Source organism: Symphalangus syndactylus, chromosome 22 (assembly GCF_028878055.3).
Source record: "Symphalangus syndactylus isolate Jambi chromosome 22, NHGRI_mSymSyn1-v2.1_pri, whole genome shotgun sequence".
NCBI classification, from domain to species: domain Eukaryota; kingdom Metazoa; phylum Chordata; class Mammalia; order Primates; family Hylobatidae; genus Symphalangus; species Symphalangus syndactylus.
In genome coordinates this window covers 25,814,045-25,866,087 of record NC_072444.2, presented here as the reverse complement: position 1 = coordinate 25,866,087, position 52,043 = coordinate 25,814,045, and the positions used below count along the sequence as shown (strand labels likewise).

At 48.1% G+C, this 52,043-nt stretch overlaps 2 protein-coding genes and 1 pseudogene across 6 annotated transcripts; 1 reads left to right on the top strand and 2 right to left on the bottom strand.

Annotated features, from left to right (window-relative positions):
* Nucleotides 1–5,791: 5,791 nt before the first annotated feature.
* Nucleotides 5,792–6,639, bottom strand: LOC129472595 (cofilin-1-like; annotated as a pseudogene).
* Nucleotides 6,640–12,993: 6,354 nt separating this feature from the next.
* On the top strand, nt 12,994–27,076 carry TARDBP (TAR DNA binding protein). Of its 4 annotated transcripts, XR_010118952.1 has the most exons (8): nt 13,059–13,418; nt 14,381–14,630; nt 17,515–17,678; nt 20,004–20,144; nt 21,720–21,890; nt 23,704–24,909; nt 25,644–25,915; nt 26,695–27,076. XR_010118952.1 is itself a non-coding variant. In XM_055262416.2 (6 exons), the coding sequence occupies exons 2-6, from the start codon at nt 14,393–14,395 to the stop codon at nt 24,232–24,234; spliced, it is 1,245 nt and encodes a 414-aa protein (XP_055118391.1). In that variant the 5' UTR covers nt 12,994–13,418; nt 14,381–14,392; the 3' UTR covers nt 24,235–25,623. The 4 variants fall into 4 exon arrangements, 1 of the variants encoding a protein (XP_055118391.1); XR_010118951.1 differs by having other exon boundaries at nt 25,644–27,076; XR_010118953.1 differs by lacking the exon at nt 25,644–25,915 and having other exon boundaries at nt 13,075–13,418.
* A 932-nt stretch (nt 27,077–28,008) lies between these two features.
* MASP2 (MBL associated serine protease 2) lies at nt 28,009–48,837 on the bottom strand. Of its 2 annotated transcripts, XM_055262414.2 has the most exons (11): nt 48,803–48,837; nt 48,491–48,719; nt 48,155–48,332; nt 47,007–47,138; nt 44,946–45,142; nt 44,481–44,628; nt 40,417–40,535; nt 37,627–37,705; nt 32,339–32,473; nt 31,767–31,841; nt 28,009–29,200 (listed from the first exon to the last, which is right to left on the bottom strand). In XM_055262414.2, the coding sequence occupies exons 1-11, from the start codon at nt 48,805–48,807 to the stop codon at nt 28,437–28,439; spliced, it is 2,061 nt and encodes a 686-aa protein (XP_055118389.1). In that variant the 5' UTR covers nt 48,808–48,837; the 3' UTR covers nt 28,009–28,436. The 2 variants fall into 2 exon arrangements, with proteins under 2 accessions (XP_055118389.1, XP_055118390.1); XM_055262415.1 differs by lacking the exons at nt 28,009–29,200; nt 31,767–31,841; nt 32,339–32,473; ... (2 more) ...; nt 44,481–44,628; nt 44,946–45,142 and adding an exon at nt 46,406–46,558.
* Nucleotides 48,838–52,043: the final 3,206 nt, after the last annotated feature.

The window sequence follows — 52,043 nt, the reverse complement described above, 5'->3', positions numbered from 1 at the left end:
CTTCTAGGCTCAAGTGATTCTCCTGCCTCAGGCTTCCAAAGTGCTGAGATTACAGGTGTGAGCCACTGCACCCGGCCTGTTTCTCTTTTTCTTTTCTTTTTTTGAGACGGAGTTTCACTCTGTCACCCAGGCCCGAGTGCAGTGGCACGATCTCCGCTCGCTGCAACCTCTACCTCCCAGGTTCAAGCAATTCTCTGCCTCATCCTCCCGAGTAGCTGGGATTACAGGCACCCGCCACCACGCCCGGCTAATTTTTTGTATTTTTAGTAGAGATGGGGTTTCACCATCTTGGCCAGGCTGATCTTAAGCTCCTGACCTCGTGATCCACCCGCCTCAACCTCCCAAAGTGCTGGGATTATAAGCGTGAGCCACCACACCCAGCCGTGTTTCTCTTTTTAACACATCTTTTTGTTGATCAACTTTTCCTTTAATCCCAAATTGCTTGGGATTTGTCATGAGCCGCCTGAGAAGACATGCAGTTGGAAGTGGAGACCCAGTGTCATGCATAGAAGCTGGTTGTCACCAGGGTCTGTTCACGCTCAGGTGAAAGGCCCTCATCACACCAAACAGAAGCAGGCAGGATCAGAACACACAGCTGGTGAAACCCTCACAGGCCCTGGAGGAGGCCCGGATGCCCTGACCCACTTCATAAAGCCTCAAACAGGAACGCCAAAGCCAGGGCAAACATCACTGGTACACAGCTCACTCAGAGAACCTGCAAGGACCACCCTGGAGCTGTTGTTTAAATCTTAAAAAGAGAAGAAGAAACAGGAATTGAAAAACAGGTTTTCTTTCCTATTCTGATACCCTAAACCCCATTCCTCCTACACACACACGAACACATCTATAAACATAGCCACAGACATCTCTACACACACACCCTGAAACCCACCTACACACACAACCCTATACAAAACTCTTAGCATATGCCCCACACACTCCTAGAAATGCACACACACACACGCAGTAGGGGCTCCCATCTTAGATATTTTTAGAGGAAGCAATTTCATTGGGGTCTTTCCAGTGGTGCTCAAATTTCTTTTCTCCATTTGGGAAAATCACATTTTCAAAATAGCTTTTATTTATTTATTTATTTTTGAGACAGAGTCTCGCTCTGTCGCCCAGGCTGGAGTGCAGTGGCACAATCTCGGCTCACTGCAACCTCTGCATCCCGGGTTTAAGTGATTCTCCTGCCTCAGCCTCCTGAGTAGTTGGGACCACAGGCGCGCATCATCAAGCCTGGCTCATTTTCTTGTGTGTTTTTTTAGTTGAGTCGGTATTTCACAGTGTTAGCCAGGATGGTCTCGATCTCCTGACCTCGTGATCCGCCTGCCTCGGCCTCCCAAAGTGCTGGGATTACAGGCATGAGCCACTGCGCCCGGTCAAGAATAGCTTTTACGCAATAGTTGGAAGCCATGAGAATTGGCCAAGTCAGCCCCAGCACGGTTTTCCCCATAGTTTTCTTATTAACACCTTCCTTCTGTTGCAAATACCCACTGAGCTGGTTTTTCAAAAGCAGAAACCACTGACCCACTCACTGGTCTCCTTTGATACTTAGAGGTTAACGATTAATAAAAATATACATATTGATTCCAACTGCCAAGCTTCCCAGCCCTTTTCAGTATGTCCATCTTGGTGAGATCTGGCACCATTACTTACCACTTTTATGAGGAGGAAACCAACATTTAACCAAACTATTACCAGGCTTGCTGAAGTTCCTCCTGATCAGTCAGTTACAAACACACAAAATAACTAGACACTTCGTTGCCTGAGAGGCAGAAGGTGAATGGGCAATGCAGCCTGATGGTGAAACATGGTCTTTTTTGCTCTATTAGAATCCTGAGACTGGGCGCAGTGGCTCACGCCTGTAATCCCATCACTTTGGGAGGCCAGGGCACTTGGATCACCTGAGGTCGGGAGTTCGAAAACAGCCTCTACTAAAAATACAGAAATTAGCCAGACATGGCGGCGGGCGCCTGTAATTCCAGCTACTTGGGAGGCTGAGGTGCAAGAATCACTTGAACCCGGGAGGCGGAGGTTGCATTGAGCAGAGATTGTGCCACTGCACTCCAGCCTGGGCGACAGAGCAAGAGACCCTGTCTAAAAAAAAAAAAAGAAAGAAAGAAGCAGCATGATTCAGGCCGGGCATGATGGCTCACACCTGTAATCCCGGCAGGATTTGTTGAGCCTAGTAGTTCAAGAGCAGCCTGGGTAGTAAAGTGAGAAAATAATAAAAAAAAAAAAAAGTCTCTACAAAAGAAAATAATAAAAAAAAGAAAAGAATAAAAAAAGAAAATAATAAAATAATCTACAAAAGAAAATAATAAAAAAAAAAAAACTAACCAAGCATGGTAGTGCTTGCCTATCGTCCCAGCTATTGGAGAGGCTGACATGGCTGAGGCAGGAGGATCACTTGATCCCAGGAGGTTGAGGCTGCAGTGAGCCATGATCATACCACTGCACTCCAGCCTGGGCAGCACAGCAAGATCCTGTCTCAAAAAAACAATAAACAATAAATAAATGGGCAGGGTGGCTGTAGTCCCAGCTACTTGGGAAGCTGAGGCAGGAGGATCACTTGAGCCTGTGAGGTTAAGGCTACAGTGAGCCATGATCAAACTACTGCAATCCAGCCTGGGCAACAGAGTGAGACCCTGTCAAAAAAAAGAAAAGAAAAGAGAGAAAGAGAGAGAGGGGGAGAGAGAGCAAGAAAGAGACAGAGAGGAAGGAAGCAAGGAAGGAAGGAAAGAAGGAAGGAAGCAAGGAAGGAAGGAAGGAAAGAAGGAAGGAAGGAAGGAAGGAAGGAAGGAAGGAAGGAAGGAAGGAAGGAAGGAAAGAGGGAGGGAGGGAGGCAGGGAGGGAGGGAGTGAGCGGGGGAAGGAAGGAAGGAAGGAAGGAAGGAAGGAAGGAAGGAAGGAAGGAAGGAAGGAAAGATTTAAACCATTCTAGCAGGGAAGTTCCCCTCTCCTGGAACAGAATGCAAATCTTTGCCCATCCTTGCCCTGGAAGGAGAGGAGCCAGCTTTTCTGCTGCTAAGAACTGCCATTAATGGGCTGGCCTCCTCTGAGTCAGCAGCATGTTGAGTGCCTGACTTGAGCATCTCATGCAGAAGTTCTTACCTGGGGTCCACCCTTAAAGGTACATGCACCGAATTCATGGGGTGCTTGAACTTGGATGAGGGGGTGGAAATTACATCTTTATTTTCAATAACTTCTACTTGAAATTTAGCATTTGTTTCCATTATGAACGTAATCAACAAGCCATCGCATTGTTATGACTTTATGACTCTGTCCCCAACAGAAATTCCAGATATTTTCCTATCACATGAGAGTTGTTACAGAGATCTCCAGATATCTCCAGATATTTCTCAGTACTTTTGAATTAAGGCACTGACCCAACCTGCTGCCATTTGATGTCAAAGAAAAAAGTGCTTACAGCCAGGCGTGGTGGCTCACACCTGTAATCCCAGCACTTTAGAAGGCCAAGGTGGGTGGATCACCTGAGGTCAGGAGTTCCAGATCAGCCTGGCCAACATGGTGAAACCCCGTCTCTACTAAAAATACAAAGACTAGCTGGGCGTGGTGGCCCACGCCTGTAATCCCAGCTACTTGGGAGGGCTGAGGCAGGAGAATCACTTGAACCCAGGAGGCAGAGGTTGCAGTGAGCATTGTGAAGGGAATGAAGATACCTCACATCCCAACACGGAAACCCAGGGGATGGGCCAGTATTTGCAGAGGAAGGTCCAGCCTCTCTCTACTCCCATTCCTTGGGCAGCTCCCACCATGTCTGGGTCTTCCCTCTGCCTCTGTTGAAGCCCCTAATGTGGACCCCAGGGCAACTGTGAGACCCAAGGGGACCCCTGAACACTAGAGGGTGGCAGCAGGACTCCTTTGTGCCCCCCAACAATGTAGGTGGGCCTGCACATCTGGACCAGTGGGGAGTGTGTACCTCATTATGCACTCCCGCCTCCATCTGTGAACATGCAACTAGCTCACTCTCACCAGACAGCTTCAAGAGAGCAGGGATTCCTAAACCCTGGATGGAGTCAGAGTGACAGTCACATACTTCACTCCCGAGAGAAACTTCTGGGCCTTGTAATTGCTGTAGTCTAGCAAAATGTCCCTCTGTACTGAGATCACTCATAGGTCATGGGAGATCCTCTGGAAAACACGGAAGCTCTCTGACATCACCATGTAATGATTCTTTTTCTCTTTCTCATGAGTGCTGATGGGTAAATAATAGTAGCTAATATTGACTGAGAACTTTTGACGTGCCAAGCACATCAAAAAAAAAAAGCTATTTATGGCCAGGTGCAGTGGCTCACACCTGTAATCCCAGCATTTTGGGAGGTCGAGGTGGGTGGATCATCTGAGGTCAGGAGTTCGAGACCAGCCTGGCCAACATGGTGAAACCCCATCTCTACTAAAAATCCAAAAAAAATTAGCCGGGCATGGTGGCGGATGCCTGTAGTCCCAGCTACTTGGGAGGCTGAGGCAGGAGAATCACTTGAACCCAGCAGGTGGAGGTTGCAGCAAGCCAAGATCATACCACTGTATTCCAGCCTGGGCAACAAGAGTGAAACTCTGTCTCAAAAATAAATAAATAAATAAATAAATAAATAAATAAATAAAATTTTTTATGTATTTTTATTATTATCTCTTTAATTTTTTATCAAAGGTCCCTGTATTAGTCCATTTTCATGCTGCTAATAAAGATATACCCAAGACTGTGCAATTTACAAAAGAAAGCGGTTTAATGGACTTACGGTTCCATGTGGCTGGGGAGGCCTCACAATCACGGTGGAAGGTGAAAGGCACGTCTCATATGGTGGCAGACAAGAGAAGAGAGCTTGTGCAGGGAAACTCTCCTTTTTAAAACCATCAGATCTCATGAGACTTACTATCACGAGAACAGCATGGGAAGACCTGCCCCCATGATTCAATTACCTCCCACCAGGTCCCTCCCACAACACATGGGAATTCAAGATGAGATTTTGGTGGGGACACAGCCAAACCATATCAATCCCTTACTGGTCCTACTTCCATGAGTGGCCATGACCAGGGGAAACGGGAGAGGGACCAGCCAGCAAGGGGAGGGACCATCTCACAACATTCCATTCATATACAGACTAGTATCAAGTCACTATTGTGGTTAGGAGTTGGGAGCACAGGTAGTAGCAGTGTTGTTAAAAAAAAATACAGCCCCTCCCCCAAACTGGGGTCCCTGGGGACAATTTAGTCTGCTTCAACCCAAGAGGAAACAGATCAAAATCAGTTTGGGGCTGGATGCAGTGGCTCATGTCTATAATTCCAGCACATTGGGAGGTTGAAGTGGGAGGATCACTTTAGCCCAGGAGTTCGAGACCAGCCTGGGCAACAGAGAAAAACCCTGTCTCTACAAAAAGTATAAAAATTAGCCAGGTGTGGTGACACACACCTGTAGTCTCAGCTACTTCAGAGGCAGAGGTGGGAAGATTGCTTGAGGCAGGAAGGTCAAGGCTGCAGTGAGCTGTGATTGCACCACTGCACTCCAGCCGGGGCAACAGAGTTAGACTCTGCCTCAAAATTAAAAAAAAAAAAAAAGTGGTTTGGGAAGGCCAGAAACATCAGGAATGGAGGGAGGAAGAAAATCCAGGTGCTGGGAAGGCCCTGGGGTGGCAGGCTGTTTGGAAGGGATTGCCTTCCCCATGCTGGGATCCCCCCAGCACTTCAGGTTTGGCAGGAAGGGGGCAGCCTGCAACCCCAAGGGCAGGTCTGGGGCTGCCAGATGTTCCAGGCATGGGACTGGAGGGGACTCACAAAGGAGTGCCCTCCAGGGAGATGACAGCGCCGCTCCCAGCTTCTCTGCCCGGGTACCATGGTCCTTGACCTCCTTGTAGCAGTTCGCATGTTCATGCTTGATCCCTGTCAGTTTCTTTTTTTTTTTTTTTTTTTTTTTTTTTTTTTGAGAGGGAGTCACAATCTGTTACCCAGGCTGGAGTGCAGTGGTGTGATCTCTGCTCACTGCAACCTCCGCCTCCTGGGTTCAAGCGATTCTCCTGCCTCAGCCTCCCGAGTAGCTAGGATTACAGGCACGTGTCATCACACTCAGCTAGTTTTTGTATTTTTAGTAGAGATGGGGTTTCATCATGTTGGCCAGACTGGTCTTGAACTCCTGACCTCAAGTGATCCACCCGCCTTGGCCTCCCAAAGTGCTGGGATTACAGGCGTGAGCCACCAGGTCCGGCCCCTGTCAGCTTCTTGATGGCATCCTTAGAGCTGGCATAGATCATTTTGCCCTTAAGGGGTGCAGACTCAGGGGCCCAGAAGATAAACACCAGGTCTTCCTTGCTCTCCTTGGACCCATAGGTTGCATCACCTCAGAGGACACAGCAGCAGTCTTTGTCTGGCAGCATCTTGGCAAAGGTGGTGTAGGGGTCGTCAACGGTCCAGCCCACGTCATCCACCAGGGTCTCCTCGCCCTTCTCCAGGGCGATGTTCTTCTCACCCTCACTCAGGCAGAAGACCAGCACCATTTTCTTGTGCTTCTTCACCTCCTCTGGTGTTGAAGATTTGTCTACAGTCACGTCAGTGAACACCTTGATGACACCATCAGAGATAGCCACACCAGAGGCCATGTTTTCAGAAACGAAAAGGAGATAGCAGCCAGGTGCCGTGGCTCACGTCTGTAATCCCAGGTTTGGGAGGCCAAGGCAGGAGGATTGCTTGAGCCCAGAAGTTTGAGACCAGCCCAGGCAATATGGCAAGACCTGGTCTCTACAAAAAATTTAAAAAAAAATTAGTCTGGTATGGTGGCATGTACCTGTAGGCCCAGCAACTTGGGAGGCTGAGAGGGGAGGATTGCTTGAGTCCAGGAGATCGAGGCTGCAGTGAGCCATGTTCACGCCACTGCACTCCAGTCTGAGCAACAGAGTGAGCCTCTGTCTCAAAAACAACAGCAAAAGAGAGAGAAAGAGAAAGAGAAAGAAAAAGAGATAGAGAAAGGAAGAAAGGAAGGAAGGCCGGGCATGGTGGCTCATGCCTGTAATCCCAGCACTTTAAGGAAGGCAGAGGTGAGTGGATCACTTAAGGTCAGGAGTTTGAGACCAGCCTGGCCAACATGGCGAAACCCCATCTCTACTAAAAATACAAAAATTAGCCTGGTGTGGTGGAACGTGTTTGTAATCTCAGCTACTCAGGAGTCTGAGGCATAAGAATCAGTTGAACCTGGGAGGCTGAGGTTGCAGTGAGCCAAGATTGCACCACTGGACTCCAGCCTGCACGACAGAGTGAGACTTCGTGGGGAGGGGAAGGAAAAGAAAAGGAGATGGCAAGGAGAGCCAGAGAAGAGGAGAGCTGCTGTGGCTGCTGCCAGGGTCTGACTGAACCAAGCACTTTAATTGTCCCCATAATCCTATGATATGAGGTCCGTACTCTTACTACCCCCCACTTTACAGAGGAGGGAATAGAGCCCTAGAGCTGTGAGTGATTTGGGAGAAGTCTCAAGTCTTGTGGGTGACTTGAACTTGGCCCCACGTGGTCTGGATGAGGCAAGTTACACCAAGACCTATGTGTCTCTTTTCTAGAACATATGCCTCAAGTTGCAGCAGAGGGAGGCATGTATGGAAATGTCTGCAAACTTCTTTGTTAAAATGTTTTTTCACCTTGTTTAGAAAACATACTAGTTTGATTTAAAGAAGCAAATCAGGCCAGGCGTGGTGGCTCACGCCTGTAATCCCAGCACTCTGGGAGGCCAAGGCAGGCAGATCACAAGGTCAGGAGATCGAGACCATCCTGGCTAACACAGTGAAACCCCGTCTCTACTAAAAAAAAAAAAAAAAAAAAAATACAAAAAATTAGCCGGGCGTGGTGGCGGGTGCCTGTAGTCCCAGCTACTCGGGAGGCTGAGGCAGGAGAATGGCATGAACCCGGGAAGCAGAGCTTGTAGTGAGCCGAGATGGCGCCACTGCACTCCAGCACTCCAGTCTGGGAGACAGAGCCAGACTCCGTCTCCGAAAAAAAAAAAAAAAAAAAAAAAAAAAAAAAAAAAAAGAAGCAAATCAACAGTTAAGAGCTCAGATTCCAGAAATATTCAAACTCGGGAGATATCGGAGAAATGCAAATGAAAATGACATTATGAGAGAGCATTTTACACACATCAGAAAGGCAAAAATTTTAGGAAGGCGGGAATGAGACGGCTGGAGGATTGGCCAATCTGTGCAGACAGGCAAAAGAGCAAGGAGCTAAGAGCCGAGGTGCCATAGCCAGTCTAGGGTGGAGCTCAAAGCCCATCCTGGAGTTTCTGAGCTGGTTTCCTTACCTGAAAAATGGAGACAATGTTATAAAATTGTTGCGAGGATTCAAACAACCATTGACATCAAGTGCTGGGAATGGTGTCTATGCTGAATAAGGGATCTGAACCCAGCACCGGCCACTGTAAGCTCCCAGAGGGAAGGGACTTTTCTTGGCTCCTTTGCTGTATCCTCAGTGCCTAGAATAACTCAGTGCCTAGAATACAGTGGCTCACACCTGTAATCCTAGCACTTTGGGAGGTCGAGGCGGGTGGATCACCTAAGGTCAGGGGTTCGAGATCAGCCTGGCCAACAAGGTGAAACCTCGTCTCTGCTAAAAAATACAAAAATTAGCCAGGTGTGGTGGCACACACCTGTAATCCCAGCTACTTGGGAGGCTGAGGAAGGAGAATCACTTGAACCCGGGAGGTGGAGGTTACAGTGAGCTGAGATCATGCCGCTGTACTCCAGCCTGCACGACAGGAGTGAGACTCCATCTCAAAAGAAAAAAAATACAAAAATTAGCCGGGTGTTGTAGGGGATGACTGTAGTCCCAACTACTCGGGAGGCTGAGGCATGAGACTCACTTGAACCTGGAAGGTGCAGGTTGCAGTGAGCCGAGATTGTGCTGCTGCATTCCAGCCTGGGTGACAGAGCGAGCACTTGTTTCAAAAGAAAAAAATAAGCCAGGTGTGGTGGCTCACGCCTGTAATCCCAGCACTTTGGGAGGCCAAGGCGGGTGGATCTCTTGAGCCCACGTGTTCCAGACCAGCCTGGGCAACAGGAAGACCAGCCTTGGAAAACTCCGTCGCTACAAAAATTACAAAAATTAGCCAGGTATGGTGGGGTACACCTGTAGTTTCAGCTACCCGGGAGGCTGAAGTGGGAGGATAACCTGAGCCCAGAAAGGTCAAGGCTACAGTGAGCTGTGATCACACCACTGCACTCCAGCCTGGGTGACAAAGGGAGACCCTGTCTCAGAAAAATAAATAAATAAAATAAAATGACCAATCTGCTTTAAAAAAAAAATAGTTTTTTATTTTTATTTATTTATTTTTTTTTTTGAGACAGGAGTCTCGCTCTGTCACCAGGCTGGAGTGCAATGCAACCTCCAAATCTTTGCAACCTCCGACTTCCTGGTTCAAGCTATTCTCGTGCCTCAGCCTCCTGAGTAGCTGGGATTATGGGTGTGCGTCGCCACGCCTGGCTAATTTTTGTATTTTTAGTAGAGATGGGGTTTCACCATGCTGGCCAGGATGGTCTCAATCTACTGACCTTGTGATGCGCCCGCCACAAATTTTTAAATTAGCCAGATGTGGTGGTGCACACCTACATAAATAAGTAAATAAATAGGGCCAGGCACGGTGGCTCATGCCTGTAATCCCAGCGCTTTGGGAGGCAGAGGCGGGCGGATCACAAGTTCAGGAGATCGAGACACGGTGAAACCCCGTCTCGACTAAAAATACAAAAAATTAGCGGGGCGTGGGTGGGCACCTGTAGTCCCAGCTACTTGGGAGGCTGAGGCAGAAGAATGGCATGAACCCGGGAGGCGGAGCTTGCAGTGAGCTGAGATTGCACCACTGCACTCCAGCCTGGGCGACAGAGCGAGACTCTGTCTCAAAAAATAAATAAATAAATAAATAAATACACAAATACATAAATCTATATATCATTATTGCCCTGGTATTTCTTTCAGTTTTGTCTTTTTTGTTTGTTTGTTTTAGAGACAGAGTTTCATTCTTGTTGCCCAGGCTGGGGTGCAATGGTGTGATCTTGGCTCACTGCAACCTCCGCTCACTGCAACCTCCGCCTCCTGGGTTCAAGCGATTCTCCTGCCTCAGCCTCCCGAGTAGCTGGGATTACAGGTGCCTGCCATAATGCCCTGCTAATTTTTTGTATTTTTAGTAGAGACGGGGTTTCACCATGTTGGCCTTGAACTCCTGACCTCAGGTGACCCACTCACCTCGGCCTCCCAAAGTGCTGAGGTTACAGGCGTGAGCCACCGCGCCCAGCCTTCTTTCAGTTTTCAGGAATGTTGTGGAGCTGTGTCCTGTTCGCCTTATGGAGCTGATGAGCTGGGAGAATTCAAGGGAAGTGATGGAAGGGGAGAAGGTAAGTCCCCAAGTGACCCAGTTGAAAACCAGGGCCTCGGCCAGGCACAGTGGCCCACACCTGTAATCCCAGCACTTTGGGAGGCTGAGGCGGGAGGATTGCTTGAGGTCAGGAGTTGGAGACCAGCCTGGCCAACATGGTGAAACCTTGTCTCTATGAAAAATACAAAAATTAGCCAGGTGTGGTGGTACATGCCTGTAGTCCCAGCTACTTGGGAGGCTGAGGCAGGAAAATAGCTTGAACCTGGGAGGCAGAGGTTGCACTGAGCCAAGATTGTCCCACTGCACTCCAGTTTGGGTGACAGAGCAAGACTCTGTCTTGAAAAATAAATGCTGTGTTTCAAACAACTTTTGACAATCAGTGCTGTAAAGCTGAATCCCAGAGACAACTGACATAGGAGCAGGAAGATCTGTGGTCCAGTCTCCCTCTGGCCTTATAATTATCTTCCCGATTGAGTTACTTACCTTCTTTGAGACAGTGTTTGCTTGTCCTCCCAACTTGCCTGAAAACTTCTTGGGAGAAGGGCCAGCCTTTGGGGTCGTGTTCCTGTGTGACCTGTCCCTAGGAACTTCTGCATACCCAGCTCTGTCCACTTGCAGCTAGTGTCCAGGACTCCACCACACTACCCGCACTAAATGCCTCGGTCTCAGTCTTGTTACGGAAAGTGGCCAGTGTGGTGGACATAGTGCAGAGGTTTAGGGTCTGACCAACCTGGGACAGCAATTTATGGGCTAGGGGACATCCTTGAGCAACTGTATGACCTCAGGCCTGTCATATGGTCTCTGAGCTTCAGGGTTTTTTTCTGTAAAATGGGAGTGATAAAACCGACTTCTCTGCTGGGTGTGGTGGCTCACTCCTGTAATCCCAGCACTTTGGGAGGCTAAGGCAGATGGATTGCTTGAGCTCAGGAGTTGGAGGCCAGCCTGGGCAACATGTCAAGACCCTGTCTCTACAAAAAACACAAAAAATTGGCTGAGTGTGGTGGTGTGCACCTGTGGTCCAAGCTACTCCAGAGGCTAAGGTGAGAGGATTGTTTGACCCCTGGAGTTGGAGGTTGCAGTGAGCCGAGATTACCGCACTGCACTCTAGCCTGGGTGACAGAGTGCGACCCCATCTTAAATAAATAAATAAAGTACTTTGTGTAAACGTTTGTAACTGTATTTCATTGAGTGTGATACATGTATATACAAAGAAACATAAATAGTTGCCAATTAAACTATGACACATCATCATCAACTGGAACTGGAACTGAAATCACATACTGACTTCAGAAATGTGAAACAAAGGCCGGGCGTGGTGGCACTTTGGGAGGCCGAGGTGGGCGGATCACCTGAGGTCAGGAGTTTGAGACCAGCCTGGCCAACAGGGGTTAAAAATACAAAAATTAGCCAGGCATGGTGGTGCATGCCTGTAGACCCAGCTACTCAGGAGGCTGAGGCAGGAGAATTGCTTGAACCGGGGAGGCGGAGGTTGCAGAGAGCTGAGATTGTGCCACTGCACTCCACCTTGGGCAACAGAGGGAGTCTGAAAAAAAAGACGAAAGAGAAAGAAAGAAAGACAGAGAGAGAGAGAGAGAGAGAAAGAGACAGGGGTAGGGAGGAAGGAAGGTGGGAAGGGAGGGAAGGGAGGAAAGGAAGGAAAGGAAAGGAAAGAAAGGAAAGAAAAGATAGAAAAGAAAGGTGGCTCGTGCCTGTAATCCCAGCACTTTGCGACGCCAAGGCAGGCGGATCACTTGAGGCCATAAGTTCGAGATCGGCCTGGCCAACATGGCCAAACCCTGCCTCTACTAAAAATACAAAAATTAGCTGGGCATGGTGTCTTTGCACGCCTATAATCCCAGCTATCCCTTGAACCTGGGAGGTGGAGGTGGCAGTGAGCTGCAGATTGCGCCACTGCACTCCAGCCTGGGGAACAAGAGCGAGATTCCGCCCCCAAAAAAAAAAAAAAAAAAAAGTGAAACAAAAAGTGTGCCTTAAAATAGATGAACTACTGTATTATTATTAAAGGGCTGCAGCCAGAACAAGTTAGCATTTTGTGCCTCGAGATTCAAATCCCAGGTCTACCATTTATTCCTTGGGTGACTTTTTTTTGCGGGGAGGGGGTGGAGGACAGGGTCTCGCTCTGTCGCCTAGACTGGAGTGAAATGGCACGATCTCGGCTCACCGCAACCTCCGCCTACCGGGTTCAAGCAATTCTCCTGCCTCAGCCTCCCGAGTAGATGGGATTACAGGCGCGCGCCACTACCGCCCGGCTAATCCTCGCGTGACTTTAAGCAAGATACTTGATCTCTCTGTGCCTCAGTTCCCTCACCCAAAGAATGAATATCAATAGTTTCTGCTACACAAAACTGTTTGGGCTATTAAATATGTGAATACTCAGAAAGTACCTGGCACAAAGTAGCCTTATCATTGCTATTATTTAGAACAAAGTTATTGTTTCCAGGTTCGGAGGTGGGCTGGCGGAAGGAGAAGAAGACGCACTACGCTGCCTTTCAGAAAAGGGGTCCAGGCCTTACCCTGCCTCCCAACTGGACTGGGCTCGGGATCCCGAGCCCCGCCCCCTCCAGGCCCCGCCCCGCCCCGCCCCGCCCCGCCCCGCCCCGCCCCGCCCTCGCTGGCCGAGACTCTGCGCTACTCTCGCGCGCTTTGAAAATGCGCGAGCTCCGACCGAGACCTGGGCCGGCGGTTGGTCGGCCGAAACCATCTGCTACGTTACGTGGGGGAAGGTCAGCTCCTATACAGCCACACTTTTTTCAATCTTCAGCTTTTCAGGCCTATGTCCTGGTTTTATTTTAGCTTTCAGAGCTTATCTGTAGGCTCGAATTTCCAGGAGGCAGCCCGAGTCCCTGGGGAGAGGGTCATCGTGGCTCTCCTCGGCGCCTCCCACCTCTGGACAGGCAACCGGTGGGAGAGGACGCCGGTGGGCGGGGGGAGGAGGCGGCCCTAGCGCCATTTTGTGGGAGCGAAGCGGTGGCTGGGCTGTGCTTGTGTTCGTCGTTGCCTCGGTGTTCCTGTCTGGCTTCCCAGCAGCGGCCTAGCGGGTGAGTCGCAGAGCCTTCTCACTGAGGACGCCGTAGGTGCCTTGGCTCCCGCATTGGGGCGGCCCGAGGCGGACCCAGCGGCTTCGGCCCCTGCCCCGGGAAGTGAGCCGTGATACCGGGCCTAGTCCTGCCCGAGCGGGCTCGCGCGGGAGCGTCGTTAGGTCCTGGCACAAGGAGGCCGGTGGCGCCGAAACGGGGAGCCGGGCCCGCGGTGCCGCGCAGCCTGAGGCGGAGGTTGGCCCCGGACCCGGACAGTGCCGGAGCCTTCGGTACTTTGTACTTCGAGGGTCACTGCCAGCTTGGGCCTGGTGCTCCTGCGCCCCACCCCGGGCCGCGCCGAGAAACTCCTCCCTCGGCTGGCACGCGCGGGCTTCTGGGAGGCTACGGACGGCACCGCCAGAACCTGTCGCTGCGGGCCTTGTGGCTCGGGCTCGCAGAGCCCCCGGAAGCCCCAAAATGAGGAACAGAGGGGAACTTTTCTCCTGTTCTTTACACCTAGTTCACTGCCCATATTCAGTCTTCAGGTTCAGCTGATGGATCGCTTGCTTAGGAAAATCGACTTGGACCCATCACGCCCATGCCTCAACCAGTTAGGCTCCTCCCCTACCTTCAGGATTACTTAACGACTAACCCGATTGTCATAAAATAGCTACTGTTTATTGTTCCCTTGCATACCCCAGCTTGTAACCAGCAAGCCACGTTGGACTCAGTTACAGTTTCAGCACCTGACGCATCATAAGCCTTCAGGGAAAGTTTTTTGAATGAATGAACTGGTGAGGCATCACGATAGGAAATCCACTACCCTTACCTTCACCTCGTCATTTTTCAGGGATAACCAATGCATATACGAATCCAGACAAGAATTTTTCTGGAAGTCAGGACACTAACATGGTTTGGGTATTATCATTATAAGGAAACAATTACTCTGACATGAATGTTGTTCATATCTCTCTTCCCTTTAGGAAAAGTAAAAGATGTCTGAATATATTCGGGTAACCGAAGATGAGAACGATGAGCCCATTGAAATACCATCGGAAGACGATGGGACGGTGCTGCTGTCCACGGTTACAGCCCAGTTTCCAGGGGCGTGTGGGCTTCGCTACAGGAATCCAGTGTCTCAGTGTATGAGAGGTGTCCGGCTGGTAGAAGGAATCCTGCATGCCCCAGATGCTGGCTGGGGAAATCTGGTGTATGTTGTCAACTATCCGAAAGGTTTGTTACCATTTGGTTTTTGTAATCGTGCTGAGGTGTGTTCAGGTGTGTGTCTCATCCGTGGATCTTAGCCTCTCTTGGTGGCAGAATGTCTCCTGAAACTTAAGTATTTCCTTGAACTTCACTGTTAAGACAAGTTTGGAAGACCATGAGTCTAAATTTATGGAAACTGGGGATTGTAGATCATTTTAAAAGAGAAAACAATGTATTTAAAAAATATCTGAATAAGCTTTGCCAAGTTGATGATAAATTTAAGGAATTACTAAGAATGTTTTGCACTTAAATCATTGTTGTAAATAGATTCTTCTGAAGTGCTCCAGTGTTTGGATTTGATCATTGTCCTTTTGGTCTTACGTCATTCATTCAGCAAATCTGAGTTCATTTTTTCCATTAAATGAACAAACAGTTGGAGTAGCCAAATCGTGAGTTAGTGCAGCTCCAATTACAATTTCGGGGTTCTGGTCTTATCCTTCTCTCTGCCTCTTATCAATGATGTTCTAAATCTAAGAAAAGGAAGCATGAAATTTAAGAAGTGTGCCAAGGAAATACCTAATTTCAGCATTTTGAAGTAGTGTGCTGTTAATAGTTGATCTGTGTGTGTGTTCCTTTTATTATAACTTGGTATTGCAACAAAGTCCATCAAATTTGGTCAGTATGCAAGACCCTCTTTTACACGTCTAGAAAAACTTCAGGGCTAGACACGGTGGCTCACGCCTGTAATCTCAGCACTTTGGGAGGCCAAGGCAGGTGGATCACCTGAGATCAGGAGTTTGAGACCAGCCTGGCCAACATGATGAAACCCCATCTCTATCAAAAACACAAAATAGCTGGATGTGGTGGTGGGTGCCTGTAATCCTAGCTACTCAGGAGGCTGAGGCAGGAGAATTGCTTCAGCCGGGAGGCGGAGGTTGCTGTGAGCAGAGATTGTGCTGTTGCACTCCAGCCTGGGCAACAAGAGCGAAACTCCGTCTCAAAACAAAAAAAAAAGAAAAAAAAAAAAAAGAAAACAAAATTTGGCGTGGTGGCGGGCGCCTGTAGTCGCAGCTACTCTGGAGGCTGAGGCAGGAGAATCGCTTCAACCTGGGAGGCAGAGATTACAGTGAGCTGAGGTCGCGCCACTGCACTCCAACCTGGGTGACAGAGCAAGACTTCGTCTCAAAAAAAAAAATTAATGTAAACTCGGGGTTTTTAGTATGCTGTTTCTTCAGCCAGTGTGTGTAGATTAATATTTACTCAAATTTAAAATGTCAGGCTGGGTGCAATGGCTTACACCTGTAATCCCGGCACTTTGGGAGGCTGAGACGAGCAGATCACCTGAGGTCCAAAGTTCAGGACCAGCTTGGCCAACATGGTGAAACCCCGTCTCTACTAAAAATACAAAAATTAGCCAGGCGTGGTGGTTCGCGCTTGTAGTCTCAGTTACTTGGGAGGCTGAGGCAGGAGAATTGCTTGAACCGGGAGGTGGAGATTGCAGTAAGCTGAGATCGTGCCACTGCTTTCCAGCCTGGACAGCAGAGCAAGACACCGTCTCAAAAAAAATTTAAAGTCATTGAATTTATCTCCCCAGGCCGGACACGGTGGCTCACACCTGTAATCCCAGCTACTCGGGAGGCTGAGGCAGGAGAATCACTTCAACCCGGGAGGCAGAGGTTGCAGTGAGGGGAGATCGCACCACTGCACTCCAGCCTGGGTGACAGAATGAGACTCCGTCTCAAAAAAAAAAAAATTATCTCCCTTTCTCTTCTAAATAACCTAAGGTTAAGGTTATTTAGGGGAGTTTTTTTGTTGTTGTTGTTCGTTTGTTTGTTTTTTTGAGACGGAGTCTCGCTCTGTCGCCCAGGCTGGAGTGCAGTGGCACGATCTTGGCTCACTGCAACCTCTGCCTCCCAGGTTCAAGCAATTCTCTGCCTCGGCCTCCTGAGTAGCTGGGATTACAGGTGCCTGTCACCACGCCCAGTTAATTTTTTATTTTGGTTGGTTGGTTGATTGATTGATTGATTGATTTGAGACGAAGTCTCGCCCTTGTCGCCCGGGCTGGAGTGCAGTGGCACGATCTTGGCTCACTGCAACCTCCGTCTCTTGGGTTCAAGCGATTCCCCTGCCTCAGCCTCCCAAGTAGCTGGGACTACAGTGCCACCACGCCCGGCTAATTTTTTTTGTATTTTTAGTATAGATGGCGTTTCACCGTCTTGGCCAGTTTGGTCTTGAACTCCTGACCTTGTGATCCACCTGCCTCAGACTCCCAAAGTGCTGGGATTACAGGTGTGAGCCACCGCGCCCAGCTGGTTATGTTTTTTTAAGTTAGCCAAACTTTTGGTTTCTTTTTCTGTTTTGAAATTAGAGATGGAGGCTCTTGCTCTGTTGCCCAGACGTATTGCAGTGGCTATTCATAGGCACACTACAGCCTCAGACTCCTGAACTCAAGTCATCCTTCCTCCTCAGCCTCCTGAGTTGCTGGAACTTACAGGCATACACACCACTGTGCCTGGTTTTCTGTTTTATTACAAAAGTTGTGTATTTGTTGTTGAATGTTTAGGAAAGATAAAAGTTAAATCTTCGTCAGGAGATACAAGTTGCTGACATTTAAAGTCAAAGTGAAGTAGAATTATTTTTGTTAAACCTTTTGAGAGGGAGAGATTGTAATCTGGAAATACTATAAAAAACAAAATTGGAAATCACTGAATTTGCACCAGAAAAGCACTTCAGACACTAAACTTAAGCCTTTATTCTGTCCTCTAGAGCAAACATCACTTCTTGCCAAGTTTTCAGTGTCTTACTCTTTCTTAGAGTCTTCTTTTTGCTCTCATTTCTAGATGTAGGAGGTAGTGTTTTCAAAGAAGTGCTAAGTGAAGATTTCTAAAAGGTTTCTGCTCGTTTTATTTAGATAACAAAAGAAAAATGGATGAGACAGATGCTTCATCAGCAGTGAAAGTGAAAAGAGCAGTCCAGAAAACATCCGATTTAATAGTGTTGGGTCTCCCATGGAAAACAACTGAACAGGACCTGAAAGAGTATTTTAGTACCTTTGGAGAAGTTCTTATGGTTCAGGTAAACTTCGATTGCATCAGTTTTTCTTTACCAGTGAGTGAGCATCTAGCATTTATTTATTGGTATAAATAGAGACGGGATATCACTGTGTTGCCTAGGTTCTGGTGTCGAACTCCTGGGCTCATACTGTCCTCCTGCCTCGACCCCAGTGTGCTGAGCCACCATGCCCAGCCACAATCTTGTTACTGTTTTTTTTTTTGGACACCAAGTCTCACTTTGCTGCCCAGGCTGGAGTGCAGTGGCGCGATCTTGGCTCACTGCAACCTCCACCTCCCGGGTTTAAGCAGTTTCTCCTGTCTCAGCCTCCTGTATCTGGGATTACAGGTGCACGCCATCATGCCTGGCTAATTTTGTATTTTTAGTAGAGACAGGGTTTCACCAGTTGGCCAAGCTGTTCTTGAACTCCTGACCTCAGGTGATCCACCCGCCTTAGCCTCCCAAAGTGCTGGGATTACAGGTGTGAGCCACCGCGCCCGGCCACATTCTTGTTATTTTAATGGCACTGTCCTTTCTGTTACACAGATGGTACTTCCAATATTTGTTATATTTATACACGTTTCTTTTACCCTATATTATTGCCTTAGATATTGTAAAATCCTACTGTTGCATGAAGGCTTAAGGGAAGTAGGTGACAATAGCTTTTCTTTATATATTACACTAATGGGAGATTTTTCCATTTCATTTAAAATTTGTAAACATTAAATTTAGTTTATCTTTGAATTCATTCTAAGACATTCTGTTAAAATCCTGTTGTGGTGGCTCATGCCTGTAATCCCAGCATTTTGGGAGGCTGAGGTGGGAGGGTTGCTTGAGGCCAGGAGTTCAAGGCCACCTTGGCAAACATATCCAGACTCAGTTTCTCTTTTTTCTTTTTTATTTTGAGATGAAGTCTTGCTCTGTCACCCAGGCTGGAGTGCAGTGGTGTGATCTTGGCTCACTGCAAGCTCCGCTTCCCGGGTTCACACCGTTCTCCTGCCTCAGCCTCCCAAGTAGCTGGGACTACAGGCGCCTGCCACCATGCCTGGCTAATTTTTTGTATTTTTAGTAGAGATGGGGTTTCACTGTGTTAGCCAGGATGGTCTCTATCTCCCGACCTCATGATCCGCCCGCCTCTGCCTCCCAAAGTGCTGGGATTACAGGCGTGTGCCACCATGCCTGGCCTCTCTTTTTTTCTTTTCTTTTTGGAGACAGAGTCTGGCTCTGTCAGTCAGGCTGTAGAGTGCAGTGGTGCAATCTAGGCTCGCTGCAACCTCCACCTCCTGGGTTCAAGCTATTCTTGTGCCTCAGCCTCCCAAGTAGCTGGGACTACAGGCGCATGCCACTACACCTGGATAATTTTTTTTTTTTTTTTTTAAGACTGCTTGCTCTGTTGCCCAGGCTGGAGTGCAGTGGCACAATCTGAGCTCACTGCAACCTCCACCTCCTGGGTTCATGCCATTCTCCCACCTCAGCCTCCCAAGTAGCTGGGACTACAGGCAGCCGCCACCATACCTGGCTAATTTTTTTTTTATATATATTTTTAGTAGAGACGGGGTTTCACCGTGTTAGCCAGGATGATCTCAATCTCCTGACCTCGTGATCCACCCGCCTCGGCCTCCCAAAGTGCTGGGATTACCGGCGTGAGCCACCGTGCCTGGCCAATTTTTGTATTTTTTTTTTTTTTTTTTTTTTTTTTGAGACGGAGTCTCGCTCTGTCGCCCAGGCTGGAGTGCAGTGGCACAATCTCGGCTCACTGCAAGCTCCGCCTCCCGGGTTCACGCCATTCTCCTGACTCAGCCTCTCCAAGTAGCTGGGACTACAGGCGCCCGCCACCATGCCCGGCTAATTTTTTGTATTTTTTAGTAGAGACGGGGTTTCACCGTGGTCTCGATCTCCTGACCTCGTGATCCGCCCGCCTCGGCCTCCCAAAGTGCTGGGATTACAAGCGTGAGCCACCGTGCCCGGCCAATTTTTGTATTTTTTGTAGTGACAGGGTTTTGCTCTGTTGCCCAGGCTGGTCCTGAACTCCTGTGCTCAAGTGATCCACCCTCCTCAGCATCCCAAAGCGGTGGGAATACAGGTGTGAGCCACCGCGCCTGGCCCCATCCCTCTTTTTTTAAAAACTCAAAAACATTTCTGTCGTATAAGTGAGTTTTGCTCTATTGTTAACACAGTATGGATTCAATATTAACCTCCTTGTTTTTACTCTTAAGACTAACCTGGTTTAAGTTTTAAGCCACTGCATCCAGTTGAAACCATTCAAATTGTTTTTTAAGGAACTATGATTTGGGAATGGAGTGTGTGAGTATGTGCACTTTTAGAGTAAACTTAAATCATCCTTTGTAGGTCAAGAAAGATCTTAAGACTGGTCATTCGAAGGGATTTGGCTTTGTTCGTTTTACGGAATATGAAACACAGGTGAAAGTAATGTCACAGCGACATATGATAGATGGACGATGGTGTGACTGTAAACTTCCTAATTCTAAGGTACTTGCGTCTGTGCTTTGGGAATTTTTGCCAACAAACTTCCTTAGAGGATTGTAAGATAAAATGTTAAACACACTTAGAAAAGATAGCGGCAGGGTGTGTTCGTGAAATCCTTTTGTCTTGTTGAAATCTTTGGCCCTTAATGCATGCTGAATATTTTATGCTTGTTTGAAATATTTAGTTTATTACTTCTCCAGACTAAACCTTTGTTCATTTTGTTCTTCTTTTTCTTTTTGCTATGGATGGAAAAGAGAAAAGGTTATTTGTCAAGTTAATAGTTTCTTACATAGTTATATGTTAAAACATAAAAACAATCAGAATACATACATTAATCTTGTTATAAAGACCTAACTTTTTCCAAGCAAACAAATAACATTTGCTTATTTGGAACATCATCATCTTTGCCAAGAGATTGCTTATTTATTGATTTTCTCAAATCCAAACACAGTCATGCATCACATGGCAAAGTTGATCAGTCAGCAGCAGACCATGTGTACAGCAGTGGTCCCATAGGATTATAACACTGTTTTTTACTGTACCCTTTCTATGTTTAGATACACAAATACTTACCATCATGTTACAGTCGCCTACAGTGTCGAGTACAGTAACTTGGAAGTTTGTGGCCTGGGAGCAATATGCTGTACCATCTAGCCTAGATGTGGGGTAGGCTATGCTATCTGGGTTTATATGATGTTTGCATAATGACTTTTTTTTTTTTTTTTTGGAGACAGAGTCTCACTCTGTCGTCTGGGCTGGAGTGCAGTGGTGCAGTCTCAGCTCACTGTAAGCTCTGCCTCCCGGGTTCACGTCATTCTCATGCCTCAGCCTACCAAGTAGCTGGGACTACAGGTGCCCGCCAACATGCCTGACTAATTTTTTGTATTTTTAGTAGAGATGGGGTTTCACCGTGTTAGCCAGGATTGTCTTGATCTCCTGACCTCATGATCCACCCATCTCGGCCTCCCAAAGTGCTGGGAGTGTGAGCCACCCCGCCTGGCTTTTTTTTTTTTTTTTTTTTGAGATGGTGTTTAACTCTTGTTGCTCAGGCTAGAGTGCAATGGTGCAGTCTTGGCTCACTGCAACTCCTCTTCCTGGGTTCAAGTGATTCTCCTACCTCAGCCTCCCAAGATGCTGGGATTACAGGCGCCTGCCACCACACCCAGCTAATTTTTGTATTAGTAGAGGTGGGGTTTCACCATGTTGACCAGGCTGGTTTGAACTCCTGACCTCAGGTCATCCACCCACCTCCGCCTCTCAAAGTGCTGGGTTACAGGTGTCAGCCACCACACCTGGCCACGATGATGAAATTGTGTAATGGCTCATGATGTATGTCTCAGAACATATGTCCATCATTATGTGATGCATGACTGTGTACTTTTGTAACTTAAAACGTTACTCTTCACTGAAGCCTTACAAGAAAAAGAAATGCTGATGGAAAAAATTAAGGGTATGTCTACTTTTTAATGATTCACTGCTATCCAAGGCAGAATGATTTTGTTATATCCCTTACCTTAATGCTTTTTGCATTGTTCATAACATATTTCTGAGTTTTTTTCTTCCTTTTGATTTGATCAGCAAAGCCAAGATGAGCCTTTGAGAAGCAGAAAAGTGTTTGTGGGGCGCTGTACAGAGGACATGACTGAGGATGAGCTGCGGGAGTTCTTCTCTCAGTACGGGGATGTGATGGATGTCTTCATCCCCAAGCCATTCAGGGCCTTTGCCTTTGTTACATTTGCAGATGATCAGGTATTTTTCTCCTTAACAATATGTCCCGGCCGGGCGTGATGGCTCATGCTTATAATCCCAGCACTTTGGGAGGCAGAGGCAGGCGGATCACGAGGTCAGGGGATCAAGACCATCCTGGCCAACATGGTGAAACCCTGTCTCTATTAAAATACAAAAAAAAATTAGCTCGGTGTGGTGATGCACACCTGTGGTCCCAGCTACCCTGGAGCCTGAGGCAGGGGAATCGCTTGATCCCAGGAGGCAGAGGTGGCAGTGAACTGAGATCACACCACTGCACTCCAGCCCAGTGATAGAGCGAGACTCTGTCTCAAAAAAAAAAATACGTCCCAGGTAATTAGGTAATTTCTCTTGAACATTGCCCATCCAGCTAATTGCTATTCTTAGCTAAGTTTTCTGACCTTGTAAGACGTAGGGCGTATGGGCCTAGATGTTTGTGATACCTGTATCTGATATCACAAATACAACATTTTTAAGAAATCTAAAAGTAAATACACCTTTAGATAATTTTCAGTATGTGGCATTTGGGATTTTTTTTTTTTTTTTTTTTTTTGAGACGGAGTCTCGCTCTGTCGCCCAGGCTGGAGTGCAGTGGCTCAATCTCGGCTCACTGCTAGCTCCACCTCCCGGGTTCATGCCATTCTCCTGCCTCAGCCTCTCCGAGTAGCTGGGACTACAGGCGCCCGCCACCACGCCCGGCTAATTTTTTGTATTTTTGGTAGAGATGGGGTTTCACTGTGGTCTCTATCTCCTGACCTCGTGATCCGCCCCCCTCGGCCTCCCAAAGTGCTGGCATTACAAGCGTGAGCCGCCGCGCCCAGCCTGGGAATGTTATATACCTTTTTTTTTTTTTTGAGACGGAGTTTCGCTCTTGTTGCCCAGGCTGGAGTGCAATGGCTCGATCTCGGCTTGCTGCAACCTCCACCTCACGGGTTCAAGCGATTCTCTTGCCTCAGGCTTCCGAGTAGCTGGGATTACAGGCGCCTGCCACCACGTCCAGCTAATTTTTTTGTACTTTTAGTAGAGACAGGGTTTCACCATGTTGGCCAGGCTGGTCTTGAACTCCTGACCTCAGGTGACCCGCCCATCTCAGCCTCCCAAAGTGCTGGGATTACAGGCATGAGCCACCACGCCTGGCCAGTTTTTTGTATCTTTAGTAGAGACGGGGTTTCACTGTTTTGGTCTGGCTGGTCTTGGACTCCTGACCTCAGGTGATCCACCCCCCTCAGCCTCCCAAAGTGCTGGGATTACAGGCGTGAGCCACTGCGCCTGCTCCCGGCCCTTTTTTTTTTTATTAGTATTTTGAGACAGGGTCTCTGTTGCCCAGGCTGGTGGAACACAGTGGTGTAATCATAGCTCACTACACCCTAGAACTCCTGGGCTCAGCCTCCAGGGGGAGGATCCTCCAGCGTCAGCCTCCCAAGTAGCTAGGACAGATGCATGCCACTACGCCCAGCTAATGTGGCTTTTTTGTGTTTTTTTTGATAGAAGTGGGGTCTCCCTGTATTGTCCAGGCTGCCAGGACAGTCTTGAACTCTTGGCCTTACACAGTCCTCCCACCTTGGCCTCCCAAAGTGCTAGGATTAGAGGCATGAGCCACCATGCCCAGCCTATGTCTTTTTAAAATCGACTGAAATATTACTGCTGCTGTTAATAAAACTAAGCTGTATTGGGGGTTTAAATGAAATGAGCATTCATTGCTTATTTTTCCTCTGGCTTTAGATAAATTAATGCTTGTAATCTAAGTTTTGTTGCTACTTTAAATGTATGAATCAATGGTTTAATCTTCTTTGTTTACATCCCTTATTTCTTATAGATTGCGCAGTCTCTTTGTGGAGAGGACTTGATCATTAAAGGAATCAGCGTTCATATATCCAATGCCGAACCTAAGCACAATAGCAATAGACAGTTAGAAAGAAGTGGAAGATTTGGTGGTAATCCAGGTGGCTTTGGGAATCAGGGTGGATTTGGTAATAGCAGAGGGGGTGGAGCTGGTTTGGGAAACAATCAAGGTAGTAATATGGGTGGTGGGATGAACTTTGGTGCGTTCAGCATTAATCCAGCCATGATGGCTGCCGCCCAGGCAGCACTACAGAGCAGTTGGGGTATGATGGGCATGTTAGCCAGCCAGCAGAACCAGTCAGGCCCATCGGGTAATAACCAAAGCCAAGGCAACATGCAGAGGGAGCCAAACCAGGCCTTCGGTTCTGGAAATAACTCTTATAGTGGTTCTAATTCTGGTGCAGCAATTGGTTGGGGATCAGCATCAAATGCAGGGTCGGGCAGTGGTTTTAATGGAGGCTTTGGCTCAAGCATGGATTCTAAGTCTTCTGGCTGGGGAATGTAGACAGTAGGGTTGTGGTTGGTTGGTATAGAATGGTGGGAATTCAAATTTTTCTAAACTCATGGTAAGTATATTGTAAAATACATATGTACTAAGAATTTTCAAAATTGTTTTGTTCAGTGTGGAGTATATTCAGCAGTATTTTTGACATTTTTCTTTAGAAAAAGGAAGAGCTAAAGGAATTTTATAAGTTTTGTTACATGAAAGGTTGAAATATTGAGTGGTTGAAAGTGAACTGCTGTTTGCCTGATTGGTAAACCAACACACTACAATTGATATCAAAAGGTTTCTCCTGTAATATTTTATCCCTGGACTTGTCAAGTGAATTCTTTGCATGTTCAAAACGGAAACCATTGATTAGAACTACATTCTTTGCCCCTTGTTTTAATTTGAACCCCACCATATGGATTTTTTTCCTTAAGAAATCTCCTTTTAGGAGATCATGGTGTCACAGTGTTTGGTTCTTTTGTTTTGTTTTTTAACACTTGTCTCCCCTCATGCAAAAGTACAATATGAAGCCTTCATTTAATCTCTGCAGTTCATCTCATTTCAAATGTTTATGGAAGAAGCACTTCATTGAAAGTAGTGCTGTAAATATTCTGCCATAGGAATACTTCTGTCTACATGCTTTCTCATTCAAGAATTCGTCATCACGCATCACAGGCCGCGTCTTTGACGGTGGGTGTTCCATTTTTATCCGCTACTCTTTATTTCATGGAGTCGTATCAACGCTATGAACGCAAGGCTGTGATATGGAACCAGAAGGCTGTCTGAACTTTTGAAACCTTGTGTGGGATTGATGGTGGTGCCGAGGCATGAAAGGCTAGTATGAGCGAGAAAAGGAGAGAGCGCGTGCAGAGACTTGGTGGTGCATAATGGATATTTTTTAACTTGGCGAGATGTGTCTCTCAATCCTGTGGCTTTGGTGAGAGAGTGTGCAGAGAGCAATGATAGCAAATAATGTACGAATGTTTTTTGCATTCAAAGGACATCCACATCTGTTGGAAGACTTTTAAGTGAGTTTTTGTTCTTAGATAACCCACATTAGTTGAATGTGTTAAGTGAAATGATACTTGTACTCCCCCTACCCCTTTGTCAACTGCTGTGAATGCTGTATGGTGTGTGTTCTCTTCTGTTACTGATATGTAAGTGTGGCAATGTGAACTGAAGCTGATGGGCTGAGAACATGGACTGAGCTTGTGGTGTGCTTTGCAGGAGGACTTGAAGCAGAGTTCACCAGTGAGCTCAGGTGTCTCAAAGAAGGGTGGAAGTTCTAATGTCTGTTAGCTACCCATAAGAATGCTGTTTGCTGCAGTTCTGTGTCCTGTGCTTGGATGCTTTTTATAAGAGTTGTCATTGTTGGAAATTCTTAAATAAAACTGATTTAAATAATATGTGTCTTTGTTTTGCAGCCCTGAATGCAAAGAATTCATAGCAGTTAATTCCCCTTTTTTGACCCTTTTGAGATGGAACTTTCATAAAGTTTCTTGGCAATAGTTTATTTTGCTTCAAATAAACTTATTTGAAAAGTTGTCTCAAGTCAAATGGATTCATCACCTGTCATGCATTGACACCTGATACCCAGACTTAATTGGTATTTGTTCTTGCATTGGCCAAAGTGAAAAATTTTTTTTTTCTTTTGAAATCTAGTTTTGAATAAGTCTGGGTGACCGCACCTAAAATGGTAAGCAGTACCCTCCGGCTTTTTCTTAGTGCCTCTGTGCATTTGGGTGATGTTCTATTTACATGGCCTGTATAAATCTCCATTGGGAAGTCATGCCTTCTAAAAAGATTCTTATCTGGGGGAGTGGGAAAAATGTTGATTATTTTCTAATGCTTTGTAGCAAAGCATATCAATTGAAAAGGGAATATCAGCACCTTCCTAGTTTGGAATTTGAAAAGTGGAATTAATTGCAGTAGGGATAAAGTAGAAGAAACCACAAATTATCTTGTGCCTGAAATCCATTAAGAGGCCTGATAGCTTTAAGAATTAGGGTGGGTTGTCTGTCTGGAAGTGTTAAGTGGAATGGGCTTTCTCCTCCAGGAGGTGGGGGAATGTGGTAACATTTTGAATAAAGTTGAATAAAATCGCTTACAAAACTCAGACTCTCACAATGCATTGTTAAGTATGTAAAAGCAATAACATTGATTCTCTGTTGTACTTTTTTGTAACTAATTCTGTGAGAGTTGAGCTCATTTTCTAGTTGGAAGAATGTGACATTTGTGTTGGTAGTTTACCTAATGCCCTTACCTAATTAGATTATGATAAATAGGTTTGTCATTTTGCAAGTTACATGTTTTAAACATTTATAAATGAAGTCATCCTTTAGACTTGTAATCGCCACATTGTTTCATTATTCAGTTTCCTCTGTAAAGGGATCTTGAGTTGTTTAAATTTTTTTTTTTCTGCATCTAAATCTGCATGATTTCCAAACCCTGTACCATCTGAATTTTGCATTTTAGCACTTGCACTATTACTCAGCAGCAGTAACATGGTAACACTTAAAATGGTACTCGGGGACCTCCAAAGACTAAACTGACAAGCCTTCAAGGAGCCCAGGGGTAAGTTAACTTGTCAACGGCATGGTTTAATCCCTTCTTTACACTTGTGTAAATTTCAGTTACTGGTCATAGAAGGCTTTCAATGTTGAGTAGCCTTTTATTAACATGTTTATGGTACTGCATAGATACGGGTATTTATTTTACCCTAAAAAGATTTTGAAGTTTAAAAGTACTTAAACTATTTGGCAAAGATTTGTTTTTAAAAATCTATTTGGTCATCTAAATGCATTCATTCTAAAAAATTTTTTGAACCAGTTAAATAAAATTTTTTTTTGACACCACAGTTTAGTGTCTGGAGTCTTACTGGAAAAACACGATTTCTTTTTATATGTGATATACAGATGCTGGAAAGTTACCTTTAAAAATTGAGTCTCAAGAAGTTGTACTTTATATGCACAAGAGAAATGAAGCCAAGACTCACAGTAAGCTTTTACATGGAATGGTAACTTTTAGTTAGACTGAAAAACTTGAATGTTAGCTATTAAAACCTTTTAGGAGGGAATAGCCAGCTAAAATCAAATGAGATTTTTAAGTTTAAATCAGCACTTAAGTTGTGTCCTTAGTAGGAAAAAGTAGGAAGTTAACTACTCCGTAATCCAATAGAGAATGTGTAATAGTAAGAATGATTTTGTTGTTGTTGAGTACGAGCAAAGTAGCCCCTGAGTGTGTATTAGCGTCTGTACTTGACTCAACTACTGTGTGATCTGTGCTTTTGTTAGGCATCACTGTGCCCAAGTATTTCATGTTCATTGTAAAGAGGAAAAACACAGATTTATCTATAATGTCACCACTTATTTCTAATGCCATTTTTCATCTTGTGGAAATGCCACGTTTTGATTCAGTCTTCTGAATTTGAATATTATTCAGGTTATTTCCAATTGCTAGGAATATCCTTACTGCTAAAATAAATTCTTAGCATTGGAATTGCTAGGTCAAAGATTATGCATGCTTTTTAAGGACTTTTGAAATGTATTGCCAATCTATGGCCTGCCACCCTCCCTGAACATGCTTGGTCTTGCTTAAAATGTATTGCCAAATAGTCCTTTGGTAAGTTTATGTTGTCTTTAACAATGTGAAATAGTACGTTCCTTTTGTCTGACAATTTGATAAGTGAATAATTATATCCCACCATTTTGTGGTATTGGTTTTTAACATGGAAATTTTAGTCAATACCTGGGCTGAAGTATCAGTGTTTCCAACCTACCTACCCAAAAAAGGGATTCAAGGTTATTCCTCAATCAATACTGCCATATAATATATAAAGCACTTATAGAGATCATTAAGAACAAGTTTAAAAACAGTCAAAGAACATGGACAGGCAGTTTACAGAAATGCCAACAGCCAGTATGAAAAGAGACTGGCCTTTTAAGGTAATGAAATGTAATTTGAGCAGTGACATTACACTGGGTTGGCAAAGGTGACTATCACTCGTGGTTTATGTCCCCTTGAGTCAGTGGGTAAGGCTAGAATTAAACTGGCAAGTGGAGAAATGACAGCAGTCTCACCTGGAGTCTGTTTTTTGGGTGGAGCAACAACTGCCATGTTCACAGTAATGATTAATGCCTCTCAGGTCACGTTGCTGCCAAGGTCTTCACAGGCATTTCTAAAAATGAAGAATCCTTGACTGACTGCAGACATGCAAGTTAAAAATTATTTATTATGTTCTCGATCCAGGGAATATAGTTAATGACTTTTGTGTAGACTCCATACTGACCTGCTTCCCCACAATTCATGGAACCCCAGGACACTATTCCTCCCACAAACCACCTCTGTGTTTCACTATCTAGAAACACCAGTGCCCCTCCGCTGTCACCTCTGCAGCTGTCCTTGCCCCCACCTTCTAAGCCAGCACAAAGCATGTTAGCAGTTACACTTCCCACTGGATAGGGTGGCTTTTCATATGCAGCAGTACATTTTTGAGGGTCAACAATTGGTATGTCGACATATATTAGATTTCTAGCAAGAAAACCCCTTTGGGTTAATCCCCATCCAGATGCAGTTCCAATGTCATCTGTCCTCATAAAGGATTCAGCTTCTTTTCTTGGCAGACAAATAGGCGTGATGTTGCTATTGATTACAACTTTGTTATTCAGTTTAATCAGTGCTATGTCATTGTCAAAGCCAGCATCATGAGTATAACCTTCATGTATAAAAACAGCTTCAGCCCAGGCTTGTATATAATGAGGTGATAGTCTCTTCAGGGCGCCCATTCGAATGTCCAGGGAGGATGCATCATGTTTTTGCTCATATACGGCATGAGCAGCTGTTAGGACCCAGTTGTCATATAAAAGTGCACCTGCTGCTGTGGTTCCACCTAATATCAGGACTTGCCAAGGAAAATCACCGGGTTTTGCCTTTTGCCCTCCATATATACGCCCTCCTGTTGTACGGGCCGATAGTCCACAAACTGGGGAAAGAAGCAGATAGGTAGAGAGCCTTTGTAAAAATGTCAATCGTGTTTTTCTTAAATTATGACTGCCTTGAAGTATATATTTGATGTCAACCAAAAATTATATTACATGAATTGGTGGGTGACCACCTGTACAGGCAAGTGAGGCTATTTTAAAACATCACAGTTCAAACACCTGATAAAACCTTTTGGTATTTCTTAGCTCCTCAGAAAATGAGATTAGTGAAAACTGACTTTTAGAAGTTACTTTGTTTTGCTAAAATAATTTGGTCTATAAGATAGGGAAAATTGGCTGGGTGCAGTGTCACACTGTAATCCCAGCACTTTGGGAGGCTGAGTTAGGTAGATCACCTGAGGTCAGGAGTTTGAGACCAGCCTGGCCAACATGGTGAGACCCTGTCTCTACTACATATACAAAAATTAGCCGGGCGTGGTGGTGGGCACCTGTAATCCCAGCTACTCGGGAGGCTGAGGCAGAATTGCTTGAACCTGGGAGGCAGAGGTTGCAGTGAGCCAAGTCACACCACTGCACTCTAGCCTGGGCTATAAGAGCAAAACTCCATCTCAAAAAAAAAAAAAAAAAAAAAGATTAGGAAAAACAGGGCAAGCAGGCATTGTCTGAGCAGATGGACTGGATGATGTGCATAGGAATTAGAAGGACATAACCTTTTCATTGTTTGTTTTCCTACTTGTAAAATGGGTATCTACGTAATCCTAGGAAAGCAGGAACTAAAGTCAGTATCAGGATTTGCAAAATTACTTTTACCTTTGAACATACAAATGTTTTAGAAATTAGAATGTTGCAGTTGTGGCTAGGACCCTGTGGGTTCCAAAATTATATTTTTGGTCTAGTTGATTCTTCCAAACTAAGTTTTATTGTATCTTTATTGCAAATTAAATACGCCCATTAATGTAGCATATATGTTTGCTGTTGTGGTAGTGTCCTTGCATTAAAACCTACAGACGTTGTGTTGGCCAAATACAGGTTTAAAAAAAACTAATTTGAGCCAAATAACACAAGGGTAATTAATATATTATTATCTTTCTGGGTTTTTTTTTTTTTTTTTTTTTTTTTGAGACAGAGTCTCACTCTGTTGCCCAGGCTGGAGTGCAGTGGCGCAATCTCGGCTCACTGCAAGCTCCGCCTCCCGGGTTCATGCCATTCTCCTGCCTCAGCCTCCCGAGTAGCTGGGACTACAGGCGCCCGCCACCACACCCGGCTAATCTTTTGTACTTTTAGTAGAGACGGGGTTTCACTGTGTTAGCCAGAATGGTCTCGATCTCCTGACCTCGTGATCTGCCCGCCTCAGCCTCCCAAAGTGCTGACTTTTTTTTTCTTTTTCTTTTTCTTTTTCTTTTTTTTTTTTTTTTTTTTTTTTTTTTTTTTTTGAGACAGAGTCTCGCTCTGTTGCCCAGGCTGGAGTGCAGTGGTGCAATCTCGGCTCACTGCAAGCTCCACCTCCCAGGTTCACGCCATTCTCTTGCCTCAGCCTCCCGAGTAGCTGGGACTACAGGTGCCTGCCACCACATCAGGCTAATTTTTTGTTTTTTTTTTTTTTTAGTAGAGACGAAGTTTCACCGTGTTGGCCAAGATGGTCTCGATCTCCTGACCTCGTGATCTTTCCGCCTTGGCCTCCCAAAGTGCTGGGATTACAGGCGTGAGCCCCCGTGCCCGGTCCTGATTTGTTTTTTTTAAATCATTCTACAGAGGGGGAGGTTGCAGTGAGCCAAGATTGCGCCGCTGCACTCCAGCCTGGCGACAGAGCAAGACTCTGTCTCAAAAAAAAATCATTCTACTCAACTATTGTCTTTGGAGCCAATTCTGGCTAAAAAAAAAAAAAAAGTACCATTAAAAGGCAGATTGCATTGATGTTTAAAAACTAGATGTTGAAAACAATTGCTTGGGAAATTATTAGCTTTGGGTTTTAATAGTATTTTAACATTGAATAGTAACTCAACAGAAGAACTTGTGTTTATAAATGTATAAATTGGTCAAGATAATTTTAAAAATCCTTTTTTTTTTTTTTTTTTTTTTTTTTTATATATGGAATTTCACTACTGTTGCCCAGGCTAGAGTGTAATGGTGGGATCTGGGCTCACCACAGTCTCCACCACCCAGGTTCAAGCAATTCTCCTGCCTCAGCCTCTCGAGTAGCTGGGATTACAGGCATGCACCACCACACCCGGCTAATTTTGTATTTTTATTAGAGACGGGGTTTCTCCATGCTGGTCAGGCTGGCCTCAGGTGACCCACCTGCCTCGGCCTCCCAAAGTGCTGGGATTACAGGCGTGAGCCACACCCAGCCTAAAAATCTTTTAATTTTTTATGCTTGTCTAGTTATAAGGTCAAAAATAATCAAATGACTGATGCAGTCGGCACCTAACAACCTCTGTATATGGAAAGGGGGTAATGAGAACATACTATTTGGAAATGATAACTTAGCCTAAGAGCCAAGTGCTGAAGTTACATTTCTGCCTACCACAGCTAAAGCTCTCCTTACTGTCTCCTACCCAGTTCTACTTTCCATCAATTACCAATCTCTTGTATAAATGTATCCATTACCAGGCTCACAAACTGGGAATGATTTTTCTCCTTTGGAGCTCGTCCAGAATCCATCAGCCTCACACACATATTTACCTGCAAATCATTAGAAAAGCAAAAATGTTTAACTGCATGTATAAGATGGTTGTCATTTGCTTGAATACCCCCTTGAAAAATGTTGATTCTTGAGCATCCGTGGGAAATAGAGGTGTCTGAACAACCATTTTACATGATTTCATAAATAGGAGGTATCTGCATTACCATGTTTGCTTGCAAAGTGGAAACCTTTTAGATGTGTAACTTGAATATGTATCAAGATCTCAAGTGCTTAATGATAAGGTTTTGACTTGTTAAATTAAACCATTTGGAATATATTGTGTGTTTGTAGTAGTCATTTACTAGATCTGTTTTCAGATTTTTGCAAATTGACATTAAAGTCACTTTAGCTATAATATTTCACTTAGTGGATGGGAGAAGTGGCTTTTAATCTTTTGTCTAGCCTTAGCCAAAAATGTTGGTTAAAGTTTATTTTCAGACCATGGGGGCTCAAGTTCCAACTATTGCCCACCCCCAACTTTGAAAAATTTGCATACCATCATTCACTTTCATTGTGTAGAAGGTCTCTTCACAGCTGTACTGAATCACAGCTTTGTAGGTGGTCACTTCAGGACCTGTGATGTATTCCACTCGGCCACCGGGTAGATCATCAGGAGGGCCACAGTCAACAACTAAGAAAGAAGCATGGGAGGGAGGAATCCATTGATCATTTCAATGCTAACTTTCCAAAGGTCTGGAGAAGCACCTTTGGGAGGCCGAGGCAGGCAAATCCCTTGAGCTCAGGAGTTTGAGACCAGCCTGGGCAACATGGCAAGACCTCCTCTCTACAGAAGATTAAAAAGCCGAGCATGGTGGCACGTGCCTGTTGTCCCGATTACTTGAGAGGCTGAGGTGGGAGGTAACTAAATGGCTGAACTGAGGGGGAGTCTTCCATGTGGAGGAGGAGGTGTGCTGCCTTGCCTAGAGAAAGGGAATTTGAAACTACCCGGAGCTCTTTAGCATCCTCGTGTCAAATATAAAGATCTGTGGCCGGGCGCGGTGGCTCATGCCTGTAATCCCAGCACTTTGAGAGGCTGAGGCGGGCAGATCACAAGGTCAGGAGATGGAGACCATCCTGGCCAACACGGTGAAACCCCGTCTCCACTAAAAATACAAAAAAAAAAAAAAAAAATTAGCCAGATGTGGTGGCGGGCGCCTGTAGTCCCAGCTACTCAGGAGGCTGAGGCAGGAGAATGGCATGAACTCAAGAGGTGGAGCTTGCAGTGAGCCAAGATCACACCACTGCACTCCAGCCTGGGTGACAAGAGCAAGATTCTGTCTCAAAAAAAAAAAAAGGTCTGCAGCGGAACAGCACATGACATGGCACAGGTTCAATGTAAAAGGTTGCAATGTAGAAGGCAATAAGGGTAGAAAAGGACATGATAGTAAGATTGGAGGGGCCGGGCTTGGTGGTTCAAACCTGTAATCAGCATTTTGGGAGGCCAAAGTGGGAGGGTCACTTGAGACCAGGAGTTCAGGACCAGTCTGGGCAATAGCAAAACCCTCTCTACAAAACGTGAATTGGCTGGTCTTGGTGGCGTGGTCTCAGCTACTCAGGAGGCTGAAGCAGGAGGATCGCTTTGAGCCTGGGAGGATGAGGCCACAGTGAGCTATGATCACACCACTGCACTACTACCTGGGTGATAGAGACTTTGTCTCCAAAACAAAAAATTCAGCTTATTCTTCTGATCCTTTTAATAAGTTGAAGTTTTTAGAAAGACCTGGAAGTCTTTCTAAAGCTCACTGGGCATGGTGGCTCACACCTGTAATCCCAGCACTTAAGAGAGGCCAGGGCAGCCTGGGCAACATAGTGAGACCCCATCTCTACCAAAAATCCTTTTTTTTTTTTTTTTTTTTTGAGACGGAGTCTCGCTCTGTTGCCCAGGCTGGAGTGCAGTGGCGCGATCTCGGCTCACTGCAAGCTCCGGCTCCCGGGTTCACGCCATTCTCCTGCCTCAGCCTCCCGAGTAGCTGGGACTACAGGCGCCCGCCAACACGCCTGGCTAATTTTTTGTATTTTTAGTAGAGACGGGGTTTCACCGTGTTAGCCAGGATGGTCTCGATCTCCTGACCTCGTGATCCGCCCGCCTCGGCCTCCCAAAGTGCTGGGATTACAGGCTTGAGCCACCGCGCCCGGCCCTTTTTTTTTTTTTTTTTTTTGAGACGGAGTCTCGCTCTGTCGCCCGGGCTGGAGTGCAGTGGCACGATCTCGGCTCACTGCAAGCTCTGCCTCCTGGGTTCACGCCATTCTCCTGGCTCAGCCTCTCTGAGTAGCTGGGACTACAGGCGTCCGCCACCACGCCCGGCTAATTTTTTTTTTGTATTTTTAGTAGAGACGGGGTTTCACCGTGGTCTCGATCTCCTGACCTCATGATCCGCCCACCTCGGCCTCCCAAAGTGCTGGGATTACAAGCGTGAGCCACCGCGCCCGGCCTCTCTACCAAAAACTTAAAAGGAGCTGGGTATGTGGCACGTGCCTGTAGTCCGAGCTACTCAGGAGGCTGAGACAGGAGGATCACTTGAGCCCAGGAGTTTGAGGGTGTGTCACATGAGCTATGGTTGAGCCACTGCACTCCAACCTGGGTGACAGGGCAAGACCCTGTCTCCAAGAAAAAAAATACATGGTTCTTAGTTCACAAAATGGTAATGTACATCATTATCCCAGTTTGGGGTGTGTGTATTACCACATAAAATTGCCCCCCTTTTCTACATACAGTAGTATATGCTTGCTCACATGTGTGAATTGTGTGTAATTGGAGGGACACACACCAAAACGGTAACAATTAGGCCGGGCCTGGTGGGTCACACCTGTAATCGCAGCACTTTGGGAGGCCAAGGTGGGCGGATCACTTGAGATTAGGAGTTCGAGACAAGCCTGGGCAACATGGTGAAACTCTGCCTCTACTAAAACTAAAAAAATTACTGGGTGTGGTGGCGGGCGCCTATAATCCCAACTATTGGGGAAGCTGAAGCAGGAGAATTGCTTGAACCCAGGAGGCAGAGGTTTCAGTGAGCAGAGATTGTGCCACTGCACTCCAGCCTGGGCGACAGAATGAGACCCTGTCAAAAAAAATAATAATAAAAAAGTGGCTGGTCGCAGTGGCTCACGCCTGTAATCCCAACACTTTGGGAGGCCAAGGCGGGTGGATCACTTGAAGTCAGGAGTTCAAGACCAGCCTGGCCAACATGGTGAAACCTCGTCTGTACTAAAAATAGAAAAATTAGCTGGGCTTGGTGGGAAGTGCCTGTAATCCCAGCTATTTGGGAGGCTGAGGCAGGATAACTGCTTGAACCCGGGAGAAGGAAGTTGCAGTGAGCCGAGATGGCGCCACTCCACTCCAGCCTGGGCGACAGAACAAGACTCCATCTCAAAAAATAAATAAACAAATAAATATTTAAAAGTAATGATTATACTTGCATATGATGGTATTACGGGTATTAAGATGTTCATAATTTTCTGTATTTTCCATCTTCTACCATGAATATTGTTACTTTTATACTTAGAAAAATATTGTCGGCCGGGCGCGGTGGCTCATGCCTGTAATCCCAGCACTTTGGGAGGCCAAGGTGGGCGGATCCCCTGAGGGTGGGAGTTCGAGACCAGCCTGACCAACATGGAGAAACTTCGTCTCTACTAAAAATACAAAATTAGCCGAGCGTGGTAGCACATGCCTGTAATCCCAGCTACTAGGGAGGCTGAGGCAGGAGAATCGCTTGAAACTGGGAGATGGAGGTTGCGGTGAGCCAAGATCACGCCATTGTACTCCAGCCTGGGCAACAAGAGCAAAACTCCGTCTCAAAAAAAAAAAAAAAAAAGAAAAGAAAAAATATTGTCAGGCTGGGCGCTGTGGCTCATGCCTGTACTACTAGCGCTTTGGGAGGCCGGGGCAGGTGGATTGCCTGAGCTCAGGAGTTCAAGACCAGCTTGGGCAGCACGGTGAAACCCCATCTCTACTAAAATACAAAAAATTAGCCAGGTGTGGCAGTGTGTGCCTGTAGTCTCAGCTACTCAGGAAGCTGAGGCAGGAGAATTGCTTGAACCCAGGAGGCAGAGGTTGCAGTGAGCCGAGATTGCACCACTGCACTCCAGCCTAGGCAACAGAGTGAGATTCCGTCTCCAAAAAAAAAAAAAAAAAAAAAGAAAAAAATATTGTCAACACACTTTGGAAGCCTGAGGTGGGCAGATCACTTGAGGTCAGGAGTTTGAGACCAACCTGGCCAACATGGTGAAACCTCGTCTCTACCAAAAAAAATACAAAAATTAGCCGGGTGTGGTGGCATGTGCCTGTAATCCTAGCTACTCAGGAGGCTGAGGCACGAGAATCTTTTGAACCCGGGAGGCAGAGGTTGCAGTGAGCCGAGATTGTCACCGCACTCCAGCCTGGGTGACAGAGTGAGACTCTGACTCAAACACACACACACACACACACACACACACACACACACACACTCACACTTTGGGAGGCCCAGGTGGGCAGATCACCTGAGGTCAGGAGTTCGAGATCAGCCTGGCCAACATGGTGAAACCGCATCTCTACTAAAAATACAAAAATTAGCCGAGTGTAGTGGCATGTCCCGGTAGTGCCTTCCAGCTCCTGGGGGAGGCTGACGGGGGAGAATCGCTTGAACTCAGGAGATGGAGGTTGCAGTGATCTGAGATTGCACCACTGTACTCCAGCCTGGGCAACAGAATGAGACCCTGTCTCAGAAAAAACAAAACAAAACAAAAAACCTTGTCAAAGAACATACTTTTCTAAAGCACATACCTTCCCTAGTAGGTTGGTTCTGTTTTAACCTCTAAGAATGCACTGAGAGGTGGGTAAAAAGAAGCAAATATGAAATTCAAGCACTGATAAACGGATCATTAAAAAACAAGGATCCGGGCACAGTGGCTCACGCCTGTAATCTTAGCACTTTGGGAGGCTGAGACCGGCGGATCACTTGAGGTCAGGAGTTCGAGACCAGCCTGGACAACATGGCAAAACTCTGTCTCTACAAATAATACAAAAATTAGCCAGGCTTGGTGTCAGTTGCCTGTAGTCCCAGCTACTCAGGAGGCTGAGGCAGGAGGATTGCTTTTTTTTTTTTTTTTTTTTTGAGACGGAATCTCACTCTGTGGCCCAGGCTAGAGTGCAGTGGCGCAATCTCGGCTCACTGCAAGCCCCGCCTCCCGGGTTCACGCCATTCTCCCGCCGCAGCCTCCCGAGTAGCTGGGACTACAGCCGCCCGCCACCACGCCCGGCTAATTTTTTGTATTTTTTTTTTTTTTTTTTTTTTTTTTTTTGAGATGGAGTCTGGCTCTTTCACCCAGGCTGGAGTGCAGTGGCGCGATCTCGGCTCACTGCAGGCTCCGTCCCCCGGGGTTCACGCCATTCTCCTGCCTCAGCCTCCCGCGTAGCTGGGACTACAGGCGCCCGCTACCTCGCCCGGCTAATTTTTTGTATTTTTAGTAGAGATGGGGTTTCACCGTTTTAGCCAGGATGGTCTCGATCTCGTGACCTCGTGATCCGCCCGCCTCGGCCTCCCAAAGTGCTGGGATTACAGGTGTGAGCCACCGCGCCCGGCCCAGGAGGATTGCTTAAGCCTGGAAGACAGAAGTTGCAGTGAGCCGAGATCACACCACTGCACTCCAGTCTGGGCAAGACCTTGTCTCAAAAAAAAAAAAAAAAAAGAAAAAAGAAAAAGGAAAGTAAACAGAAAACCAGAGAAGCAATAGAAGCAGCAACAGTAGCAGCAGAGGGAGTTCCGGGCGGTTATGGGGCCTGTAGTCACCACACGACCGTACTGCTGCACGTGGGCATTGGCTGGTCCCAAGATCCATCTTTCTGACAAACTGCAGTAAAGGATTTCAGGGGCAAGTGACCCTAAAGAAGAATTCAGAATATATGAATTTCCTTGTTTATATCATAAAATCACTCCCCAAAGCTGTGCTCTCACAGTAGTTCCTATTCTAGTGTTTTACGAGGTGCTCCCGAAGGGGGTGGCAACGCACGTGACTAGTATCTGCATGTGCTGGGTTTGGGGGGATGCCTGGCACATGGACGCACTGCCCCACCGCCTCGGTGCACATCTATGCCACCTAGGTTACATATTTCATTGTTCAACAGGTATTGGCATTTTATGAATCAGATGGAACCTTTGCAGCAATTTATGATTTTTTCTTGCTTTTCACTCTAATACAAAAACATATCGGATCTTAGCTGGGTGTGGTGGCTCATGCCTGTAATCCCAGCACTCCTGGAGACCAAGGCTGGTGGATCACTTGAGGCGAGGAGTTCAAGACCAGCCTGGCCAGCATGGTGAAACCCTGTCTCTACCAGAAAATACAAAAAATTAGCCTGGCGGGGTGGCGTGCGCCTGTAATCCCAGCTCCTCAGGAGGTTGAGGCAGGAGAATTGCTTGAACCTGTGAGGCGCGGGTTGCAGTGAGCCGATATTGCAACACTGCATTCCAGCCTGGGTGACAGAGTGAGACCCTGTCTCAAATCATCATCATCGTCATCAGAGCTCAACATTTCTGCATCTGATGTTCCACCATTTCTTTATATAAAGTGACAGAGGGCCAGGCACAGTGGTTGACGCCTGTAATCCCAGCACATTGGGAAGCTGAGGTGGGAGGATTGCTTGAGCTCAGAAGTTCAAGACCAGCCTAGGCAACACAGTGAGACCCCCAACTCTACAAAAAAGACAAAAATTAGCCAGGCATGTTGGCGCTTGCCTGTAGTCCCAGCTACTTGGGAGGCTGGGGTGAGAGGATTGCTTGAGCCTGAGAGGTCAAGGCTGTGGTGAGCCGTGATCGTGCCACTGCACTCCAGCCTGGGTGACAAAGTGAGACCCTGTCCAAAAAAAAAAAAAAAGCCAGAGGACTGTGGTGACAAGTTTGAGAAAGCAGGTGTGATCAGACTTGCAAGTGTGTCTGTGTATCTGTCTAGCCTGTGGCCATTAGCTGGAGGAGGGCCACTAAGAATTCTTTTTTTTTTTTTTTGAGACAGAGTCTCGCTCTGTCACCCAGGCTGGAGTGCAGTGGCGCGATCTCAGCTCATTGCAAGCTCCGCCTCCCGGGTTCACGCCATTCTCCCGCCTCAGCCTCTCCGAGTAGCTGGGACTACAGGCGCCCGCCACCACGCCCGGCTAATTTATTGTATTTTTAGTAGAGACGGGGTTTCACCGTGGTCTCGATCTCCTGACCTCATGATCTGCCCGCCTCGGTCTCCCAAAGTGCTGGGATTACAAGCGTGAGCCACCGCGCCCGGCCAAGAATTATTTTGTGAGCTTTGTCTGTGTGCTGTCCATCAGCTTTCACTGCCAGCGTCATTCACAGGGAAACATTTTTCGACTTGCTAAGATAATGTTTTTCTAAAATCAAACATTAAAATAAAAGAAGATGGCTTTGGCAGAAACCCTGTGCTTCAAAGGATTTCAGGACTTCTTGTACTAAGTCAGAAACTAAAGAGGTTTGTGGTCCGAGGAGCTGTGGAAAAGAGCCTGCACAAGAAGTTTGCGAGGTGGGAAAAGTGTCTCATTTTTTTTTTTTTTTTGACCCTCCACAGGACTGTGGATTGCATAGCTAGCTATCGTTCCAATGTTATTACTTTTTTACCACTGGGATTCAGTGACAATTTTGAAGAACATAAAGAGGGCGTGTTAATTTCTTACCTGTGCCTCTAAAGCAACATGCTAAGCATTTTTTAAAATTATACTCCTCCCTTAACAGTGATCACTACTTATAACTTTGCAGAATATACTCTTTCCCGGGGCTGTCTACTTTTTTGTGGGCCCAGGAGTTGTTTCATGGAAAGGTCATTTGACCAGGGGGAGAACTTTAATTTGATGCAAGGCAGGGCACATGGAACAGGATAGCAAACTCATCTTTCTGTCATTCCAGCCACTTTACGAAGAGCTGCTGTCATGTGTGACCAACAGAAAAGTTGCCCGTTTTATTTTATTTTATATATTTTTTTGAGACAGAGTCTCACTCTGTCGCCCAGGCTGGAGTGCAGCGGTGCGATCTCGGCTCACTGAAACCTGCACCTCCCAGGCTCAAGCAATTCTCTTGCCTCGGCCACCTGAATAGCTGGGATTACAGGCGCCCGCCACCTAATAATTTTTGTATTTTTAGTAGAGACGGGGCTACTACCCCGTCTAATTTTTGAATTTTTAGTGGAGACGGGGTTTCACCACGTTGGCCAGGCTGGTCTCGAACTCCTGGCCTCAAGTGATCTGCCTGCCTCTGCCTCCCAAAGTGCTGGGAATACAGGTGTGAGCCACCGCGCCTGGCCAAGTTGCGCATTTTAATCACCAGCTTTCCAAAGTAGCTTTAAAACAAAGGTCTTGCTTATGTAAAGTTATGTATAAAGAAAGAATGAAAACAGGGCAGGATTCCCAGAATCAAATTTTCCATAGCCATCCTTTTTGTCCTCTGCATACTTATTTCTTGGTTATCATTTAAAGATAGACAAAAGAAATCATGCTGACACACGATTTTCTCACTTTCACATATCTGCAAATAGAAATGTGCTTACATTTCAAAGCAATCGTGATTGATCGTGGTGTATTTTAGTCTTGTTTTAACTCACTTGCAGAAGCTCATAGCCAGTCTCGCAAAAGATGGAGAAGCTGTCTTTCAGGATGTATTTGGCTTGCACAGGTGAAACGTGGCCATTAGGTGGCGCCATCGGATAAGGGCATGGCTGCGCTGCGCAGAGGAAACCAGGCTTATTGGTTTTGATGTGGTCTATAGCAGCCAAGACTGAATCGAGCCATCTGAAGTTCTTAGTTTATAAAGAATACTTAACATGTAAAGAGAGCTCGCCATACGTGGGGTAGGGTTCTTTAAAACCAAAGGCAAGATTAAACTCTCAGGTGCTTTTGCAAATTAAGGTTTCTTGTTTTCCCTGGGACTGAGCAAAAGGTATGTGAGAAAGCTGGGTATGTGGGAAGATGGTGCAGTCCCCATAAATAGAACATCTGCTCCATGCCAGGAACTTCAGAGCCACGGCTTGAAACCAAGAGAGAGTGTAACTCCGAGGGAAAGAGCTCAGGGGAGGCTTTGGGACTTGCATGGGACTGGAGCTGGGTTTAAATCATAGCTCTCCATTTCCCAGTGGTTATGTGTAACCTTTCTGAGTCTCAGTTTCCTCATCTGCAAGATGGGGGGTGGATGATGATAACAGTTGCCCCAGGGCTGTTGTGAAGATCAAATACAAAGCACCTAGGCTAGTGCTTGGTGGAGCTGTAATTAACCCTCACAGCAGCCCCATAGGACGGCTGTCATGGCATGGGGAGAAAAACAGGCCGACAGACTTCAAACTAAAGATCCGGGCTGACTTGGGGAGCCTCAGGCTTCCCCTCATGAGCTGCATTCCACTCTGGCCTCCACTCACCCCAAGGTTTCAGTGCTCCCCAGTTGCCCCTAAAAACCCACTGGTCAGTTTCTGAGTCCTCTCCTCCCTCCAGCACCTGCTAGGGTCCAGTGATCCCTGCCAAGCTGCTGGGGCAGCTGGGTGCACCTGGGTGCCCCTGACCCAGCCTGTGGCCTGGGGAAGCTCTCAGTCCCATGCAGGTCCCAAAGTCTCCCCTTGAGGAATCAATCTCCAGGGACAGCCTTGGTGGACCTGTGGAGGCCCAGGGCTTCTAGCACTTGAGTGTCTGTCATGAGGAAGAGGTGGTGGAAGTTCTGGCAGGGCCTCAGAGGGCAGAGCCAGGGCCAGTGGGGGTGGGCCTGAGAGGTAGAGTGTGTCGATCCTGGCTGCATACTTCTCAAGCTGTGCCTCTGGTGCAACCCTCCATGGTCAGAACTCCTTTTTCCCCTGCCCCAACTCATACCCACACCTCACCTTCCACAGCTCCACACCCTGAAGAGTGAAGCCTCTGGGCTTTTGCACATACTCTTCTGCCACCTAGAACTCTGTCAAACACCCACTTATCCTTTAAATTCAATCTCAGCGTTTCCTATTCCAGGATAGCTTCCTGGCTCCTAGCCCATGTCTGGTGAGGTCCTCCTTCGGACTCTCACATTGCCCAGTGCTTGGCTCTAGGCTGTGCTTGCCACAGGGCTCTGGTTATGTTTCTGTGACTGTTCCCTCACTGGACTGAGCAGAGGCTGTGGGAACTGTGGTTTCCATGTTACATATCCCTGTAGACATGCATAGGATGGAATGATGGGTGGATGGAAGGATGGTGGGTGGATGGATGGATGGATGGATAGATTAGTGGATAGAAGGACTGGTAGGCAGAAGGATGGGTGGATGGATAGATGGCTGGCTGGATAGAAAGATAAGGTAGAAGAATGGGTGGATGGACAGATGAATGGCTGGAAGGATGGATGAAAGGATGAATGGATGAATGGAGGGATGGGTGGGATCTGTAGGTAGAAGGATGAGTGGATGGATAGATGGATGGCTGGAAGGATGGATGGATGGATGGATGCATGGATGGATATATGGGTGGATGGATGGATGGATAGGTGGATGGATGAATAGGACTGGTAGGTAGAAGGATGGGTGGGTGGATAGATGGATAGCTGGAAGGATGGATAGATAGAAGGATGTGTGGGTAGAAGGATGGGTGGATGGTTGGATGAATAGAAGAATGGATAGATAGAATGATGGGTGGATGGAAGGATGGGTGGGTGGGTAGGTAGATGGATAGAAGGATGGATGGATGGATGGATGGATGGATGGATGGATGGATGGATGGATAGATGGATGGATGGATGGATGGATGGATGGATGGATGGATGGATAGATGGATGGATGGATGGATAGGATGGGTGGGTGGGTGAATGGCTGGAAGAATGGGTGGATGGGTAAATGGATGGGTGGGTGGATGGATGGATGGATAGGATTGGTAGGCAGAAGAATGGATGGGTGGATAAATGGACAGCTGGAAGGATGGATGGATACATAGAAGGATGTGTAGGTAGAAAGATGGGTGGATGGTTGGATGAATAGAGGAGTGGATGGCTAGAAGGATGGGTGGATGGAAGGATGGGTAGGTGGGTGGGTAGATGTATAGAAGGATGGATGGATGGGGCTGGGCGCAGTGGCTCACGCCTGTAATCCCAGCACTTTGGGAGGCCAAGGCGGATGGATCACGAGGTCAAGAGATCAAGACCATTCTGGCCAACATGGTGAAACTCTGCCTCTACTAAAAATACAAAAATATAGCCGGGCATGGTGACGCATGCTTGTAATCTAATCTCAGCTACTCTAGAGGCTGAGGCAGGAGAATTGCTTGTATCCAGGAGGCAGAGGTTGCAATGAGCTGAGATTGTGCCACTGCACTCCAGCCTGGCAACAGAGTGAGACTTTGTCTAAAAAAAAAAAAAAAAGGATGGATGGATAGGATGGGTGGGTGAATGGCTGGAAGAATGGGTAGATGGATGAATGGATGGGTAGGTGGGTGGATGGATAGGATTGGTAGGTAGAATGATGGGTGAATGGAAAGATGGATGGCTGAAAGGATGGATGGATGGGTAGATGGATGGATGGATAGGATTGGTAGGTAGAATAATGGGTGGGTGGATAGATTGACAGCTGGAAGGATGGATGGATGGATGGATGTGTAGGTAGAAGGATGGGTGGATGGATAGATTAATAGAAGAATGGGTGGATAGAAGAATGGGTGGGTGGGTGGATAAAGGATGGATGGATGGATAGAAAGATGGGTAGGTAGAGGAATGAGTGGACAGATGGATGGCTGGGAGAATGGGTGGGTGGATGGATGGATGGATGAATGCGTAGGTAGGTAGGTAGAAGAATGGGTGCATGGATAGGATGGGTAAGTAGAAGGATGGGTGGGTAGATAGATAGCTGGAAAGATGGATGGATGGATGGATGGATGGATGGATGGATGGATGGATGGATAGAAGAATGTGTAGGCAGAAGGATGGGCGGATGGGTAGATGAATATAAGGATGGGTGGGTGGAAGGATGGGTGGGTAGGTGGATGGATAGAAGGAAGGATGGATGGATGGATGACGGATGGAAGGATGTGTTAGTAGAAGGAAGGGTAGATGGGTAGATGAGTAGGATGGGTGGATAGAAGGATGAGTGTGTGGAAGGATGGATGGGTGAGTAGATGGATAGAAGGATGGATGGATGGATAAATGGAAGGATGGGTAGGTAGAAGGATGATGGATAGACCGATAGATGTCTGGAAGAATGAGCAGATGGATGGATGGATGGAGGGATGGATGGATGGATGGATGGACGAAGGATGGGTGCGTAGAAGGATGGCTGAATAGAAGGATGGATGGATAGGATGGGTAGGTAGAAGAATGGGTGGATGGTTGTGTGGACAAAAGGATGGATGGGTGGGTGGATTGATGGATGGTTGGAAGGATGAGTGGACAGAAGGATGAGTGGACAGAAGGATGGGTGGGTAAAAGGATGAGTGGATGGGTGAATGGGTGGTTGGAAGAATGAGTGGTGGAACGATGGATGGGTGGCTGGCTGGAGGGAGGGACAGCAGGTGCCTCCCCTTAGAGGACTGCTGCCTCAGACCTCAGATACCACTAAACCTGGTGTCCCTTCCTAGTCCTGGCCCAGAAGGAGCCCCACACTCTACAGCTCCTTGACACTCCAGGAGAGAGGGCAGCTCTGCGCTTCCAGCCAGGATCTGAGACCCACTTGCTCACCTGTGCTCGTGTAGTGGATCTTCCAGCCTGTGTGGTCTCCTGACTCATCTGTGACAAAGGTGATAGTCACCGTGTTGCTTTTTGTTTCAATCCTGCGGGGCAATGTCTTCCCACAGAATGGGCCATGTTCTTCTCTGTCTGTTTGAATCTGAGAAAAAAGCTCATGAAAGCTGGGGAGTGGCTGCCCGGGTCTGGCCTGGGCCGGAGGGAAGCAACCCACCTCCTCAGCACTTCAGGGACAGCCAATGAGGCCAACCCAGGCCACGGATCGGGGTGCCCCTCCCCACTCTGCCTCCCACACTTGTACTCAGAAGGCCCCAGCCTTGGACCCCCATAGAGCACCTGAAGAGGTGGGGATTGCCGAGGGTGACGGGAACGTGGTGGGGGCCGTGCTGCAGGAAGTAGGGGGTGCAGCTGGGCTGAGGGGGAGGATCTGGGGCAAGATGAGGGCCCCAGGAGCCAGACCTTGAGAAAGTCGTAGGGACACAGGGTTTCAGGGTGCGTCTCCACATCGAAGGACTCCACAAAGTCCAGAATGACACTGAACCCCTCCTCCAGGCTGATACTGTAAGTGCAACTGGAGAGTTTGGGATATGGCTGTGGGTATTCAGGGCTGCTGAGCTCCCCAGACCGCTGGGTGAAGACCTGGCCGGAGCACAGGGCTGGAAGAAGGGAAGGCAGGGGAGTGACTTGGCCTGCCCTCTATGGGCCCTCGCACCAACAGCAGGGTGGGTGCCTTGGGGAGCAGGAAACTGGGACAGGGATGTGGCTGGGACATCTGCATCCCTGGGTTGGGGTGGGCCCTGCAGGTGGCCAGCCCCTGAGGCCCACCCAGAAACCAAATGACCCACCCGATGGTTGAGGGGCCACTTAGAGAGGGGGTTTCTCTTGCTTTGTGGCTTTAGCTGAAACAGGCAGCACTCAGAATGGAGTGCACGGGCCCTCACTCACACCCCCAGGGAGTGTGGTGGTGTCCTGGGCCAGAGTCGCAACCCCAGGGTGGGGGCTACAGCATTGAGTTCCACCGGGCTCTGCCGGGGTTGGGGGCAGGGGTGGATGGACACACAGGAAGGAGGAAGAAGGGACATGTTCCTTGGTCCCTGGGAATTCGGGAAAAGAGAGGAGCATCTCCTTGAGCCTAAGGGCCCCTTTGGCTCTCCCCTAAATTCCCCTACAGCCACCCCAGCGATTCCCAAGTTTATTCATCAGGGGTCTCCTACCCGAACCCAGCCAAGATCAGCCAGCCCCCTGGGTTCCTGGAGGAACCGTCCGGAAGAAGGGTCTCTCATCACCCCCTTTCCCCAGGTCTGGCCCCTGCCCTGGGGGCAGCTCCTGGAAGTTCAAGGCAACAGTGATTGTGACTGAGTTTGGTGCTCTCCTTCCTCACTGGAACAGCTGATGCTGCTGCCACGGGCGGGGAGTCGGTCTGGGCTCCATCCCTCAAGGAAGGCTTGGTCCCCATCCCATACCACCACCCCACCCCCAGCTGCAGTGGGGGGCATTTGAGTTGTGAGGCCTCTAGGAAGTGAGGAGCCCCAACATTGCCTGCCTTCTTCCACGTGGCCGAGCCCTATGGGGCAGTGGGAATCACCCCTGGATTTGCGGGGGACCAGATTACCCCTCAATGAATATCTCCCAGGGTGTCTCCTCTGTGGGTCAGGCTCCTCCAGGCCAGACCCTGAATGGGGGTGGTTCAAGATTACTCTGGGCTCAGCCTCTGGGGACCTGGACTCGAGCAAGGCCCTGCCCCTCTCCGGGCCTCAGTGCCCCATCTTCAAAACAGGGGGTGAGGCCAAGGAGCCTGTGGCCCCATAGAGGAGGCTCCCACAGACCTGGAGTTCATGAGGCTATGAGGAGGGCAGGCAGAGAGGAGCACAGCCCGCCGCCTCCCAACCCTCCCACCTCAGAGACACGCGGCAGCAGGTGGGTGCAGCCAGGTTTATTATTGGGTCATGGTGGGTGAATGGGAGTTGGGGCACAGCCATCTCAGCCTGACCCGGAGCTGAGGCGGGCAGGCTGGCTCTGGCTTCTGACCTGCTGGGCAGGCCGGAGCTCCAGGGGAGGCTAGAGGCTCTGCTCTGGAAGAGAGATCAGAGAGGCAAGGAGAGAACCGAGAGGGAGAAACCGAGTCGGGGGAGGCAGAGTCAGCGCCAGCAGGTGGGGCTGCCCACAGCCCGGAGCACCGGCTGGTCCCACAGTGCAGGGATGGGGTCCCAAGGAACCAGGGCTAGATCCCCCCGACTCTCCCGTGGCTACATGAGGTGTTCCCAGAGCCCAGGTGGAGCCAGGTACACAGTGGGGTGTTAGAATTAGTCTCAGTCGCTAGGGCAGGGTGGCACTGGGAATGAGCCTGGCTGCTGAGAGGGGAAGCAGGGCTGAGAAGGGGAGCTGGAGGCAGCAGGGCCTATAAGCACCCAGTGTCCAGGGCCCAGGCCCTCCGCACCCCTGGGGCAGAGCAGCAATGGCCCTGAGGGGCCCCGTGTATCCCAGGAGAGGGTGTGTTGGGGCCCAGGCAGCCTCCCTCACCTGAGCAGGTGCGCTTGTTACGGTGCAGGACATAGCCTGCGCGGCAGGAGCAGTAGAAACCGCCCAGGTGGTTGTGGCAGTGGTGGTCACAGGTGGGCGCCTCTCCCGGGGCCACCTGGCACTCGTCAATGTCTGGGGGAGAGGCAGGGCCAGGCAGGCCGTCAGGAGGGAAAGAGGCGGGCTCCAGCCTGGACTCCTCCCAGGAGATCCATGACCTCAGAGTAGACCTCAGAGGAGGCCTCATCCTGTCTAGGGTGGGGGACTGGTGCCGGGCCAATCACCTTACAGGCCTAGGGTCGCTGCAAGCTCCCAGCAGCACTGGGAGAAAGATGCAAACATCACCTCTGTTAAACCAGCGGGAGTTTCAGTGTCCGGCACGAGGCCACCCAGCTAATGAGGGGAGTCAATCAAACCCAGGGGGCGGGGCTACAGCGCTGAACCCTTGCAGCAGCTTCCTAAGGAGCAGAGAAATTGAGCCACTTGCCAGAGGTCACACAGTTGGTCCCTGCAGGGACTGGGATCTGAAATCAAACATCCTGGCAGCGCTCCCGCTGGCAGGGCCCCACTTTGTCAGCTGTAAATGGGGCCCTCAGTTCCTGCATCGTTTTCGTTTTTTGTTTTTTGAGACGGAGTCTAGCTCTGTCACCCAGGCTGGAGTGCAGTGGTGCGATCTCAGTTCACTGCAGCCTCCGCCTTGCGGATTCAAGCAATTCTCCTGCCTCAGCCTCCCTAGTAGCTGAGATTCCAGGTGCGCACCACCACGCCCAGCTAATTTTTGTAGTTTTAGTGGAGATGGAGTTTCACCATGTTGCCCTGGCTGGTCTTGAACTCCTGACCTCAAGTGATCAGCCAGCCTTGGCCTCCCAAAGTGCTGAAATTACAGGTGTGAGCCGCCACGCCTGGCCAGTCCCTGCGTCACTTGAGGTGATGCTGTCCTCAGATCCCTGGCTCAGAGTTGGCGCTCAGCCCATGTGAATGGAGGTCATGGCTGTTTTGGTCTTTGCCTTGTGGATGATATCAGGCCAGAGGCCCCTCCCTTGCCCTGTGGGAGGTGGGGAAACTGAAGGCAGGGCTGCCTGGCCTAAGACAGAGTTACCCCCACAGCCAGCTGCGCAGACTGAGATGTCGCAGGCCCCCTCTTGGCTCACCCTCGGCTGCGTAGAAGGCCTCGAACCCTGTGAACGGCTTCTCGTTGGAGTAGTCGGAGCGGAAGGTAATGTCCAGGCTGGAGCTCAGTGAGTAGAAGGTGTCGTTGCCAGGGGCTCGCTCCGTGTCTGTGCTCTCCTGCCCGCACAGCGTGGCCAGCACCTTGGCGCCCGAGCTCAGCTGTGGGGTCAGGTGTCACAGGGAGGGAAGGCAAGACCCAGGCCTGATCTCCTTCCTGGCCAAGCCTGGCCCCTGCTCCCAGGTGTCCCTGAACCTTGGCTACTCCTTGGGGACCCTCCCGACCCTGAGAGACCCCAGCCCTCCCGTCCTGACGGCACCTTGACGAAGTCGTACTCGCAGAGGTGGGAGAGCTCCAGGTCGAAGTGGGTGAAGTAGAGGCGCACGCGGTAGCCGGGGGGTGCGGTCAGGGTCCAGCGCCGCTCCTGGTCATTGGCATACTCCCCTGGAAAGCCGGGGGATGCCAGGCGCCCGAACACAGGTTCAGGCCACTTCGGGCCCAAGGGGGTGGCCACCGAGCCACACAGCAGGCCCAGGAGGGTCAGCAGCCTGCGGGCAGGGCAGGGGCGGTGAGGGCCCAGGCCTGTGCTCCCGCCCCACACCCTGCAGGGAGGCTGTGGGCGCCCACCTACCTCATGGTGTGCCCGTCCAGCTGGCCTGGCCTGGTATGCAGCCCTAGGCTGGTCTCACCTTTGATCTGTTTGTCCAGTGACCTGCCCCTGCCCCCAGCCTCTCTGACTCTGGGATTCTGGGAATCGACTCTGTGACTCCAGCCTGCTCAGAGTTCCAGGCAGGGAGGACAGGCTGCTCCAGGAGCCAGGAGTTGGACCTAGGTAACAACAGCCTGGAAACAAATCCTGGCTCTGCTCCTCACCCCTCCTTTTTTTTGGGATCTTGTTCTGTTGCCCAGGCTTGAGTGCAGTGCTGCAATCATAGCTCACTGCAGCCTCTACTTCCTGTGTTCAAGCAATCCTCCCACCTCAGCCTCCCAAGTAGTTGGGACCACAGGTATGCACCACCATGCCTGGCTCATTTTACCCCCTCCAGGAATGTGTCTAAGTTTCTGCTGGGGTGAGGGGATGGGGAATGGGGATTGCCTAGATGGTGGTGGTGGTGTTTTCTTTTCTTAGAGGCAGGGTCCCACTGTGTCACCCAGGCTGGAGTGCAGTGGTATGATCTCATAGCTCACAGCAGCTTCGACCTCCTTGACTCTAGCAATCCTCCTGCCATCAGCCTCCCAGGTAGTTGGGACTACAGGCACACGTCACCATGTCTGGCTAATTTTTTATCTTATTTTATTTTTTATGAGACCGAGTCTCACTCTGTCACCCAGGCTGAAGTGCAGTGGTGCAATCTTGGCTCACTGCAACCTCCGCCTCCTGGGTTCAAGTGATTCTGTTGCCTCAGCCTCCCGAGTAGCTGGAACTACAGGTGTGCACCACCACGCCTGGCTGTTTTGTATTTTTAGTAGAGACAGGTTTCACCATGTTGGCCAGGCTGATCTTGAACTCCTGACCTCAAGTGATCTGCCAACCTTGGCTTCCCAAAGTGCTGGGATTACAGGTGTGAGCCACCGCACCCAACTTTCATGTTTTTATTTTTTGTAGAGAGGTCTTGCTGTTGAAATGGGAAGTCTTGCTGTTGCTCAGGCTGGCTAATTTTTTTCTTTCTTTCTTTTTTTTTTTTTTGAGACAGAGTTTTGCTCTGTTGCCGAGGCTGGAAGGCAATGGCGCCATCTTGGCTTACTGCAACCTCCACCTCCTGGGTTCAAGCGATTCTCCTGCCTCAGCCTCCCAAGTAGCTGGGATTACAGGCGAGCACCACCACACCTGGCTAATTTTGTATTTTTGGTAGGGATGGGGTTTCTCCATGTTGGTCAGGCTGTTCTCGAACTCCCGCCCTCAGGTGATCCTCCTGCTTTGGCCTCCCGAAGTGCTGGGATTACAGCTGTGAGCCACCGTGCCCGGCCTCAGGCTGGCTAATTTCTTAAACCCTGTCAGAAGGACCTGGTACCACCAATTCCCGATTCCATTGCAGGCTTAGAAATTGCTTTTGGCCGGGCTCGGTGGTTTACGCCTGTAATCCCAGCACTTTGGGAGGCCAAGGAGGATGGATCATGAGGTTGGGAGTTTGAGACCAGCCTGCCCAACATGGTGAAATCTCGTCTCTACTAAAAATACAAAAATCATACAGGTGTGGCAGCACGTGCTTATAATCCCAGCTACTCGGGAGGCTGAGGCAGGAGAATTGCTTGAGCCTGGGAGGCGGAGGTTGCAGTGATCCGAGATCGCACCACTGCGCTCCAGCCTGGATGACAGAGTGAGACTCCACCTCAAAAAAAAAAAAAAAGAAGTTGCTTTCCAGGCAGTTATTTCACACCTGTTTATCTGTTCTTCCAGCTTCCAGAACTTTGAGGCTGCTGCTTCCTCTTCCACACTCTATCCTCATGGATTCATGTCTTTTCTTTTTTTTTATCCCCTTTATTTTTGTTTTTGTTTTTTGTAGAGATGGGAGTCTCCCTGTGTTGCCCAGGCTGGTCTCGAACTCCTGAGCCAAAGCGATTCACCTGCCTCAGCCTTGCAAAGTGCTGGGATTGCGGGTGTGAGCCACCAAACCTCTGCCTCCTGGGTTCGAGCAATTCTCCTGCTTCAGCTTCCCGAGTAGCTGGGATTACAGGCTTGCACCACCACGTCCGGCTAGTTTTATATTTTTAGTAGAGACAGGGTTTTTCCATGTTGGTCAGGCTGGTCTCGAACTCCCAACCTCAGGTGATCTGCCCGCCTCAGCCTCCCAAAGTGCTGGGATTACAGGCGTGAGCCACCATGCCTGGCCTATTTTCTTTTAGAGACCGGGACTCTGGCTGGGTGTAGTGACTCCTGCCTGTAATCCCAGGAGGCTGGTAGGCTGAGGCAGGTGGTTCGCCTGAGACCAGGAGTTCAAGACCAGCCTGGGCAACAGAACAAGACCTTGTCTCTAAAAAAAAAAAATTTTTTTAAATTAGCCAGGCATGGTGGCATGCACCTTTAGTCCCAGCTACTTGGCAGGCTGAGGTGGGAGGATCGCTTGAGCCCAGGAGGTCTCAAGGTTGCAGTGAGCCATGTTCATGCCATTGAACTCCAGCCTGGGTGACAGAGTAAGATTTTGTCTAAAAAAATACATACATAGCAATAATAATAATAATAATGCAAGAAAATTTCCCAGAACTGAAGAATGTGATACTGATCGAAAGTGTGCCCCAAGTGCCCAGAAAAGGAGATAAAAATATTAATACAGCTTTACACATATTTAAAAACACTGGAGAGAATAATTATGTTCTACAAACAAAGAGAAAGAGAAAAATCAAACAGTAAATCACATGCAAAAGATCAGGAAAAAGAATTATTTTGGAGTTAAACCTCATCTCTACTAAAAATACAAAAATTAGCCGGGCGTGGTGATGCGTGCCTGTAATATCAGCTACCTGGAAGGCTGAGGCAGGAGAATCACTTGAACCTGGAGGCTGCAATGAGCCGAGATTGTGCCACTGCACTCCAACCTGGGACACAGCGAGACTCCGTTTCAAAAAAAAAGACGGAGTCTCGCTCTGTCCCAGGCTGGAGTGCAGTGGTATGATCTCAGCTCAGTGCAGCATCCACCTCCTGGATTCAAGCAATTCTCCTGCCTCAGCCTCCCAGGTAGCTGGGATTACAGGCATGTGTCAACATGCCCGGCTAATTTTTGTATATTTAGTAAAGGCAGGGTTTCACCATGTTGGCCATGCTGGTCTCGAACTCCTGACCTTGTGATCCACCAGCCTCAGCCTCCTAAAGTGCTGGGATTACAGACATGAGCCACCCTGTCCAGCCGAGACTGTGTCTTAAAAAAAAAAAAAAA

Coding starts and splice junctions, on each gene's coding strand:
- TARDBP (XM_055262416.2), top strand. CDS start 14,393: ATGTCTGAATATATTCGGGTAACCGAAGATGAGAACGATGAGCCCATT. Junction 14,631..17,514: donor TGTTGTCAACTATCCGAAAG/GTTTGTTACCAT, acceptor CGTTTTATTTAG/ATAACAAAAGAAAAATGGAT. Junction 17,679..20,003: donor GAGAAGTTCTTATGGTTCAG/GTAAACTTCGAT, acceptor CATCCTTTGTAG/GTCAAGAAAGATCTTAAGAC.
- MASP2 (XM_055262414.2), bottom strand. Junction 45,143..47,006: donor TAACAAGCGCACCTGCTCAG/GTGAGGGAGGCT, acceptor CCCTTCTTCCAG/CCCTGTGCTCCGGCCAGGTC. Junction 31,842..32,338: donor CACAATGAAAGTGAATGATG/GTATGCAAATTT, acceptor AATGATTTGCAG/GTAAATATGTGTGTGAGGCT.